The following is a 50,663-nucleotide window of genomic DNA, read 5'->3' as shown; positions in this document are numbered from 1 at the left end:
CCAGTAATCTTGCTCCCATGGGAACCCACCCAAATGTTGCACCATTTAGAACATGTCAGTAGACTTGCAGCCATGAGAACCTACTCAAATGTTTACCATTGGGAACATGCCAGTAGACTTGCACCTATAAGCACCTGCCCCAGTTGTTGCACCCGTGAGAATTTCACCAAATGCTGTTTTTTGAATGAAGAACAGACAATCTTTCATGGAGTACTTCATGTAAAAGCTTTGCTCTCTTGCCATTCTCAGTCTCCAGATATATCTGTCACTGTGTTGGCAGCAGCAGCCTTTGGCGCCAGTACTGTTGGGGTAATCAATGGACAGCACCTGCTGTGATTGTCTGGCAGTCGCCTCAGACTGTCATGACATATTCATGGTGGTTTTCTGGGGTTTGTTGTGTAAACCTGCACGCATTATACTGTTAATCGGTTATGGATTTGGTAATGCTTTTGGTATAGTTATGGATTTGGAAATGCTTTCAGTAGAGAAATTGTATTAAACCGCCAGACAGGCATCATGTTCAAGATCAGAAAATGTACTTTCTTTATTGGGGACTTGCATGTCAGTGTCGATGTGTAACAGCTTTGTATATTATACTGCAGTGGGGATATTCAGTCTAGATTTCATATGGCAGACAGAGACAGTTGTTCCACAGAAGTGATGATTTTTATTAGTGTGTAATGGTAGGATAAAGTTTAGGGAAATAATGGGTTCAATAGCATGTACAGGTAATACGTGTGTTTTAATGTGGCATTCTGTACCTAAGCTAGGTGCTCAAGGGCACCAACTGAACCACTGGTGTCTCATATTGATGTTTGATGAAGTTCAACAAGCCTTCAGGCATATGTGATGTACTTTCAGTGTATGAGGGTATGTACCCATAGTTTGTAAGCTCACACACACTTTACTTTTCAGACTGACAGTAGTATCATCATGCATGTGTTATTTTTTTTCTTTGATGGGCATTTTAGAAGATTAGAATCAATGTTGAAATGTCACCTTCACGGAATTAAGGAAGTTATATATCCATGAAAATTATCATCACTCTGCATATGTTATTGAGCAACAGTGTTTAACCTCTCTTAATAGGGTTGAATACTTCATGACATTTAGCATACAGTATATATTTTATAGTACATTTCAACACTGCACTTCTTTAGGTACTGGTGTACTACTGAAAGGTGTTTTACTGGTTCCTGAACCAATCTGATTCTGGCTATCATTCTCAACTCCTTGGGGAGTAAACAACCCAAACACCTTGCAAGTGCTATATTGGTTTCACATCCACTTCACATATCTGGTACCCATTCCCTGCTGTATGCACTGCAGGACCTTGGACCAAGCCACTTGCGCTGGTCTTTATGTATAACACTTGTGATTCAGGTGTATGAATGTTTTGTGTTTCTACCATGTGGTCTTCTACCATGGGAGTGTATAACTGAGTGCACTAAAGGTAGCGACAACCAACTAAAGAATTGTACAGATTGTTGGTCCATAGATAGTCTGTCTCACAGTCCCTTAGCTTCATTAATTTTTTTTCCACTTGACCCATTCCGCGACTCAACCCATTCTTAATATGATACATGGTTACGATATTTGAAACAAACCTCAAAATATTAACCTCAGAGCTGAAGAATATATTGCTATTTCTTGCAAATTTGATGTCAGGAATTAAAATAATGGGTATTCTGGTAGCTTGGGGTAATAGAATATGGGGTACCCAGTTAGGAAATTTGGACCCATCACAGCCCTAGTGGTCAGTGATGCCCTTTTTATCCCTTGGCATTTAATGTGGGAGGATATTGTCGATGCCTTGTCCCTCGTCCATGTTCAATTTGTTTCTGGAGCATAACTCAAAAACCATTCAATATCTTTAGTCCAAACTTGATAGATATAATAATCTTAACCTATGATTGTGCCTTTTGCTATTTACAGATTTTTGACATTTTGATTTTTTTTTGTTTTGCCATGGAACATTTTGGTGTTAGTCTAATGGTGGGGTGGGCTTCGTTTCCAGAGCAGAACTCATGTTCATGCGTGTAATGCAGGTTGATTTAGTCGACGCCTCGTCTGTCTGTCCGTCTGTTTGTCATCATTTTGTTTCCGGAGCATAACTCAAAAACCGTTCAATATTTTTTCTGCAAAACTTGGTAGATATATCAATCAGAACCTAAAGTGGTGTCTTGCTATATACAGGTTTTTTGTGATTTATTTTTTCTCAGTTTCCATAAAAACATTTTGGACTTAATCTCAAAATGGAGGGATGGGCTTCGTTTCCGGAGCAGAACTCAAAAAACGTTCAACATTTTTCTGCAAAACTCGGTATATATGTGTGGCAGACCCCAAAGTAGTGCCCTTTGCTATGTACAGGTTTTTGTGATTTATCATTTTCTCGGTTTCCATGGCAACGTTTTGGACTTCGTCTCAAAATGGAGGGATGGGCTTCGTTTCCAGAGCACAACTCAAAAACCATTTGATATCTTTCAACAGATCTTGGCAGATGTATCAGACAGATCTTGAAGAGGTGCCTCTTGCAGTTTATAGATATAAGGCATTTACATTTTTCATGATTTCCATGGAAAACGATTCAGACTTAGTCTGAAAAACATCAAGTAACCTTCAGATGATTTGTCCTTTCAAATATGTTGGGGCTGGGGGGGATGTGTCATCTTCTGATGACTCTTGTTTGTTTCTATCAAAACTATGTAAATTCAGAGACTGAATAACAACCTTCCTGTTGATCCACTTCATCCAATAACAGTGAATAATGACAGTGGTCCCATATGGACCATTGATGTGGATATTTCACCCTTCTGGCAGATGGAGTCACTCTTCAAATTAAACAGAAAAAATAAATTGTTTTTGTAGCCATAGCAACTTGTGTTGAAGTGGGTGGAGATGTCGACAACACTGTTGACAACGGACATGGAGTCAGAGAATATTGAAATATTGTCATGTTGAGATCAAAAGACCCAATCCTGAAGAATGGGGAACAAATTTATTTCTCTGTGTACTTGTGGGATATCAAGTAACATGGTGAATGTTCTCTGTCACGACAAGGTAGTTAAACATACAACTGAGCCATGGAATAGGATATATTTCATGCTCAGGAATAGAGTAAGAGAGCAATTACAGATTTTCTGTCCTGAGTGCATTGATTTTGTAAGTTTTGTGCCATGCATTCACACAGTTAAGACACAGCTACTCCACTCCACAGAGTTTTGTATTCTTATACATAGTCTGTTTCACAGTCACAGAACCAGACTATTTTCCCTACACTGCAGCCCTAAAGGCCTAAATGACACAAATCTAGCTTTCCTCATGTTTACAGGTCTCCCCGAAGCTCCCTTTCAATATAAATGATTTTATTTGTTTCAATCAAAATATGTATACATATATTCAGAAGTCTATTTACTGTTAGTAGTCTCATTTGGTTTGCCCACGGTCCTTTTTTATGAGATAATACAAAGAAATGGGTTTCCCCATCCAAAGACATCATCACAGTTGTCAGAAAGATGTCTCATGAAGCAGATATTGACCACATGTTCAGTTATCAGCAACAATGTGTTTTATGATGTCACATCATTATGACCGTCTTCACTGATAACAGCTGGAGTTATCTTGACAATTTGCAAGAAAAAGACAAAGTTTTCAGAAAATTCACTATGAATATTGCACTTCATTTCACCAAGGTATCAATGAGATAATGGCAGCTTTAGAAAGCTGATCCAGGTTGTTTTAATGAGTTTATTGATGTATATTCTCATAGTTTGTGCTGTTGTACAACACATATTTTTACAAAAATGTTAAATAGGCTTCCAGATTCCCTTAACACCAAGGACTTCTCTACATGTCATTAAGATCATGGAATAGTCAGACAGTAACAATGACGAAGTGAAATTGAGATGTTCTTATTTTCAGTAGTATGTATTGTTTGTGAATCATGAATACTAGGAATATGTTTTATTCAGTTATTAATAATACTGATTATGATGGAAATCCCAATATTAAATATAGGCCCTTCTCAACTGTATGTGATACGTATAGATGGTGAGAGAGCCATGTTGACTGTTCACTGGTCAGTTACTTTATTACTGTAGATCAGCCTACTGCTTCATTTTGTCATATAATCAATGGAGTTGTAGTGGACTTTCTTTTATCTTGTCCTCCATAAACAATAAATCACAATTGATGGTGGTCACAAAGCAATGTTTTAATTGTTGTTGCTCATCCGCAGTCCGTCATCTGTGTCTCAGTGACTGATACAGTGGTCAATCTCCAGCAATTGTGAGAAGGTGTCTGTGTCTTGACGCTTTTATTGGTCTTGTGTGAGTAGATTCTGTACAAATGGAATAAATGTTATAAAAACCTATGATATATAGGTTTAGATATTTCACCCATTCACAATCCATTTTATTTTGGCCTGTTCATCATGACTGTGATAAAAGAGTTGATATTGAGTGAATGGTGTATCATTTCCCAGAGGCCAGTATTCCAGCTATACACCAAAATGTAATACATATAATTAGTCGGGGCCTTGCTTTGATATAGATTCATGAAAATATAATTTCAGTTGCTTTTGTTATTTCAAATAAAAAGCTTTTGAGTTACATGTACTATTATATTTGATTGAAAACAATATTTTTTTTTCTTTTAGTGATTCACAAGGTAAGTCCACACATGGGAAATGTTGGTTTTCCTGCTCCACAATCACTTAGAATTTAACTTAAACCTATGACACCTTGAGAGCCATATTTGGCCCACTAGCAGAATATATTTCTACAGAATTCTGATAATTCTGTGAAGGAATTCAGAGGTTGACATGGACTCTATTATTTTGTATTGGACAGATAAAGATCTGTTGTTACAATGGGTCACCAAACCATTTTTGTCTGCGCTACTACATCTACAGCAGGAATAAATAAAATAAAATAAGATTCAGTCCAACTCACAGAGAGACTTCCCTACAGATGGCCTGTCCTACAAATAAATGGCCTGTCTTATACAACTTAATTCCATTGAGAGGTATGATCATCCATATTTAGCTTACCAATTTTGTTATTGTTAAAGATTGTTTATTTTCTGTTTAAATGAGCTGGAGCGCCAACAATGTCAGTGTTGCCATCAAAACTGTTGGAATAAATACCAGTAACTGATGCTTGAGAGCAGTCCCAAATATGAGCTCAAAAATGTGTTGCTGAGACTTAAGAGGCCTTCATCTGTGGATTTTGATCGGTTTCCATATATATATATATATATATACGCCATATATATAAAAAATATGTGAAATTATGAAACTATTGCCATGTTCATCCTCATTAGTTCATCTTCAGGCACAAACCTCCCGGGCACAACGCTTCACTGAGTTACATCCCTTGGGCACACCAGCACCCAGTGGTTTTGGGTTCAAGGTCAGACAGCAGAAGACCTGTGCTGATGGTTTTCACACGAGTGGTAAACATCTGAGACCAAAATCACTTAGGGCTTTCAGGCTTTCTTTTTTTCTAGTATAAGATGGATATTAACTGTTAAATATGACGGAGCAATACATTTGTATTCATATCCAGTGAATCATTGTAAATATTAAATCTTCAGTTTTCTTCATTGCCATCAGTGTCATGCCGAAGTCCATGACTGTACGAAACTCACTTATTACCATGAGCCACCCAGCACCCAGTGAAAACCATTATCCCTAGCCTTGCTTCAAATCTGTTGTTAATGATGGATGTATTGTAATTCTGTCCATAGAATAGGATAAATAAGCTGACAGGATACCTGTCTTTTATAGGAATGACCTGTGCTTATCTTTCATTCAATCTTGGAATCAGGAATAACATAATAATCTTTTCCATAGAGTTCTGTGCAAATCTACCATATGTACAAGTGTTATAGATATATGTGAAAATGAGTGAAAATGACATTTCCTGCTTTTCTTAACACAAGCAATAAGGAAGTTCAAAGGAATTTGAACTTTGCTGTACTTTGCTGAACGGTTCTTAATTTACAATTTGGTGTAATTCTAATCACACACTGGAAATTATCATTCCATGTAGTGACAGTCACACCAGTCTCACTTGAAGTCATGTTTCAAGAAACAATTATTTCACAGTGTTCAGTCTTTAAATAAACATGTGGGACTAAATAATACATGGCAGTCAATATCAATAATGGATGTTGACTCCTTCTTTGCCTGATGTGCTTTGCTTAAACACTTCACATGAATGCATTGTATCATTTGAGTTGACTAGGGAAGAACAAAGACACAAAAACTGTTCCGTGTAATGCAACTGAACACCTATATCGCGGAGACATGGTTGATCTTCAGTTAGAAAGAAATTAAATGCTGCTTACTATATATTTCAATTGGCTGAAATGCTTTGAAACATTTCAGAAACCATATTACATCTCTGCTTAAAACAATGTATGATTCTGACTTTATCATAAGTTTATGAATCACTTTCAACAACTAATAACACCATGTATCCATCAATAGCTGGATGTTTCCATTTATTCTAATGACACTAGGTGTTCATCAATACCTGAACACTTCCTACCATTCTGATGACACCAGGTGTTCATCAATAGCAGGCAGTTTTCGTTTATGTCCATATATATACACCATGTACATAAACATTATGTGAAAATATGAAATTATTAGCTTGTTTATTCTCATCAGTTCATTGTCGGGGTCATCAGTGCTGTCCAAGGCACAACGCTTCACTGAGTTACATCCCTTGGGCACACCAGCACGTTGTGATCATGGGTTCAAGGTCAGACAGCAGAAGACCCATGCTGATGGTTTTCACATGAGTGGTAAACATCTGAGACCAAAATCACTTAGGGCTTTCAGGCTTTCTTTTTTCAAGTATGAGACGGATTTTAACTGTAAAATATGACTGGAAGCATGGAAGCATGATTTGTGGCTTGATTGTTGCTATGTCAAGCTGAAATTTCAATTAAAATTGCATATCACGCCTATGAATCACTGTAATTATTAAATCACTTTCTTATTTTGAGAGCTATTGTGTCAGTTTCCTGTAACTTTAGTGGAACTCATGGTTCTGAAAATAGCCCACAATTTCACTCACTCACTCATTGCCATCAGCTGTTGACAGAAATCATGTGAAACCCATGTCAGCCAAACTTCATTATAATTCTCATACAAACAGTGAAACCCATTATGCCTACATTCCTCCAAGTGTGTAGAGAATGATGGATGTATTGTTACTATCCCATCAAGTTAAAAACGTGATGGGATTGTAGTCTTACAGGGACTGTTCTTATTTTCAGAACAAAATTAAGAATCTTCACTAGAGAGTTCTGTGCAAATGTAGTATATGCACAAGTGTTACAGATACATGGGAAAATCTGTGAAAATGTCATTTCCTGATTTTCTAAACTCTAACAATGTGCTCAAGTTCAAACTTCAAATGAATATTTCACATTTTTTGTCATCACTGTCTGTACTTTTCTTGACTGCTCTTAATTTACAATTTGGTGTAATTCTAATCACACACTGGAAATTATCATTCCATGTAGTGACAGTCACACCAGTCTCTCTTGAAGTAATGTTTCAAGAAACAATTATTTCACAGTGTTCAGTCTTTAAATAAACATGTGGTACTAAATAATACATGGCAGTCAATATCAATAATGAATGTTGACTCCTTCTTTGCCTGATGTGCTTCACTTAAGCACTTTACATGAATGCGTTGTATCATTTGAGTTGACTGACAGTTTAATGTAATGCAAATGGTCACCTGTATTGTGGAGACATGCTCGATCTTCACCTGCAAAGAAATGAAACACTTCTTACTATATATTTCAATATGACTGAAATGCTTTAAAACATTTCAGTTCAATACATCTATACTTAGAACAATGATTGATTCTGACTATATCATAAGTATGTGTTAAAGAATCACTGTCAACTTCTGAGGACACCTGATGTCCATCAATAGTTGAGCATTGTCAGGTATTCTGATGACACAACATGCTTATCAGCAGTTGAACGTTTCCTGGCATTCTGATGAAACCAGGTGTCTATCTCTAGTTGAACGTTATATCGCGTTCTGGTGACTACAGGTGTCCTTCAATAGCAGAACATTGTTGGGCATTCTGATGAAACCAGGGGTGCATCAATAGCTGAACATCGTTGGCATGTGTTGAAACATGGTGTCCATCAATAGCTGACATTGTCAGGCAATCTGATGAAACCAGGAGTCTGTCAGTGACTGAACATTGTCGGCATTCTGATGAAACCTAGTGTGTCCAATAGGTAAATGTTGTTGGGCATTCTGATGACACCAGTTGTCTGTCGATAGCCAAACATTTCCTGGCATTCTGATGACAAAAGTCACAAGCACTTGCTAAGGCAAGGCAGCTGGTTGCCTAGAACACACAACACATGGTAAATGTCTAATTAGGGAACTGCATTGTAAACTTTGTCACTGATGTGTCAAATTTGAAAATATAAGCCACATGTATAACTAAAAAATATTTGGAGTTTTAAGTGAGGCTATGAGTGGTATCAGAGAGAGAGAGAAAGAAGTGTGTGTGTGTGTGTGTGTGTGTGTGTGTGTGTGTGTGTGTGTGTTTGAGATCAATGAGAATGAACCTACTGCCACTTCTCATTTTGTCTGTTCCACTTATGACATGCATCAGACAAGGCAACATCAACTAAACAGTTTTAGTTTTACAAATTCAGGAATCAAATCACTAACCAACAATTTTCCTTGAGGAAAAAACACAAAATATATTTGATGTTAAACAATGCAGATACCGTCATTATTTAAATCAGACACCTCAATCCCTGTGCTGGAGGCGTCTGATGTCTCTTGTTTCATGCAAGGCCCAGATAGATCAGTGTTAATTACTTTACAAACTGTAAATTTCAAAATAAAATATCAATTCTAAGAAAATTGATTTGGTCTGTTTTCATTATTACAAGTGGTATAAGTATTAATCGTTTGATGTACCAGGTTTTGAGTAGATTTTGAGGCATGTTGTATGTCACAACACATTAACTACTTGTTTGTCTGTGTGATTCACTCAATATGGCGACATCTTGTCATGTTTGTGCTATAGAAACATGTTAATCAAGTCTCTTTGATTCTTGCTTATTTGATTGTGTGTGTGGTAGCCAAGGGGGGATGCAAATGTTTGGCTCACTAGCAAGGAGGAAATATCATTGTCATGACACTGAGTGATGGAGAGGACCAGCAACTAGACAAAACTAATTAACAACAAGTTGAATCTAATCTGTGGCAGACCCAGCGGGATTATCAGCACGGGACATGGGTCACATCATATGTGGATTTAAGATGACACTCAAGATTATTGCACTTATAAAGTAATGTACAAACTAGTATTGTGTGTTGGGCAGTGGCAGGGTGTGGGGATTGGGCATGTGATCATGAGGACTCTGAAATGGTTACTAGCCCCAGTCCCAGTCCCAGTCCCAGCCCCAGCCCCAGCCCCAGCCCCAGCCTTTATGCTTGCAATTACCCCTTACCTCATGCTAGCCCTTATCTTTACCCTTATCATTGCCTATACCCATACCCATTATCCTCTTTTTAATCATAACCCTTACCCATCTCCTTATCATTACCTTACCTCCTTATGCTTCTACTTACCCTTATCTTTATCCTCATCTATATTCTTATCCTTACCCTTAACCAAAAGCTTACCCTTACCATCTATCTAAACATTGTGTCTGACACTGTCTGAAATCATCTTGTTTCCAGAGCATAACTAGAAAGCAGTTCAAGATATTTTCAGCAGCAAAATGGTGCCTAAATTTGCTCTTCATAGACTTTTGTTTTTGTTTATAGATATTTTTAATTTTCTTGGTTAATGGAAAAGATTCAGACTTCAAACTGGAGGGATGGGTTTTGTTTCCAGAGGACAACTTGAAAAGCTTCCAGTATCTTTCTGAAAGACTTGACAGGTGTATGAAACAGATCTTGAAGTGGTGCCTTTTGCTATTCAGAGTTTAGAGATTTTTGGCATGAATATATTTTTTATGATTTCAATGGAAATGATTTGGACTTAGTCTATAAGAAAATCAAGCTGGACTTTAACCACCAGATGACTTCAAATATGTGGGGACTGGCAGGGATTTCCCATCTTCTGATGGCTTGTGATTGTGATTTTGTTCCTTCATAGTTTTTGAATTGCGACTAACAACAAATTCCAATATTATAAAATGCCCTTGTACTTGTCTTGACATGACTTTTATAGCCCCTGCCCCAGGGTGCATACCACAATCAACCATCACCAAACCAAACAAGCCATGGTGTCTCCACACAGGCTAACAACACTCAACATCTTTTAATGTTTTTTTGCTATGATGCTGGTTTTATTGCTCTAGCCAAGTCTTCTTGCGGGTTAACCAACTTGGATGTGTCATTCAAGCACAGTGCACCGACTCCATAGCAACCACTCCTTTTTCATGCACTTCATGCAAAGGTCCTCATTGGTAAACCCAAGACTACAATTAGTCTTCATTAACCTATGTTTGTAATAAGAGTTGACTAATGGGCTCACTGACTTGAATGACATTGACTCCCTATGACACAGGTCGATGGTCATGATGTTGATCACGGGACTGTCTGTCTAGACTCAATTATTTAAAGACCATTGGCTTATAGCTGGAATATTCTGATGGCTTGTGATTGTGATTTTGTTCCTTCATAGTTTTTGAATTGCGACTAACAACAAATTCCAATATTATAAAATGCCCTTGTACTTGTCTTGACATGACTTTTATAGCCCCTGCCCCAGGGTGCATACCACAATCAACCATCACCAAACCAAACAAGCCATGGTGTCTCCACACAGGCTAACAACACTCAACATCTTTTAATGTTTTTTTGCTATGATGCTGGTTTTATTGCTCTAGCCAAGTCTTCTTGCGGGTTAACCAACTTGGATGTGTCATTCAAGCACAGTGCACCGACTCCATAGCAACCACTCCTTTTTCATGCACTTCATGCAAAGGTCCTCATTGGTAAACCCAAGACTACAATTAGTCTTCATTAACCTATGTTTGTAATAAGAGTTGACTAATGGGCTCACTGACTTGAATGACATTGACTCCCTATGACACAGGTCGATGGTCATGATGTTGATCACTGGACTGTCTGTCTAGACTCAATTATTTAAAGACCATTGGCTTATAGCTGGAATATTGCTGAGTGTGGCATTACACAACCAACCAACATTACTGATAAAGTACTGTGTTTGAACATCTCCTGGTATGACACAACCAGAGATGAAACCCTGACCTTCCCTCTCCAGGCAGATGCTCCTGTACCAGTGAGGCAGTCTGTCAGCACTAAGGGCCAGTATCAGCTAGACTGAGCAGAGAAATAAAATTCTGAATCAATATGAAATCACAGTGCCAATTAGGAACATCTTCAGGAAATTAATTATGATTGTATTCGTCCATGAGAGTACAGTGTCAAAGGTCAACATATTATAAGGACCTGTGGGATTTAAGTAGTGAGGGAAACGTTTTCAAGTCATGGTGAAAGTTGTAAGATGTGTTCCTTTGAAGGAGAATGGGACTTCATTCATTTCACCATTAACCGTATGTGGCTAAATGAATTAGTAAAGATATAAAAAAGGCTGATTCATAAAGCATTTTTGATACATTTTCTAACATTTCAGCAGGATTAATTCCTTCAAGTAAAACGTTTTAGAAAAGGGCCGATCATGCATTGTGGGTCACTGACTTGCTCAATGTTAATTTGGTCTCAAAACCAACCTTTTTGTTCCTCTATTAGCAGTAAGTTTGCAAATTTAAGAAAGAAACCAGCCCAGTTCTCAGCTCTGAAACACTATGCAAATAAGTGTCAATGTAAATACTTAACATACGAACAACTGTCTTTGGAAATTGTAAACACTATAAATACTTTCATCACACACTGTGAACTTATACAGTGGAGGATTCAAATTGTTCCTTTTTGTTTCAGAAAATCCATACATACACCAGTAAAAAGCATCCCTCATTATTTTAATATTTTCTCAACTCCCCAGTGTCACTGAGAAATGCTTCATTTGATAAATGTTTCAGAGGCCAAGTGAATTTGATGGAATGTTGATACAAATCTTCCACGTTATATGATATAATGACAGAGAGCAAGCATTATTGTTTGTTGTTTAACACTGCACTCAGCAATATTCCAGCTATATGGCAGTAGCTGGTAAATGACTGAGTCTGGACCATACAATCAAGTGATCAACAACATGAGCATCAATCTATTCAGTTGGGATATGATGACGTGACAACCAAGTCAGGAAGCCTGCCCACCCAATCACTGCAGTCACTGGTTGCTGAAGACCAATTCTAGCCCAGATCTTCACAGCATTATTGAAAGGTAAGATAACCTTTTGTAAAGGACTAGCTACCAAAGACTGCTGTTTCATAGACTGTGTACTTGGTCACAAATGTAACACTGATGAGGTAAACATAACAGCCTTGGAAAATATACTCATGGAAACAAATATGGGAACATACTGAAGTACAAGTGTTCCTTTCTTTATTTCCAGAATTTCATCCACAATACAATCCTTGTGAAGAAACCTGGAAGATAATAAAGGAACACTTGTACTTTCATGTGTTCCCTTATTTGTTTCCATGAGTATATATAATTTGTAAAAGTTTACAATTTTAATTATACCAACTAATTCCTTCTGACTCTCCATCTGTGTGAGTGATCTTCTGCTGCGTTTAGTTTTATGCCGCTTTCAGTAATAATCCAGCAATACCACGGCAGGGTACACCTAAAATTGGCTTCATTCAATGTACCCATGCGGGGAACTGAACCAAGGTCTTGCACTATAATCACCAGTCTACCACACACACCCTCCCCAACCCTGTCCATTTGTCCAACCATTACTTTGAAAACCTTTCATTGGATTGTTTTCAAATTTAGGGACTGCTGTCTTTGTCTGATGATGAGGTGGAGTGTAAACTTATTGATTATGTGATATTTGAATTTTTGTTTTAAGAATTAAAGCAGTTTGCAAATATGAATAAGTTTGACATGAAAATTATGGGTCAAAGTGTTATGATATTTGGAATATCGAAAAGCTTGGTGCAGTGTCAAGTTTGTTTTGAACACATTTAAATGGATTCTTTTCAAATTTGGGAATCATCCTCCATTTCTGCGTTTGTTTTGATCTTTATTATTTATCATGACATCACAAGTGTCATCGCATGAACTTGTTGGAAAGTCCCAAATCAGTTGTTCTCAACCAATAACTAAACAATCATTTAATAGAATATTTTCTAGGTTCTGGTAATGGTTTAGAGTGCAAAGTTTTATACAAATATTTTCTTACTGTCAAGAATAATCAACATTAACTGTTGTTCAGCTGATGTTGAGACTAACAGGTGTTTGGATAATACTGATCCTTGATCACTGTTTTGACTTGCTTTTATGAAAGTGACATGGAAATGTATTCTATATTATATGTGCCACAATACATTTGATTGTCTTGGGGAGCAATTGTTGAATTTATTGGGGAGTGGTGTTCTATAAGATCAGCATTCTACTAAAATATGTGACCTCATATATATCTTCTGCAAACATAACTAGTTAACGTTTACACATTTTGCTAAACAACAAAGGTGTATTTCAACATGCCAGCGGCTAAAAAGGGCATATATATTTCACCTTTTGTATGGGCATTTTGTATTTTGTTTTTTATGGTTAATTCATTGAAGAAGTCTTTGTAAAACTAATTGTGTATTTGAAGAGAATGCTCATTAAAATGGTCATGTCAACATAAATGATATTTTATGAGTGCTTCACTCAATATTGACATTGCTTCAGCTGTTTCAGGCGTGCATGACATGGATTGATACACTGTATGATTATAGACTGGGTGAGGAAAGCCAGTCATATGACGACAGAGGGCATGACACGTATTCCTCTTGAACTTCTTCGTCCTATATAGTTATAGAGATGGTTACCATTTTCAGTCATGTGCTTACTGTTAACATCTGTGCTGTAGTATTTTACTCCTGTTTCACAACGGTACAAGAGTCCATACCGAAACGTCAAGTCATACATAAAAAAGAACTTGTAACCCATAGTATCTTACCGTTTTATCTGTAGTGGAGGCATGAGCACCAAATGGACTCTCCTCTTTGAACAGTACTCTCGGTATATCATGAAATGGGAGTAGAAACTGAAGTGTGGTTTTCACATAGCATACAAGTGGCTGTGGGGTGTTCTAGTGGTAGGCGTCCCTCGGGAAAGACCAGCGTTTACATGGGTAAACTGTCTGAAGTCCATTTCTAGTGAAATATTCATAAAATACATCCATTCATTCACTTACAATAAAATCTAAGGCCGTAGACACAAGCGCAGAGTGAAATATTTTGTGATTTGTCGCATTTAACAAAAGGATTAGAAGAAGGAAAATCGATTTCAACATGAAAATATATTTTTTTGGCATCCTGAGTAATGAACTGCAGCATTCGGAATACAACTCAACAAGTTAACAAAAAGGGTGTCGGCAAAATTCTGCTTTGACAGGTGAGCAAGCATTCTCTTCCCACAGAGGTTACTCCTGTCATATCTCCCTACGTAACGTTACCTAGAACGATATGACAGGAGTAACCTCTGTGGGAAGAGAATGGCGAGCGAGAGAATCCCAGCAACATTCTGACATGACACGTGTGCAAGGGAATCCTGGCAGCATTCTCACATGACCTGTGGCAAGAGAATCCTAGTAACATTCTGATATGACATGCAAGCGAGAGATTGTTGTTCAATATTTTTCCGCCAGCTGTCACTGAGGGAAATAATGAACATACCTGCATATGATACCTGCATTTCATGTTCCGAGGAAAGGAAGTCTCTGTACCTCAGAGTGAAGAGAGGCATTTCTGAACAAATCTACTAACAAAAATACACATTACTGTGTCATAAACGAATGAGTGAGTGAGTTTGGTTTTACGCCGCTTTTAACAATATTCCAGCAATATCACAGCTGGGGACTCCAGAAATGGGCTTCACACATTGTATCCATTTGGGCAATCAAAATCGGGTCTTCAGCGTGATGAGAGAACGCTTTAACCACTTGACTACCCCCACCGTCCCATATAAAAAGAAACCGTTCACGTACTTTACATTATTATGGCTAGAAATTTGAAAGGCATTAGAAATAGATGTTCAAATGGATAAGCTGTTTATAATATATTTAAATCTACATGTAGATCGTACCTCGCATCACACAGAGAGTGATATCCACTTGGCGTTATACCTGTTCATGGAACTTCTAAGTATTGTTTTAGTAAAGTGTCCAATTTCAAGCTCCCTCTCAATTAAATGTGTAAATTAAAAGGGAAAGCTGGAACATTGCCTTTATATAAATACTTGACTAGGATGTGGAAAATAGTTCTAAGACACTACACTATATGTAGATACGTTAATGCTTGCTGGAACAACCCCCCTGCGTAATTGCAGAACGGGTGACCTTGGGTGGGGGTGTCATCAATTATGTACATTAATAATATAGGATATGTATATAGCTCACATATCCATGCAACTATTGCTTGCTCAAGACGCTGATATTTGTTTCCCTCGATCATTGCATGTCCGTTTCAGCGTCACATCGTATTATCAGTCTCAACTCCTTGGGAAGTATACAACTCTTGTTGCCACTAGGGGCGCCGAGTTCATTGTCGCTCTCGTATCCTAACGAGGTACCTTCACAGCGGGGTGGACTGGGACTCACAGTCACAGTACTTTGTTCAAGTTTACTGCACGTTGATGTACTCGAAACTAGCTGTTTTCAGGTATTCATGTGGCCACCATCTGGTCATACATAAACGGATAAGTGCACAGGGTCGTGTCGTCATCATCACCCACTCGCCATAAATCATGAACGGACCGTAAGATCGCTTTGTGCAAGTGGACCCAGAGTTTTTACGTACGCCTGCAGTACCTGTATCCAGTAAGGTAACTTCAGAGTTCAACCACAGACTAGACCTTACACACTGATTAATCGATGCGGATGCTTGCTTCCTGGGATACAGAATGTCATGTCAAGTACTTGATTAGTAATGCTGTATCGAATGTTAGTTCGTGACAAATTGTATTCTCGTTGGAGGAAGAAATGTTCTCGTCAGACAGTTAAGGGGAAGTATGCCCAATGATGATACTCTGTCAGTGATTGGGAAGGGATATTCTCAGTGTTACATTGTTCCGAGCGTAAAGGGATATTGTGTGTGTGTGTGTTGTCGGGGTGGGGGGGATACATGGTGGTATTGTGGATGATACACTATCCAGGGTACATAGCAGTATTGTGGATGATACACTATCCAGGGTACAGAGCAGTATTGTGGATGATACACTATCCAGGGTACAGAGCAGCATTGTGGATGATACACTATCCAGAGTACAGAGTGGTATTGTGGAGGATACATTATCCAGGGTACAGAGCAGTATTGTGGAGGATACACTATCCAGGGTACATGGCAGTATTGTGGATGATACACTATCCTGGGTACAGAGCAGTATTGTGGATGATGCACTATCCAGGGTTCAGAGTGGTATTGTGGATAATCCACTATCCAGGGTACAGAGCAGTATTGTGGAGGATACACTATCCAGGGTACAGAGCAGTATTGTGGATGATACACTATCCAGGGTACATAGCAGTATTGTGGAGGATACACTATCCAGGGTACATAGCAGTATTGTGGATGATACACTATCCTGGGTACAGAGCAGTATTGTGGATGATACACTATCCAGGGTACAGAGCAGTATTGTGGATGATACACTATCCAGGGTACAGAGTGGTATTGTGGATGATACACTATCCAGGGTACATAGCAGTCTTGTTGATGATACACTATCCAGGGTACAGAGCAGTATTGTGGAGGATACACTATCCAGGGTACATAGCAGTATTGTGGATGATACACTATCCTGGGTACATGGCAGTATTGTGGATGATACACTATCCAGGGTACATAGCAGTATTGTGGATGATACACTATCCAGGCTACAGAGCAGTATTGATGATACACTATCCTGGGTACATAGCGGTATTGTGGATGATAGACTATGTAGGGTACAGAGCAGCATTGGTGATACACTATCCTAGGTACTTGGCAATATTGTGGATAATACACTATCCAGGGTACACTATTCAGGATAGAGAGTGGTATTGTTGATGATACACTATCCAGGGTACAGAGCAGTATTGTGGATGCACTATCCTGGGTACATGGCAGTATTGATGATACACTATCCTGGGTACATGGCAGTATTGTGGATGATACACTATCCAGGGTACAGAGAAGTGTTGTGGATGACACACTATCCAGGGTACGGTGGGGTTTCTCACGAAACCAACAAGGCAGAAACCAACCAACCTGACGTGTGTCAGTTAAAACATGTTCCATGTATTTTAATCGGTACATATCAGTTGAGACCTCGACGTAGAAATATATAAATATACAAAACAAACAATCATATTCATGCAAAGAGTATGTTAGGTTGGAATCAGATTGTTCTCGAAGTGTACTATACATTTACAGTTTATGTGGATCACAGTCAAATCTGGTGGAAGTAGCTGGTTTGTTGTTTAACGTCGCACTTGGCACTATTCTAATTACAGGCCTGTAAAAATCAATCAAAGACCAGACAATCAAGTGATTGATATGGTGACCAGACACCCCCTCATCTGTCACAAATGCATTTGGTCTCCTTTAGTCGACCAGCTCAGGTTGTTGGGAATTGTGAAAGTGCTCTTGGATAGCAGAGGTAGAAGTGCTTAGTATGGATTGATCAGGACAAATACGGTATCACTCGACATAAGCTCCTGTTTCATTAACTACACGGTATGTTCATATATCCAGTCAGCACACAAGCATGTACACCGTGAATGTATGAAAAAGACCATGATCGCGCGATCTTAGTCACGTGACTAGATACGACTCGTATTTAGAATTCATTCTAAAACAGCCACACCAACGGAGCGTTTTTCAGTTAGAGGTCCTTATTCAGTCTTCCTTCAAGTGATTTAGTCTGTGGATCCCTACATCCATCTACTATGGAGTGACGCATGCAACTCTCACTCCTACCTCCAACCAAACCGATCAGTGTTATGTTTGGTGTTGTGACAACCATAGGGAAATATATCATCATATTATCCTATCGAGATTTGGGCAATGGTGGCCATCTATAAATATAAGTGTGGAGACTACTATGAATAAGGTGTGGATTACTGATCACGGTTCCCATGAGATTCCGGCTGTCACATGGCTGTTCAAGCACACCCATGCGTCCAAATTCCGTTTCCGGTCCACAGTATCAAGCTGACTGACCACGTGATATCCACTGTCAGTGGGGCTTCAGATATCACATGAAGTAGAAAATATCCACCTCGAACAAACCCTACTCCACATACACAAAGAGTGGCTAGTTTTATCCCACAGACGCACGAAGATACGCTTGTATGCGGCATGTATATTGCTGATGGAATGTAGTAAGTGTAGAAGTCACCTGTCTTCCTGTCACAGCACTGACCTTTCATTTGTCACAGCAGTGACCTCCCGTTTGTCATGGGACCACCCTCCTATTTGTCACAGCACTGACCTCCCACTGGTCACAACAAGGCTTACCGACTGTGCTAACGGGTCACAGCAAACGACCTTGAAGGAGTATATGGCCCCGAATCAAAATGACCTCCAAATTGAAAGACACTGATTGTATTTCATTATGTGTACGTTCACCTAATTCTTTCTTAATTTCAAAGCATGCTTAAGTTCCTCCATGTCCGGTCGGCCACTTACTTCCGCCTTTTTTGAATATTGCTTCACATTGACATAGTCAGGTGATGATTCTCCGCTCTCGTCCTGAGACAGCTGTTTGTGTTTTACTTTAGGTGTGACCTTTGGTGTCACCTTTTTGGGCGTATGCTGTGCCCTTGTGTTTGAAAGTTGTGTTGTCTTGGCATTGCTCGTCTGTTCTGTCTCTACCTTTGTTGACTGTTCTTTCTTTACAGTTTTCGACTGTCCCGTTTTCACTTTTGTCTTTGGCACTTTAGGGAGAGATCGTGGTGAGGCACGCATCATTTCCTCGGCAGACAGATTTGCATATTTTGGGAGCGTATTTGCGTTGTACTGCGCAACACCGTTACCAGTAGATGCTTTAAGGACATTCTCGTAGTCTTCTTGTGCGTCTTCCTCCTCATCCTCTTCCTTCACTTTGGGATGCTTGGCCAGTGATGTAGGTGGTGCGCCGGACTTGGGGATGTTCACATACCCTTTTGACCCACGACACGCTGCAGGTTTTGGGGGATGTGCACTGGGGTCAGCATACTCGACCGTCAACTCACTTGGGGGGACAGGTGGTTCCAGATTCAAATGACCATCCATAGGTATGTACAAATCATCAGACGCAGGATTCCAACTATTAGGTTGTAAATAGTCTTCACCTTCCTCTTCTTCGCCAGCTGTGTTCTCGTACAACTCTTCGAACTTTCCCTTGGGATGGGGCTCCAACTCGACTTGAGGCGGAGGTGGGGCTATAGGCAAGGAGTCTGCAGATAGGCTCTCGTTTTGGACAAGAAAATCTGTTGAAGTCGACATCACGGTTTCCGGTATAACTGGGGGATATGGTTTCGGCACTTCCAGTGGAGATTTTGACTTCCTCCTCCTCCTTCGACAACGGCACCTGGAAGCACATCAACATATTGCCATTATGGGTGAGTGAGCGAGTTTGGATTCAGTTACCTGACAGCGTGATATCCTAATGTGTGAGGAAAACAAACGTTACTGAGACACACTCCCTAGAGAACGACTTGTGTTCCCTTTTAGAACATGGCGTAGTGTGTACTCTCGACATAGACACTTACATTACTTTCTGTATGTGCGTGTGTCATGGTAATCGCAGTTACTCTGAGAAAGGGTGAGACGGCAAAGCACAGGGTAATAAATAAAAGCCTTTCTGGGTACCTGTGCACGTACCTCTCGAACACCTGGCTCTCTCTGCAATTCCCACCCGTAACAAAGAGTAGATTGTGTCAATATTTAACGATAGTATGTTAAACAACTTTTTGACTTTTTAGGGCCAAAATCTTGTAAAAATGTGTAATGCTATGATGGTAGGATGTTTTCATTTTGATCAGCGTTTCATTGAGTCTGTTATGTTTATTAATTTTCGAGTAAGTAATTCATCGGTCCGTTTTGAACTAAACGGACTATAACGAAAACGAATAAACGTCGTTTGTGCCAAAGAGACCTTATATTTCACTTACCATAACGCCACTGCAACGATCGCGAAGATAACACCAATGCCCACTCCAATTCCCACACCGATGTACATCCCTGTGTTGTCTGTATCTGAAAACAAAAGGTAGCCAACATGTAACTATTCTGCAGCATCGCAGTCTGTACCACCGCTCAAGTTAAGCGTCATGAATTCGTCTTTAAGTATACACTCATTGCTCTTGTTTCAAATTGTAGATAGTATGATGTGTAAGTATGTACGAACAGTGTAATGAAATGTCTTTTTGTGTTTCATATGCGTCGTGTGTCGTTCTGCCAGCACTGTACCTGTTGTTTGTCGTTCTGCCAGCACTGTACCTGTTGTGCGTCGTTCTGCCAGCACTGTACCTGTTGTGTGTCGTTCTGCCAGCACTGTACCTGTTGTTTGTCGTTCTGCCAGCACTGTACCTGTTGTTTGTCGTTCTGCCAGCACTGTACCTGTTGTGTGTCGTTCTGCCAGCACTGTACCTGTTGTTTGTCGTTTTGAAGTGTGCTGGGTGGTTCATGATGTGAGGTGTTCTTAAAGTGTTCTGTAGTTCCACTAGTGTTACACGTGTTATGTAGTTCCACCATTGTTACACGTGTTATGTAGTTTCGCCAGTTTTGCACGTAATGTGAGTGGTCCCACATGTATTACACGTGTTATGTACACTACAAAAATGACTTGGTTTCCAGGTTTCTGGAAACCATCCGTAATGTGGGTAATTGCGGAATCCAGTTGGTTTCCATTCCCTGAAACTCACTAACTGAGTTTCCAACTAGATTCCATTTTGGAAATGTGACTTTGGTATTTCTGTAAATGGAAACCAGAATGAAACTAAGTTCGGGGGTTTCTTGTTGGTTTCCATACCTGGAATTTGCAACTCTCAGATCTCACTAAATGGAAACCAACATAAAAGTAGAAAATGTAGTTTCATGTTGGTTTCCATTGCGCTGTTTTGAACTAAGTAACATAGAATGTGTAATTGTTTACCATCCTGACATCCAGTTGGTATCCATTCAGTAAAACTGGGTGACCTAGTTTCCAAATAGAATCCATAATGGATACTCTAAGCTCCGGTGATGGAAACTGATACGAAGCTATGGTCATGTGTTGGTTTCCATTCCTGACTGAAACTTAGCTTTAGGTGTTATAATTCAATCTGAATGTGCCTTGGGAAGGAATAGTAGATTCGTATCATTGCTTAGATGAACAAGACAGCAAAAGTAAATTGTTGACGCATCATTCTGTGGATATCACAATATTAAATGTGGCTTCAAACTGATGATACAAGAACAAACTATACACTTTTTTCCTTCACATTCTTGTTTATTCGTAATGTAATGAAGCATCATATTCCAACTACCATGCACACAAACTTCACAATAACCGTACTAAACATGCAAATGGTGAAAGGACGAATGGCTATAAATGGCCTTTGCCCAGCTATGTGCGCGAGGCACACTTAGTTCCGTTTCTCTAGATTGGGATGAATGGGGCAAGTCCAGGTTTCGGTTGTCTGCTTTGTCAAATTGAGGATCAGACGCTTTCTTTATCTGAAAAGAAATAATAAAACAGTGATATCTATATACAAGAATAAAAGGTGAGTTGACTCTGCATAGAAACATTGCTCAAACTTTTATTATATATTAATTATAACTTATTGGATCATTGAGTTGTGTACGGGCTTGTATTCCTTTCAGAAAATATATTGTATAAAAATAAATAAAATTAAAGCCACTTTAGCAATAGCAATAGTTCAGATATATATTAATAATTAAAAGGTAAATGATGCAATATATATAAAAAACAGGCTATAGACTGCCAACTCCTGGGAATGTTAAAGAGTATAAGCATTTAGGAAGATTAGTATACGTCATTAAAACAATTGTCAGTTAGGTACTTACATGATGATATTTATGCAGAATATACGTGAATTATACAATAAACTGAGGCAGTGCGTAAAGTTTAGCGTTAAATGCATTTATAGTTGGCATACTTTGACACTGAGTTCAAATACTTGACAACTAATCAGTGTCAGGTCATTAGTGTGTCGGCTTCACTGGGGCAGTCCCCACTTAACAGGCCCCTATTATCAAAATTAGCTAGCTGTAAAAACAATAGAACTTACCTGAGTCAGGTGTTGACAGACAAAACCGGAAGTTATGAACCGGTAATCCATGGGCACGCGAACTCGTGACATTTTATAAAAGCAACAGTTTTATGTACTGAAGTGGTCGTTTTCAGTCTTTGTCTTAAAATCACATCCAAATTGGGTCAGAGAAGGATTTCGTGCCTGCCAATCGAAAAAGGATCAGGTATTTCTTATTACCCACAATGCCCCTACGCACAGTTGCCGCCATTTTGTCACTTGATCCCAAGTTGTTTTGAGACGACTATTTTGAAAGCAGTTCTCACCCGGCATGTCCAGTAACGACGACAAGAAAGTCAACGCAGTGCAGTATTCCTACGTTTGCCCGTGTTATCTGATTCAAGAGACTGGCAATGAGATTTACAATAGAAGCTTTGGACATTCGGATACGTGAAAAATTGAGAACAGCAGCAGTCGTCGATCGCAGCGGGAGAAAAGGATCATTCCACGATCTGGTCAGGTACAGTGTTATTTTCTTGAAATAAGCAATAGCACATGTTATTCGTAATGTTTAACGTAAATAAGTAACTACTACAATACATATGAAATTTTAGACTTGATGGACCTCGGTAATCAAATGCGTGTCGAATTCTTAGCAAGAGAGATGTATGGCTTCCTTCACTCAGCACTCGGTTAATTCAAGAACTCAATATTACTGTGATTTGGATCAGCTCACACACGATTAAAATGGTTGAATGTGTTAATGAATGAAAAATTATCTTTCAAGAAAAAAATAAATCACAAATATCTGTAGTATATTATTGCTAATGTGCTTGTTACGACTCAAAATAACTTCAAACGTATTTATAAATACGAATATTTATTTAAGAAATCCTTTTCATATTGCTTTTGATATTTGCACGTTTGAAAACAATGTAGTCGGGGATGGTGTGTCATTTTGCATTTATGGGTTAGGCATTCTCTGACCAGATTTGGTGCATTGTTTGAGTGAAATTTCAAAATTGAAATTTCACAATGTTTTCAAACTAATATTGAACAGTTTTATATTATTGATTTATGAGATAATTTAGATTTGCCATCTGATGTAAGTAGTGTTATGCTTATCATATCAAGATTTAACGAACTCTGAATGAAGAAATGTGGATTGTGTTAGCCCCACAGAAAAGGTTATGAAGAGTATATAAAGTATATATGGGTATACAATGATGGATTGCCCACCCAAAATAGTATATGAATTTGCTGACCTGGATTCTTTTCATCTAGCATATTCTACACTTTGCAAATTGATATTTATTCCTTTTATTCGACACTTTATTGTTTTCAAGAGTGCAATATGACAAGTTCCTGACTTTTTTTAATCGATGCATTTCTACGTTTCCAGCATAAAGGAGGGCAGTGTTGGAAAAAGGCAGTCTGGACCAACTCATTTTGACATACAAAAGGTATGTATAACCCGAACCGTCCAGTACATAATGTACATACAACATAACCAAATAATGTAAATCCTAGGAATCAGTAAAAATGCATGGTGCATGTCACTATTCTTGTAACCTCCAACTGGAAATATGTTTCACTTATAGTTATGCATCATGCACATGTCTCCTTTCAGAAGCTTTTTGATGGGTTTAGATGAACAAGATGGATCACTTAAGAAGGTGTGGGGAAAGCAGAGGCCCACGGCTTGTATGCAAAGAACGGCAAAAAGTTCAGTGTAAGTAAACGTATTCTAGTCATTTTACATCTTGCAGAGATTAACAATTTTAAGGAAACCTTTAAAATATCGAGTTAATTTGGATTCCTTCTATGTACATTCAAGGAATTTCAAAATGAACACTGTTTAAAATGTGCAATTTATCCTTTGAAAAATACAGCTTAAAAAGTTTTAAATATTACGCAGCACATTATGCTGCAGCGTATGCTTGTGACCCCATATTCATAGCTTGTCTGTCTGAATGACTCCACATTATTGGTTAAGAAAACATGTCTTTTCACAATAACGGATAAATCGTAGTTCTATACTCATAATGTGCATTGTAAGTAACATTCAGAAAACAAATTATGGCTTTCAATGCGAATTTCTTCATGTCTTTGCACTCTATCATATATCAATAAGCTGTTCTGCTGTTGAAACTTTTGATGTCAAATGCTCAGTTTATACTTTTTGATCTCTTCGCTTATCGGACATGGGGGTTCAGTGTATTTCACACTTTCAATGTTTGACAGTTTTCTTTTCTCTAGCCATGGATATCGTAGACGAATGCTTGTTTGTACTGATAGTTTGTTTTCTAAATTTCAGAAGCTGGAAAGCAGGAAGGCTGTGAAACGATTGACTGGCCGGAGGAGAAGAAGCACACAGTTCTTCCTCTCTTGGGGAAAGAGCTAACATTTTTCAAATTAGGAAGCCAAGTGATATGGGCTAGTCTACAGTGTGTTTAAGAAAAATATTCTGTACTCACTGCAAATTATTCCCTTGCTTTTGTTTCATTTACTAACTTGAATATTCCGAATACTATTTGTTTACAAACATATTGTTGAATATAAATAAACTTTTAATGAATTTGTGTTTTATTCTGTTGTTTGTCATACCATACAAAGCCTTTTACCATTATGCAATTGTATAAAATACCTGATTTGCTACATGTGAGATATGAAACAACATCTTTTCCGGGGGACCGGGTAAAGGGACGACACGAGCTAGTTTCAGTTCATGGAAACTAGGTATTAAACTAGGTTGGAAACTACAACACGGAAACCAGGTTGAAACCTGCAATAAACTCATACATGGAAACCAGGTTGAAACCTGCAATAAACTCATACATGGAAACCAGGTTGAAACCTACAGTAAACTCATACATGGAAACCAGGTTGAAACCTGCAATAAACTCATACATGGAAACCAGGTTGAAACCTGCAATAAACTCATACATGGAAACCAGGTTGAAACCTGCAATAAACTCATACATGGAAACCAGGTTGAAACCTGCAATAAACTCATACATGGAAACCAGGTTGAAACCTACAATAAACTCGTACATGGAAACCAACTGGATCCCGCTTGGAGGAGTGGGTAATGAAACGAACTGGAAACCATCCTGAAATGGTGCAGTTTCAGTTGCATGGAAACCACAATGAAACTATAGGAAACTCCCTGGAAACCAACTGGAAATGTTGGTTTCCATGACGTTTCTTCTCGGTTTCAGTGTTCCGGAAACCAGCTTATTTTTGCTGTGGTACTTTCAGTGTAGTGTAGTAGATGTTTGCAGTGTCTCTAGACGTGTAATACGTATTTGTTGGGTCCAGCTGTGTAATACGTATTTCATGTTTTTCCACCAGTGCTATACGTATTTGCTGAGTCTGTGTGGTTCCACCAGCTAAATACACACTGACATACATTTCTAGAGACCTACCTCCAGGAGGTGGGGTTATACTGGTGATGTATGTTGTTGTTGAAGGAGTTGTTGTTGCTGACGGAGTTGTTGTTGTTGCTGCAGCTGTTGTTGTTATTGCTCTTGTTGATTCCGTTGATGTGTATGTTGTTGAAGACGTTTGTGAAGTCGCCATTCTATATCAACGAAGAAATTATGTATGTAGTACAGTGCACAAAGATATGGGGAGGATTAGAGACATACAGGCGACACAGAGAGGCAGCCTTGTTGGCTTGGTTCACACACGTCATCGTATCCCAACTGCTTAGGTCGATGCTCGTACTGTTGATCACACCTCGTTCAATGCACCCAGTAATAACGTGCCAGTCGTGATAGGTTGACAAGTGCCCATATATATACTGAACAGCAAAATTAACGCATATTTAGAAACGAATGGAATGCCATAAACGTACGTTTTCATGTTTATGCCTTCTATTTATAAACTTGACAAAAAGACACTAATTTACATTTATAGGAGATAACACAAATAATGCGTAGGTAAACAAGCATAAATAGTCTGAACTATCTACAAACTTCCATTTGGGTTAGGTTTCAAATTATCAGTGAATAATAGATGTGAATGTATCAATGACAATTAGTCATCTAATCGCCCAACGGGTAGGAATATCCTGTTCTAGTCTCACAGTCCTTGAGTCACACCATGTTTCCTTCCGTCGAGCACTTTCTGCACATGAAGAGCTCTACATGAAGCAAATCTAGGTCCAGTTTCGGGGTTTGTTAAAAGCGTAACTCACGTTCAAGACGAGGTTACAGAGTAAATATACTGGACAAAATAAATTAGGGATATTGGTGTTTTTATGACTAATATTTTTTCAGCATGCCAATGAATAAATCATTTATAATTTCATAATTTACAAATATCCTTAGCTATTTTTTTCGAGTACATATCAAACCGCCATTGCTGGCTTGACCAACATGTTGAGATATTGTTTTGGTCAAAGGTATTTATAGAGTCAAAACGTTAGTCTCATCATACTCTGCCGGTAGCATTCTTCATTCACTCTTAGATACAATATTCTTGCCGGACGTCGCACAGCAGGATTGCTGGCATCTGACATATGTCTGTAAACAAACGGGACAGTCATGGGATTGATGGACCAGAAAATCCAGTTGTTGATTTAGATTTGCTATTCTCATGTAATTAGTCAGAGTAATTCATTCAATCCAGCTATGGTAGAAGGATAATTTACCACTACACAAATCTCAGGAGATATTTGATACCACAGACACTGCTGCTACCATTTCCAGGCACTGAAGGAGCTGTGGGATCACCGCTTTGACAGACATCACTGCTGATTCCTCTATAGTGGTTGTACACACACACACACACACACACACACACACACACACACACACACACACATACATAGAGAGAGAGAGATGGGGTGGTGGATAATGGAGGATAAGTCCATCTCAGAGTCACAAACCTTCATCCGTTCATGTCAAGTGTCATACTGAAAACAATGGCTTCCACATCTCTGTTTGTTATACAGGAAGGTCCGAATTCACCAAAAACGTGACCATGTATAGAGCCAGGTTTCTGTTGTTTTCCTCAGAATACAAAGCACGTCTGACATGGTGTCAAGCTCGAAGTCACTGGAATTTGACGTCACGGGTAAGGGTGTATTTGTGGGACGTGAGGTGGTGTCTTATTTTCATGACTGATAGCCACTGAAACACTGCATATGCACAAGGGAATATCTGAAAGCAAGCACCGTTTGTCAGGGGTTCATTGATGATATGGGGTGCCCCTTAAAGTCTGCAAACCTTCCTTTCAGCAATCAGACAAAATCTGAATGGACAAAGGTACATCACTAACATGAGCATCGATCTGCGCAACTGGGAACCGATGACAACCAAGTCAGCGATCCTTACCACACGATCGCGTTAGTCGCCTCTTACGACAAGCATAGTCACCTTTTATGGCAAGTATGGGTTGCTGAAGGCCTATTCTACCCGGGGACCTTCACGGGTTTTCCCTGAAGAGACTTCATCGATGACAATGTTTAGCCACATCGCGGACTTGCACGTCAAGAAACGGTACGAACTCCACCATATCCTGTCAGGTCTCAGTGCCATAAAGTATGTTTTACGCATACAGGTTCGCAGCATACAGCAGGGAGATCCTCCGAGGCAAAATCTTGATGTATTGGAATAGGCCTCTATCAAGACTGAAACGAATTTCTTCGTTTAATCAAACGTCTGATTCAAGCAGGGAAGAGAAGGGTCATTAGGAGAAAGTTTAACCAAATTATGCCATTCTGCAAGGTTATTGATACTTCTGTCACTTCTTGACGATTGTATGCCAGAATCTTCAAAATGGCCTAACGTGTTAATGTCAAACCTCATTGTTGTCAGAACTACAAAATGAATTATTTTTGTCACATTTGCTTCTCTAATACACAACTGTTTTAATCTCCTTAGATTTTATCATTTATTTATTCCTCCAAGGTCAATGAACCCAGATAATAATGAACGACAGAGGTTTGGATAAACTCGTGTGTTATGGTTAATGGTATTTATACTGTGGAACAAGAAACGGCGTTGCGCTTTTTATTTCCATGTGTATATTATGCAGGCGGTGAAGTTTTCCTCTTTGCTTTGCCTGTTCACATCACCATACGTTGTTTTATCCTGATTTAAGGTGATCACCATATTTGAATCATAGCATGACAAGGTGTCCTACTACATCACTAAATCAATAGATAAAATACAGCCCCAACTACACCCACTTACAATTTCATAATAACAAAGTGGGTCATGTTGACACTAAATACACGAACACGTTTTCCGTGTTGGGACTGTCAGGTGAACAGTTGGGTCCGTGGGGTTGAATATTCCCTGGTTGAGTAGTGTTATCCTTTCACTCTGTCCATTTACTCAACTGAGTGGCCATTTTATTCTTTTACACGAGTGTGTGGTGTCCGTTTACTTAAGTGTGTAATGCTGTCCTTTTTATTTAAGAGTGTTATGTTGTCCTTTCACTTAAGTGTATAGTATCGTCCTTAAGTGTGTAATGTTGTCTTTTTACGTAAGGGTGTAATGTTGTTATGTTGTCCTTTACGTAAGGGTGCAATGTTGTTATGTTGTCCTTTACGTAAGGGTGTAATGTTGTTATGTTGTCCTTTACGTAAGGGTGTAATGTTGTTATGTTGTCCTTTACGTAAGGGTGTAATGTTGTTATGTTGTCCTTTACGTAAGGGTGTAATGTTGTTATGTTGTCCTTTACGTAAGGGTGTAATGTTGTTATGTTGTCCTTTACGTAAGGGTGCAATGTTGTCATTTTATTCCATTGCGAAGGTGTTCGTTTGCTTCATTGAGTAATGAAGAAATTTTACTCAATAGTATAGTGTTTTCCTTTGAACACACTGAGCATTGCTGTCCTTTTACTTGCGAATGTAGTGTTATCCTCATACTCCATGGTATGGTGTTGCTTAAGATTAACTTTTGTGAACAAATACAAAGTCTTCCCTCACTTGTGAATGTGAATGTACATCTCACTTGTTTGAATTTTCTTGAATAGCAGCACAGTCACTCCCCGAAGGAACCCACACGTTTTACCAGTTTTACCAGTCATGTTGTGTTTCATGCTCTCCCTCAACTCTCTCGGGCTATCTCTCCGATGATCAATTTTTTTAACTGATGTGTCCCCTTCTATCACGCACCTACCCATCTTTATCAAACCCAACGGACCTCTCTCTCTCTCTCTCTCTCTCTCTCTCTCTCTCTCTCTCTCTCTCTCTCTCTCTCTCTCACACACACACACACACACACACACACATACGCACGCACACAAATTTACTCACACTTCCGTTCGTTTGAAATAACATGAATAACAGCATAGTTAGGTCGGTAATTACAAGTCCCACATAACAGCTTCACTAAGATCGTGACGGGTAGATACATGTCAAGTGTGTAACCCTGTGTTGTGACGAAGCGAGAACCCGGATGACTCAAGTCTCCACTTCCTGATTGAATGCATTGAATAACGCAGGATGCACGACTCCGTCTTTCTCCGAGATCATGTATCATTTGTCACACTTACATTCAAGTTTATTTCTTGTGGTATGATAATTTGACCTATTGGTGTATAAAGTAATATATACATCATTATTCATCATACAAGGATGACCAGGCCTATCACTTGACACACTAACATACACGACTATCCCTAGTGGTATGGTAATTTGACTAATTAGAGTGTAAGGTAATATATACATTATTATTCCTCATACAATGATGACCAGGCCTATCACTTGACACACTAACATACACGACTATCCCTAGTGGTATGGTAATTTGACTAATGAGAGTGTAAGGTAATATATACATTATTATTCCTCATACAATGATGACCAAGCCTATCACTTGACACACTAACATACACGACTATCCCTAGTGGTATGGTAATTTGACTAATGAGAGTGTAAGGTAATATATACATTATTATTCCTCATACAATGATGACCAAGCCTATCATGGGATACATCTATATATACATGACTATCCTCAGTGGTATGGTAATTTGACTAATTAGAGTGTAAGGTAATATATACATTATTATTCCTCATACAATGATGACCAAGCCTATCACTTGACACACTAACATACACGACTATCCCTAGTGGTATGGTAATTTGACTAATGAGAGTGTAAGGTAATATATACATTATTATTCCTCATACAATGATGACCAAGCCTATCATGGGATACATCTATATATACATGACTATCCTCAGTGGTATGGTAATTTGACTAATTAGAGTGTAAGGTAATATATACATTATTATTCCTCATACAATGATGACCAAGCCTATCACTTGACACACAAACATACACGACTATCCCTAGTGGTATGGTAATTTGACTAATGAGAGTGTAAGGTAATATATACATTATTATTCTTCATACAATGATGCCCAGGCCTATCATTTGACACAGTAATGTACACGGCTACTCGTGGTAGTATCAGTTCATGTGGCGTGCGCACATGAGTTAGATATATCCATCTCATCAAGTCAGGTAGGAATCAAGCTGTCAGTCCCAACTGGTTGTGTGTCTGTGGTATTTAGTAAGGGGACGGCTTACTACTTCTCAAAACAAATGGAAGAGTTTAGAAAACTTAAGGCTGCATATGCCTGATAGGGGAACTGTGGCCGTCTGTAAGGAGACAATCAGAACTGAGCTGCATGCAGTGGGTTGGCAGAAAAGTCGAGGAATTCCATTACCGATCATGAAAGCTGAACAAAAGGAGGAAAAGTTGAATTGGTGCTTACAGCATAGAAATTTTAACCGGGACAATTTTCCAGTAGGACAACGACTCAAGACATCATTACACGATGCGATTTAGAAAGTGGTCAAATGCAACATATGTCATATTTGGGATTTCACTTTCTTGGTAAAGTACAAATTCTAGTACTTTTTTAGAATTTGTACTTCACTAAGAGAGTGAAATCTCAAATATGACATATGTTGACTCAAGACATCGTTCAAAGCATTCATAGGCCTGGTTTCCTACCCAAAAATATGACATTATTAGATTGGCCAAGCAATAGTCCTGGCTTAAATCCAATAGCAAATGTTTGGGGACTTATGAAGGAAAATGTCAATAAAAAAATCTGACAAATATTGCTGAAATGGAAGAGGAGGTGGTCCGATATTGGGACAGTATGGACCATGGCTTTGTAACTTCTTTGATCAGCAGTATGCCCCCACGCCTTGAAACATACATTGCTGCCCATGGTGACTTGACAAAATACTAACCGTTCAGCTGTCTTTGAATCTGGAGTTATGTTCTGCTAATATTCACATTTCATACGTGAGTAATGAATGAAAAAAATACAAAATTTACAGTCTTTAAATCATCAATAATTTTTGGTCATACTGTATATGGAAATCGAGCGAACCTGTTTATCGAGTGCGTATCGTAAAAATATTTTACGGTTTGTACACAACTTTTGTTCTTGGGGAATCCTGTTGCTTATGTGTATATGGGTCTCACTATACAGTGCATGAGATATTTATAGTCCTAATTTCCTGAGTGCAGCTCTACGTTTAAGGTTTACCAAATGCAGCCAAGATCCTCCCACATATTCCTTGCATAGCAATTGAAGAATTGCTCAATCCATGAAACCACGATGTAATATGCTGACCTAGCATACGTGGGTTTCATTGTGTCATCCGGGCAAAATCCACCCTAACTAAGGATATGCAAGTATTTTTCGGTATCATCTATACGATTAAGCACATGTGGTTTCATTCGATACACTATTAGACGACATAATTCAACATTTCAATACACAGTTAAGTAACACAGATCCAGATACAGTTATAACTGTGAACAAATATTTAATCACTCTTATATAACTCTCGGTATTTAGTGGAGATCTCTTTAACGTCCCATATACCAAATACCGGGTTTGAACCCGTATCTCACAAGCGTAAAACAATAACGGAACAACACATTAGTAATATATCTAAAACTGATCTATATTTTAACACGATGTCCATGGTTTGCTGGACATGGTTGTGCGTGTCAGAACAGTTTTCCTTACACCTATGTTTAGCACTGTGCAGTATTTTGTGTACAGCATAGATTTCTTTCGTCAATGGTTTTTGAACACGATTATTTTACAAAGAAATAAGGCACAAGTGCACCACTTTCTGTCGCCTTGACTCCATATAACAATTAAACATAATAATACAGTATATTGTGTATAGAGTAGTATTCTTCATCAATGGTTTTTGAACACAATTATTGTACAAAGAAACAAAGAGATTAGGCATAAGTGTACCACTTTCTTCCGCCTTGACTGTATATAACAGTTAAACATAATTAAGTTAATGAACAATGAACAACGGAAACTTGTCATTGAGGAATCAGTGTGTGTGACTGTGGAGTATTGTGTGTATCAATATGTGCGGCAGTGTACTGTTTAGTGCATGTACGCGTGTAAGTGCAGCAGTTGATGCTTTGATGTGTGTTACTGTGTACTGTTGCGGCTTATATAGGTATAACTCTAGACTGTCTATGATTCGATGTTTGTTACTGTGCAGTATCCTGTGAACAATGACTGTAACAGTGTAGTATTTATTGCTTCTGTGTGTGTAACTGCAGTCTCTCTTGCTTCGATATTTGTTACTGTGCAATATTCTTTGCAAAAAGGTGCGTTAGTGTGCAATATTTTGCGTCTGTGTATGAAGTATTCCTTTCATTTATGTGTGCTACCGTGCAGTATTCCTTGATCCAGTGTATGTAAAAGTACAGTATTTCTTGCATCGATGTGTATTCCCTACAGTATCCTGCAGTATTTCATCTCTTGGTATTGAATGTATCAAGGTGTGTTACTGTGCGGTATTTTGTGTATCAAAGTGTGTTGCTGTGCAGTTTTTTGTATATCAAAGTGTGTTACTATACAGTATTTTGTGTACCAAAGTGTGTCGCTGTGCAGTATTTTGTGTATCACAGTGTGTTGCTGCGCAGTATTTTGTGTATCACAGTTAGTTACTGTGCAGTATTTTGTGTATCACAGCGTGTTGCTGCGCAGTATTTTGTGTATCAAGGTGGTCTTACTGTACAGTAGTTTGTATATCAAAGTGTGTTACTGTGCAGAATTTCATGGTCACCGTGGGTTATACAAGTATCTGTATAAAAGTGTTACTGTGCAGTATTTTCTCCATGAAAAGCGTGTTACAGTGCAGTACTTCCTGTATATAGGTAGGTTACAGTGCTGTAACATATTATCTGTATTAAAGTGTATTACATTGCAGTATTTTCTGTATAAAAGTACGTTACAGTGTAGTATTTTCTTTATAAAAGTTTGTTGCAGTGCCGTGTTATCTTTATAAAAGTGTGTTGCAGTGCTGTGTTATCTTTATAAAAGTGTGTTGCAGTGCTGTGTTATCTTTATGAAAGTGTGTTACAGTGCTGTGTTATCTTTATGAAAGTGTGTTACAGTGCTGTGTTATCTTTATAAAAGTGTGTTGCAGTGCTGTGTTATCTTTATAAAAGTGTGTTGCAGTGCTGTGTTATCTTTATGAAAGTGTGTTACAGTGCTGTGTCATCTGTATATAAGCGTGTTACAGTGCAGTGTTTTCTTTATGTAAGTGTGTTACGATGCTGTATTGTCTTCATCAAAGTGTGTTGCAGGGCTGTATTATCTTTAAAATTGTGTGTTATAGTGCTGTATTATCTTCATCAAAGTGTGTGATAGTGTAGTGTTATCTGTATCATAGCGTGTCACAGTGCGGTATTTTCTTTATAGAAGTGTTACAGAGATGTATTATTTGTATCAAAGTGTATAACTTACAATGCATTTCTTCCCGTATCGATGTGTTCTGGTGAACCCGGTGCTATTCAGGGGTTCAATTTCCAGACTGGTGAAGCCGGCCTTGATGTCACTACATACCATGTTATCGAGAAATACACGTACTTTCTCCTATTTGTTTTAGTATCGTTTTAAAGTGTGTGCATCTGTTGTGTGTTTGTTTGTTTGCTTTTTACAAACGATAGTGTGTCTTTTGAAGGTGCACTGTTATATATGACGGTGTCCCGCATTCCCTTTGCGGTGTAGCTACCATGATCCTACTGTACAACAAGCAAGAGGTGTAGAACGTGCGTGGGTTCTATATATAGCTACACTATAGATTTATCTACTATACCATGGTATTTAAACTAGACAACATCTCAACAAAGTGAACTGAAGCAAAACTGGAACACGATGGAAAACAATCTGAGCGTCGTTCTTCCAAAATGTATTGTGGACTAGCTTAAAACAATGTCTGTCGTGATCACAGTGAAACGTGCTCGGTGGGGTCACTTGGTTGGGGGAATGGAGGAACCGGGTGTGTTGCTAACTGAACAACTAGGTCACGGAATATAAAGCACAAATACCAGTAACATATTATTGTAAACCAGTTCATACCTGTTCGTGTAAGGAAGGCAGTCCTTACCTGTAAGATTTTAGTATCCACTGTCACAGAGTGAAAGTTTCCAGGCATCAGATGGTGCTACTCTCTTAATGCAATCCGCCCCTCCCTCACATGGGACATGAGCTGTCTCCTATACCTGTTTAAGGGTTTTCTCTTACACAGTTCTATTACTGACGTCTGTAGCTGTCTACATGTTTGATCCGCGTCTCCAAATTGTTTTAATTGGTGACCTTGTTTTCGCGCACTTGTCCTCCATACTCATGTCAGGTCGTGTCTCTTGAACCCGGTCTCCATGTTGATGACAGTGAGTGTTCTGCCGACCGGGAAGTAGTATACACAGGAGTGTGTGCGGGTTGGTTGCCTACTCGCTGATACCTTGTCAGTGGGTACTGCACATAGTATGAGCGACAACACTTACTTCCTGACTGATAAGGGTAGGAGTCCTCACACATCCGCCGTCGGTGTAGTCGCGGTTTGTACAACACTGTATGTAGATATTAATTCAAACAGGAGGTATTGCGTTAGTCTCTCGTACAGACCCTGAAGCAAATATAACGAAGAAAGCTAAGACATGTCTAGAAAATGTGGCTAGTGTAGAAAATGAAGAAAGTCTCTGGGCTCCTTTTCATTTCATTTTAGTTTCTTTCACTATGAACGTTTATCAGTACTATTAGTTAATTTCAGAAACTAGTTGTTATTCTAGTATTGTGTCACAATGTATATATGTCATGTATGGCGTGATTAGTTAGTATCTGAAAGACTACGTTGTCAATTGTTTGTTATGAGTCACGTACGGCGTGATATAAATGCACTTACGTGATAGAAATATAGTGAATGCATGAAAGACAATGTGACTTGTCATTCGTTTCTTATATATCACGTACGACGTGATATAAACATAGATAAGAAGTGAAAGACTAAATAAAAATTATAGTCAATACCTGAAAAGCTACGCCACTTGTGACTTGTTTGCTAACATGATTTCTTTGAAAGGTTCAGCTAATGTGTCTGTCCTGTCACTGATAGATAACAGGCCCAACTGCTGACTCATGCACCCGTTTCATATGTGCAGAAATCATATAGTATCTGCGGGTTAAAATAACCTAAAATGGTCGTAACCGGTGACAAGATCCATCAGTGACTTGGTCGATTTATTGTACCTCGATGGCATAGAACATTGCCCATTTTATCCGTCACTGGGTTATCGTGTCCAGATGTGATATGTATAGCCTCCCGGATCTCAACAGCGAAACGAAGGCACTTTCCCTTGCCGTCGTGAAGTTGATTTAACATCAGTCAACAAAGAAATAGACTTACTTGAGAAAATGTACGTCAATACTTAGCTTAGTTCCCTGATTAGGTTGATAAGGGATCAGTTGAATCTACATGTACTTGCACAAACAAGAGATGACACATTTGTAAGTGTGTTAAGAACAGTAATACATTTCATACAATATTTTGATACAATACAGGGTCTGCAAAATGAGAGCGATGGGGGTAGACTAGTGGTTAAAGCGTTCGGCAGTCAGGTCAAAGCCCGGGTTCGATTCCTCACATGGGTACAGTGGATGAAGGCCATTTGCGGTGTCCCTCACCGTGATAATGCTGGAATATTGCTAAACGCGACGTAAAACTAAAATCACTCACTCTACATCATGAAGATATCCTCCAGCGTCAACACTCTGCTCGGTCATCCCAAAAGCATGCCAGTGACAGCATTCTGCAACACCACCCTATGTCGGCCACTTCATCTACACATGCATATGTTCCGACACAATCAGGAAAACTGTAAGTGTAAGCAATCTTGTAGCCTTACATTTCATCACAATGAGGTAGGTGATGGCATTAGGGTTTAATGACTTACTGTAAGTCACTGGACCGGTTGGTAGGCCTGGCCCGATTTGAAGATTTCTTTGTGATATCTGGTATCAGGATGTGTGACTTCATGAGACACGCGAACAATACTTTGATGATTGCGACGCCGTTTGTTAGCTTCGCCTGTCTGGATTAGTTGGTCAAAATTCTTGGAATCACATACTGAATATTAATAGTAATAATCCATTTGTAACTCGCAGTTCTCCATGCATAATGCATGCTCGAAGTGTTCAAAATCACACAGGATTAAAATACGATCATTTGATACACTTCACAATACCTGTTTTCTTATTTCTATTGTATCAAAGCAGAGGGGCAAAGTGCGTCTGTGGGCATTTTTTTACTGCAGTTTTTGCGACGCTTCTGTGTACATGCTAACATCGTGATCAAGCGAGTCGTCTTGATCTTATCAAGCAAGCATGTGTTCGTGACTAACTGGAGCTGCATCTTGATAGTGGTGTGAGCATCTACACCGACCTGTAGCGTCCTCTGCAGTAAAGAAGCTGGGAATCTCAGAACAGTTGTTTCTCTTCATAAAAGCTTCTGGGTGACACTTAAAACACAAACAACTCTTCCTTCGTACGTTTGTAGAAATAGAATTCTACATTTCCTCAGGTCCGTGTTGGAATTACACTCTTCGGAGAAAAAAAAAGAAACGCAAAATCCAAATATCAATGAAAATTTGATGTTGTTCAATGACGTGTTCAAGGACAAAAATACATGAATAACATTTTGTGGAGCAATGTATTGCTATCTGCTATCTTGTCCATATTTCATGAGAATAACAATCGTCACAGTCGTTACTGCTGTCTACCACATGGTGTTGAAGTCAGTACCTCGTATGACTACCTCCAGCTGCTACCACTGCCCGACACCTCCTGGGTACAGATCGAATCAGTCGTTGGATGTTTTGTTGTGGAATCCATTCGTCCTGCAGCATGTGGAACAGCTGTTGAAGATTCTGTGGTGGATTACGTCGTCGACGTACCCGTCTATCGATCTGATCCCAAAGGTGTCCGATTGGGTTTAGATCCGGGGATCTGGAGAGCCAGGGGAGGGTATTGATGTTGTTATTGGCCAGGTGGCACGTGCTGTGTGTGGCCTGGTGTTGTCCTGTTGGAAGAGCTGCCATTGACGGTCAACGAGGTGAAGGACGTGCGGACGGAGAATCTGGTCGATGTATCGATTGGCCGTCAGATTGCCTTGGACAAGCACAAGTTCCGATCTCCGATTGTATGAGATCCATCCCCACACCATAACACACTCTTCACCGAATCTGCCCACCTGTCTGATGCAGTTAGGAGCAAAACGTTCATGGCGTCGTCTGTAGACACAGTCTCTACCATCACGTCTCCTGAGAAGATATGGGGAATCATTCATAAACCATATGCGCCTCCAGTTTGCCAGGTTCAATAGCAGCACCGCGTTACACCATCTCACTCGTCGACGTCGATGTAGTCGTATCAAGGAGGGGGCAACTTTTGGACGTTTGACACGCATTTCTACTTCGCGGAGACGGTTCCTGATTGTCTGATTGGACACTCCTCGGGCTCCAAACTGTTCTTGTGCTGTGTCCCTGGCGGCACGGTGGCGGTCACGGAGGTGGGTTACCCGGATGTACCGATCTTGGGCAGGTGTGGTGATTCTAGGTTTGCAACCGTCCAATTGCCTGATTTCGATCGGCAGCGTTTGGACGTCCCATTTTCGTGTACAATACTTGCAAAGATCGTGGATGAAATTGTGAGATTCATTTGGGTCTTTCATAGTCACATGCTGTACTCATGCTTTGCACGTGAGAAACAATCATTGTGCCTGATAGTCGTGCTCCATGACGTCCACGCACACCATGACCATCCTGATTGATAAAACCGTTCAAAATCATTTTTGGTTGTGTTTGGTCAAGCGTAGTCTTCTAAAACATTCTAGAAACAATGTGCAACCCTAAAATATGTTTGAGTTTACATCTGTGTACAAAATTGTAGCATTTTTGAATTTCATTTTGCGTTTCTTTTTTTGAAGAGTGTACCTTCAGCAACCCGCGTTTATTGTACGTTGCGACTAGCAGTATAGTGGTCGGTTTCGGTGACTCGGTTGTCACATGTCATCGTATAACGCTTTGGGACGATCGACGCTCACGATGTTTTTCAGTGGATCGGCTTGTCAGATGGAATATTGCCGAGTTTGACGGTAACCAATAGGCAAATTGGTATTGCTCTTTTTTTACTTGTTTACACAGGTACCTCCCGGGAGTCTCCTCGTTCTGTTGGATAAGTAGGTTTGGGTTTGCTCCCCGTCTGCACCCTACAAGGTATCAATCAGTTTGGGGCTTGGCTTCAATGGATGAAATCAAGCACCGGTCGGCTCAGAGTGAGATTACTAAGTCTGAGGACCCGTGAAGGTCCGGGGTAGAACAGACCTTCAGCAACCCATGCTTGCCATAAAAGGCGACCAAGCTTGTCTTAAGAGGCGACTAACGGGATCGAGTGGTCAGGCTCGCTGCCTTGGTTGGCACATATCATCGGTTCCCAAGTACACAGATCGATGCTCATGCTGTTGATCATTGCATTGTCTGGTCCAGACTCGATTATTTACCGACCGCCGCCATATAGCTGGAATATTGCTGAGTGTGGCGTAAAACTAAATTCACTCACTCACTGACAAAATCTGAGTGAGGTGTTCTTGTTCAGTGGCTGCATGGTATTTCACTTACACCGATGTCTCAAACACAAACCAACCACCCTGGAACACCGCTATATACTCCTCGGCCTGAATAACGCAGGTGCGCAGGCTGGGATGCCAGATCAGTTTTACTTCTGGTACGTTTTGTTTCTGTGTGTATGTTTCTCATAATCATCAACTCTTTCTATGGAGACGTTTTGGGGACGAGCGGCCCAGTCGTCTTAGACGGCGCTATTCGCTGCCCAGAGTTGCGTCCCTTGGGAACGCCAGAGACCTCTGACACTTGGTTCTAATCCTGGCCCACACAAGACATGTTTGTAGGTTATATTACAGGGAAAGTGTGAAATCAGGGATTTCACGTAATCCATAAAAGAGTCACCGCAGTAAATTCATGTATTTAATAAAATTTCGAAGGATTTCGTGAAATTATAGTTTTTCATGGTTTTCCATTAAACACATTCAGTGAATATTTGAAATTAATGCTTGCAGAAAATATATTAAATCCCTGGGGTCACAAAGATTTCACTCGTTGCAGGGATTACTTGAAATCACTGGTTTCACACATTCACAGCATGTTGCTTTAATACCGCGTTTTGTCATCGTGACATTTCAGAAACGGAAACCGGTTCATCAACCGTTGTGGCTAAGCCAGCATAACCTGCACATTCAGCACGGACTCGCTCGACGAAGGAAGTCCTTGTTTACCAGTAGCGCCAACACAACAACATCACACAGTCATAGCTACATCACATAATGTCTATCAACACCACACAGTCGTAGCTACATCATACCGTCTCTATCAACATCACATCGCCACTATCAACATCACATTGTCTCTAGCAACATCACACAGTCGTAACTACATCACATCGTCTCTATCAACACCACATTGTCTCTATCAACATAACACAGTTTTAACTGCATCACATCACATCGTTTCTATTAACATCACATCGTCTCTATCAACATCACATCGTCTCTATCAACATCACATTGTCTCTATCACCATCGCACAGTCGTAAATACATCACATAATGTCTATCAACATCACAAATTCGTAGCTACATCACATAGTCTCTATCAACATTAAATAGTCGTAACTACATCAGCATCACACATTCGTAACGACACCAACATTACAGAGTCGTAACTATCTCATAGAATAGCTATATATCACACTCAACATCATGACATCGTCTTAACAGCGGCTCGACATTACTATCTGTGTCACAGAGTCAAAGTCACAGGTTCATCACTGCCTCTCAACTGAAACATATCGTCTGATGCACTGATCAGAATAGATTGCACACAGCGTTATATTAATTGCAGTGTCTATTAGAGACACTGAAATAATGATAACAGTAACTTTATAAGCGTAGCCCTTTGTACATCACATCTCTGTACTGAACTGCACGATATCGTCTCGTTATATACTCAGCGTATCAAACGCCATAAAACTTAGCAATAGCATGCACAGTCATGCTATATAGATATAATAGAATGTACATCCGGGGACCGAGGGTCACACTGTAAACGAGACTTTGACTCATGACGTTTTTCCGGTCCGAAGACAAGGCACAACGCTAAGACGCAGATAACTGAATATCCGTCTGTGGTGATTGTGGTTCGTGATGCCTCAGCGTTTCCTTGACTGTTTTTGAGCCTTGTGACACCAAATACGACAATACGCCATGGTAGTGTTCACTTGAAACCATGATAGATATGCATACGCTGACATACCCTCCTCAGGGAAAATGAGTGCATCAACCCCTGCACAACGCTACATGTTTAGAAATACATTTATCACGTATTACAAATGTTCTTTTGCTACTATTCACCAACATTTCGTTGCGCTCGCAGTATGCATATATTACAAATGCTCACATCAGCTCTTTGTTACCCGTGTAGGTGTAGGTCATCGAAAATAGGAAGTAATATTTTCTAGTTTGTAACATCACATTTCACTTTTTGTTCGTTTTCTTTGTGAGAAATGCGACTGACTGATCAATAGAATTTATCTATGATACTGTAGAGACGGATTAAAACGTTAGTCCGTTGACGTGTCATGCCCGACGTGGTGTAAGAAATTATACCCATTAATGTAAATAGCAGAGTCTAATCTCCATTTGTTTACTTTTGTATCGATTAGATCAGGACGGATGGGTTGATACAATCAAGTTATATGCAGATGCGAAATGTGGCCTTGAACCTCAAAATGCACTGTTTGAAACTAAACGAAGCGGTCGTAAAATGTGCCTAATCTTATAATCTCTTGTCAAATTGGTTCAATCCATCACTGTTACTTACAATCCATCACCGATTTGATATTTAAACGTCAAATCGTCAATGTTACAGTCATGTACAAATGAGTTACTAATCCTTCGAATATATATGCCCCTGAACGTGATTTTATGTGAGGTCACCTCCCCTGACTCTATTCAAGTCCCTTGCAATTGATTGGAACAGTATTGTGTCGTGCAGCGACTACTAGCAATGTCATAGAGCAAGAATTTACATGAAGAAATACTCTAACTCCATGACTTTAATGTTAATCTCACTACACCCAAAATACACTTAGTGATATATTATGTTAACAAGAGATTCTGTCTCTTAACTTAATTCAACTTTTAATTCTAACTGCAATTAGCTCTGGTCTAGTTTTATCGTTTTCGGGGCCGCATAAAGTCACTGCGATTTGTTTTAGTAAACCATGCACACAGATCTTGATGGCATTTCAACGCTTTGTTTTTATTCGTTAACAGCTGTAACTGAATTTTGCACTCATCTGCTTCTTTATTTTCTCAAGGAAGCTATAGCAAAGATCAGGTCTCCCTGTATATACTACTGCTATATCCGACTTTAATTTCTGTCTCCACCGGTGTGTAACCGTTCCCAGTCATGAGCCAAAGGTTATCACTCCTGTGTAACACTGTAGATCTAAGTACACAATCTGATGTGATTCTCTAATGGTTCAGAGCTGCTGTTCAATGGAGCAATGCTTTTAGTGGGGTGAGGGATAAGGAGCGTGTGTGTGCGTGCGTGCGTGCGTGCGTGCGTGCGTGCGTGCGCGTGTGGGTGTGTCTGTGTGTCTGTGTGTGTCTAGGTCTGGGTCTGCGTGTGTCAGCGTGTGTCTGCGTGCGCGCGTGTGTGTGTGTGTGTTGGGGTGTGTAACCCTTTAGTCCTCTTTTCTCAAAATGTATGCGACTCTGTACTAGTACCAATAGTCCAGATTTGAAACCTGTCTTTTTCTTCATATTTAGCTCAGTGTATCCCATTCTGCATATCTGTCAAGAGCTAATGTTTGTTTGTGTATGGACGAAACAACACTTATAAACGTGAATTATCATAGTTATCATACACGGACACTAGAGTCGGGCGTTGTCATAGTTCGGGGCGTATTTGCACAAAGCATGTACGACTGTACAACATTACAGTCTTAGAGTATGGAAGTTGCAAGCATCGTAAAGTTAAGATTACTTTGTGCAGATGGGCCCAAATAGAACGTTGAGTTAGCACTACTCCGCGGACGGAGTAAACGATATTTCTTTCTTCTTCATTAATGTTCCCACCTGCTGATCGGATGATGTATATGTTATTGGCTGATGACACTGTGAATAACACTTATGATGTTATATGGTATCGTACTAAGCAATGGACAGTGACTGCTGTCATTTCGACTGACCAATGAAGACATGTCGCCGTAAGGCTCTCGAGAAAATGTATAGCAAACTAACTCACCTGAAGAAGAGACTAGAATCTAGAATCTGTCTCGAAACGTTGTGACCTTGTATAATAAAGAAGTTGAACCATAAAGCACTTTTAGTTTGATTCCTCCAACTTCTAAATGCCTTTGAAACTACTTGAAACAATTTAAAATGTATAGCAGTTAAGGTGCTTACAACAGTACAACAGTACAACAGTACAACAGTACAGCACTATTGTCGGTTCCATGTCGCTTAATGGTAGCATTAACGTTTCATCAGCTAATGATTTGATGCCTGTCCTCACCAGCCTCTAAAACAAATCAACCCATACGGTCGTAATCCAGTCAGTCTTATCACAACTGACCTCGTCAAATTTTATGTCCTTGTCAGGCTAATGTACTGAAAAACGCTGTGCCAATTTTCATTCATTTAAAACATTACAATCAAAAATGTATTCCTGCAACTGACGAACATTAGTACATTTATAAACACTTTTCGGAATCAAAGGAAGTACTTATTGCTATTTCGATGTCATTTTTCTCAAGCCATTCATTTAAATTTGGGGTCGATAGATACAGTCTTCCTGGGAATAATTCCATTGTAATGTACCCGTTAAGATTCGGGTTAGAATTGATCTTCAGCAAACCATGCTTGTCCTAAGAGATCGGGAGTTCAGGGTGGCTGACTTCACATGTCATTGTATCCTAGAACGATGCTCATGTTGTTGATCACTGGAATGTCTGGCCCAGACTAGATCATTTACAGACCGAGGTAATATAGCTGGAATATGGCGGAGTGTGGCGTTAAACAAGAACCACACCACAGCAAACCAATCATTTTGACATATTGAGGACACGTGTAGGGCTGAATGCTTTCAGGTGTCCTCGATGTCTCCCTTTAATTTACAACCTGTTGTGCATGAATTGTCCCATCACAGCCTCTGGGGTTGCTTTGGTTGCTTAACCCCGCCCTCCAGGCTAAACTAGATGTGCACTGTGAAGGGATGAACATGTGAATAACTGGCGCTTACTGAACAAGAATAGCCGAAGGTTACAGGTGATTCCCTTTCACGCGCTGACAGTTTACTCCAGTCGGTTCTTTTCGGCCCTTAACTAAACAAAATGTACTTTATGGGCAAGACTCGAACTTTGAATCTAAAGCCCATGCAATCGAGGTTTACTACTTAACCTGCACGTCAATGCATGTGTTCTTAGCTGCTGAGGTACGTGCGTCGATTTCAGGTGACGTCTGTGTTCAATTAATGTTAGCGACAGAAAGTCATTTTCGTAGGTAAATGCCAGCGAATAAGCAGAGAACAATGTACGATTCTGAGTACTCAAAAACTGATGATACCATCTGTTCATCAAAATGTGAGGATTTTCTTCCCCACTAGTATATCCGTCTACAAAACATGCAAGGGAACGTCAAGTATTCTCTTGAAACAAAAACACACGTTGGAATATACACGTCAGAACAAGGAATGGTATTAAAAATTTTCTCGCTTTTGCATCAAATGTGGAATTTCTACATTTCTTTCATATAACAATTTTAAAATTTTATCAAGGCCTTGATTGTACACTGGTACAAAGCTCTTCACAATTTCGTGGGGCTCTAAATGGGTTTATTATACTCCACAAAAAATGTTGTGGAACTTCATTTTTAATTTACGATTGAAATAAATAGGATAATAATGAATTCTTTTAGATTGCACTTCCTTATGACCATGGTTGTTTGCACAGTAATCGCTTTTGAAAGATAACTGGTGTATTGCGTAAACTGTGTAGCCTGCGTAGGATTTTCATTTGCAAACAAGAAAAAAGACGGCTATAAACAAACACTAACAACTGTGTGATACAAGATGATTGTCAAAATTAATGGCCTACAGTGATTTATCGACCTTCTTGAAAACCGTCAAACAAAGCTAACAAATTTACTTCGTTCTGCACGTACACCCCTTGCCTTGTGTTTAGGGGTGGTGATAAAAAAAACTGATGCGTTCTTATCGTGTCTGTCTCTGAAAAGCTTGTTAACGCTCATACTTCCTATCCAGATTGAAAGTTTAGGCTCCCTTACTTTTTCAAAGAATACATTAGAGTGTACGTATTCAAGGATGAAATAATTCTGTTTGGAAAGAGCTAATTTTATGCCATTTAATCACGTGTCACGTCAGTCTAAGATGGCTCTTACTTCTTGACATCATACGACGCGGGCGACATATGTTTACAAAAAATAGTACCGTGAACATAAATGGAATATTCGGGATTATGTATATACATGGATAACTGTCACCTAAATGCCGTATCGTGATGGGCCGTTTACACTACAGAGTAACGTCACATGTGTCTATAAATAGAACATTTAAATCACAACACCTGCAAAAGAACTTCCTTCTTTGTCAACATCGGATAGTCTCTCATCTCTAACTGTCATGGTATCAAGATCAATCAAACATATTCATGAAAGTTAGGGTAGTTGTTTACGTGAATGAGGGAGCTACGTTCCCATAAGCTACAAGAAAAATGGACTATAATTATGTACATTATTTTTGCAAATGCAGTCACCCAATCAATCAAACAATGCTTTAATCGGCATGGAAGCAAAACCTCGTACAACAACTATACAATGTATGGTAGTAGAAATATACATAATTTTAAACATTTGACAAATACTTTCATTTTGCATGTGTTTGATAAATATACAGGCGCCGTGATTTATTCGGGGTCGTTGATGCTTATATACGTACACATACATTAGTCATACGTGTCTCTGCTAGCCATTTTGACCGAGCACCTTAAACACAGACAATACACGCACACGCACACGCACACGCACACGCACACGCACACGCATTGTGTGTTTGTCAACCACAACAATTCCCTAAAACAGTTTTCATGTTCTGTGAAACCTTTAAATTCTCTGTATTTTTACAAGATAACAAAATTTTGCATCCTCAACTATCTCAAACTATATAAATCGGCAACAAATATTTAAAGTTCAAGTTTTATACCACGCTTCTGTTTCATTAGAATATGATGGTATTCACTCCAACTTCTACTCATTCATCAAATTATTAAATAAACCGTATGGGTGTTTCATTCTGAATTTACCAAAAAAAGTGATAATGTGTAGCTAGCTGAGAAAATTTGATGCAGCCATATCTAGATTTTCCTATAAACTTGTCCTATTTTACATTAAGTTGTAAGGATTTCTAAGTCGAAGTTGACGTCCTTTCAGTGAAAACAGTTGAAAATGGAATAAATCAGAATCGCTTTTCTCTTCTGAGTCATGACCAACACTATTTTCTTACAAAATATTTGAATATCAAACATGTTTTGTTTTTGTTCGTAAAATGAAAGCTGCCAGACAACTAGATTTAGCACTGCAAACGTCATGTCAAAGGTGACATAATGTGAGTTATGAAGAAGCAATAATTCAACCGTGACGTAGTGGTGTGAGAGCCTCGAGCCCCTCCCTGCATCTCACTAGCAGACAGCTTGGCGGATGTTTAGTAGCAGATCCGATCCCTATGACGTCATCATGTGGAAATGTACGAATGTCTGCACCAATGCTTACTAGTACAGTATGTCTAGACGTATCGCCTCGGTGATAAAGGCAGATCCTACGCGTGTGTTTCATTTTGAAGATTGAAGAGAAAAACTGGGTTTGACAAACTCGTCGTAAGTCGTGAAAAGACACACCATGTCGTTTTCTCCTCTGTTATTTAAGGCTAGAGGAACGGTAAAACGTCTTTATTTAACTGCAACACTGAAAGTAACATATTTACCAAACCTTGCTAAAACCAATAATAATATTAATAATGCACATTTATAACGTGCCTTTCCACGCCCTTAGGTATGCTCAAAGCGCTACAGAAAAGAATAAAAATATGTACAAAGATGAAGATGAGTGACATTATGTGAAGTATGCTGAAAAAAGGGGTTTTCAGTTATGCTTTAAAACTATCAAAACTTTCAGAGCCTTTGATGTCACATGGAAGAGCATTCCAGAGGACTGGTGCTGTGTAGGAGAAGTGTAGGTGTCCGAAAGATTTCAGTTTGTAGGAGGGTATCACATGAAGATTCTGAGAGTTGGAATGGAGACTGCGGGCTGGTACATATGGGTGAAGCAGGTCAGAGAGGTAGGAAGGGGTAACGCCATAAAGACATTTGTACGTCAAACAGAGTATCTTGAAATCGATTCTTGCCTAGACTGGAAGCCAATGGAGTTCTATAAGGACAGGAGTGATGTGGGCACGTTTGGAAATTCTGCTGATAAAGCGAGCAGAGGTGTTTTGAATCCTCTGCAGTTTTTCTATCAGATTGGAGTTGATGCTAGAAAGAACACTGTTACAATAGTCGAGCCTGGGTGCTACTAGAGCTCGAACAAGGGCTTGAGTTGCTGCAGAAGTCAGGTACTGGCGAATGTTGCTGATCAACCCGGGATGGAAGAAGCATGCTTTGTTCACTTGGTTAACATGGGCATTGAACGTCAAAGAAGAGTCAGTGTGAACGCCAAGATTCCTCACAACATCTGATGGACAGATATCCGCATCTGCATCTTTGAGGGTGACAACATCCACCTTGCTTAGGTGTTGTCTTGTACCCACAAGGAGAGCTTCGGTTTTCGTGTCGTTCACCTTGAACATAATTGTAGTCATCCGCGACTTTATGTCTAGTGGACAGTCACCAAAGCGTTGAAGGGACTCATTCAACTCTGATGGGTGAAACGTTTCCAGAATCTGAGTGTCGTCAGCATAATCATGGTGAGACATACCGTGATCACTGACAGTGTTTCCAACATGCCCTGTGTACAGCACAAACAGAACCGGACCAAGAACCGATCCTTGGGACACTCCACATGAGACTGCAACAGCTAGAGAGTACTCTCTGCCCACAAGGACCGATTGATGTCGATCTGTCAGATAAAACTCTAATACACCTGTCAGTTGTAATTCGATGTAACTGGTCACCTTGAAACTTAATGTCAAATAATGGTCATCAAGTCATTTATAATACGTCACCCCTAAGCTGACATGTTTGATCCTTAAAACATTGTTTTATGTGATGCTTGAAGCGGATTGACACACACTTGTTTTTTTCAGCCCGAATTGTTCTGTCTTTCATAAAAGATTGACACTGTTTTACATGATGCTAGAAGCGGATTTCATCACACACACTGTTTCTGAACCCTAGATGCCTTTTTGGTTTTTTTGGGTTTTTTTTATTATTATTTTGTTTCGGTAAAGAATGGCGTTACGTGAGAAAGGAAGAGTACTGCCACCTGTAATGGGTTTTGTTTCGAAGCAGCAGGTTAGTGATTTATATGTAACCGATAACCAATCAATTTCAGGAGTCATGACTGGTTGGTGTCTTACATAATAATGGTTGTTTACAAACTGGAACTGCAACAGTAGTTCACGAAATCTTTGATTCAGGAAGACTCCCGATGGCTCCACAACATCCACCAACACAACAAGAGAGCATGAGTTGGTTAAAATGCCTGAACTCACTGTTTTGGTCATAAAGGTGTGGATTGTTGCCATCAATCAACCACTGAGTGCTTGTCTTCTTCGACTCTGCCAAGATATACTCAACCATACCAGCTAACACTCACTGTCAGACAAAAATACGTGAGAATTCTCCTTGAGAAAGTATAACATTATTTACACATTATAGCTTTTAGAATTGTCCATCAGTATTCGCATATTGTTGTTAGACCAGTGCTCAGACTTTGATTTCAGACTGGTTTCAGAGCAAGCTTTCAGGCACTGTGTCTAACTAAAGCAAGACAGCTGGCATCAGTCAGTTTTAAAGACCATATGGAGATTTCTTTCCGTCATGACTCAACATTGGAGGTATATAATTTATGGTATTTAGTTTCTCAGAAAGTGAGTGAGTAAACTAGGATTAATGAAACCGGGATAGTACACTGAATTGATAGTACACTGATAGTACACTGAGTCCCGCCTTCGTTGTGACAATCTCCCCTCTGAACATCCATGCTGTGATCTCTCATTTATATTGAGAAGAAATTACTGTGAAATCAGGACGGGTTTTGTGGTAACGTCACCTTCATGATTACCAGGTTTGCATTGATGAAAAAGATTATATAGTCAAACATATTTCACTTCAAAGCTCTTGGTGGTTAAAAAAAACACCCCAAATTGATGAGTTGTGAGTTGAGTGAATGTGGTTTCGTCTTTCTAGCACATTTATTGCATCATCAAGGCTCAGGACACCAAGTAGCGTCCATGTTGAAAATGGACCCGGATATTTGGAGCAACTCGCAAGTGCTTTAATTACTAGACCATGACTGTCCTAAGACAGCATAGTTACGGTATGATATATGAGCTACGGACTGATTGTGCTTTGGCGTGTCTGTTGTTTAAGGTCGCACTGCATCAGAAATATTGCCACATGGCGTCTGCCTATAATATCCGAGTCTGGACAAGTTAGTGATTGATAATCTGAGCACCGTCTCACACCACAGGGATAACATTGATTGAGACTGATCTTTAATCCCTCTGTCTCCTCTGAAGACACCCATACCTTGATAAAGATCAGTTCAAACTAAGACACCCTACGTTTTTTTTATTCCTACATTCATAAAGTATAGAAAGAAACAGCGAGTTGAACCAATGCATATATAGCAAGGATTTCACCTGTCTGAAACCTGTTTGAAAAAAGGCAAAGTGTGAAGCAAAACGGATTTATCTGTCACCCTACTCATAAGTGCCACCTGAGCGGGCATTAATATTTCTTCTACCGGCTGACTACATATTTCTTAGCTGTTGAACATTTTTTTAAACTTTGATTTTCATCCCACTGGATGAAATGCATTTCACAATGGAAATGGTTTTTTTTATTTTTTGTCTGATAACTCACGCGGCCGATAAATCTTTAGGCCGTTTGAATTAACACACATACTTAAAACACGTTAACTTTTAATCTTATTAGGATTACCATCCTAAAAAAGTAATGAAAAGAGTGTTTCATTGAGAAGGGATTAAACCAAAACCAATGTGTTGTTTTTTTTCAAACCCGTAGTCTCTAATATACATAGAGCTGAAGATGTTTTTCAACATTGGTATTTTTAAAAAATATATACAGCAGCTAATCCTCATAACAACTCAAAAGATAAAATGGTCTACCACCCCTATCTGTATCGGATTAAAAGAATAATGAAGAAGTCGAAATTCATAAGTCACTGTGTTATGTTACAGTGATATTCATTACATAACTATTCCAGGTGTATTACGGACAGTCGTATGCTACATTTACACCTAAGCTACATTTAGACATTTAGTTCTCCAACAACTATATAGCTTTTCCTGCATATTCTGATCCAAGGCTTTGGAGAATCTTCTGGGTTTTTTCTTACATTTTTAGGGCAGCTCACTCTTGCATCGCATTATATCTAAAGTGGACCAGCAATTGTGTGAAGATTATTCTTACCTTAGAAACCTTTAACTATTGTTACAGTGAGATTTTAACCTCATTGCCTTTTTTGCTATAATAATAGACTGCTTTTGGTATGACACTGATGTCTAATTTGTATATGTTGCACAGACATAGTTTTTTTCCATTGCTGTCCGACTATGCTGGTCGTAAGAGGCGACTAACGGAATCGGGTG

The 50,663-nt window shown here is 39.3% G+C and overlaps 2 protein-coding genes across 3 annotated transcripts; both read right to left on the bottom strand.

Annotated features, from left to right (window-relative positions):
- Nucleotides 1-17,412: 17,412 nt before the first annotated feature.
- On the bottom strand, nucleotides 17,413-36,554 carry LOC137287133 (uncharacterized). Of its 2 annotated transcripts, XM_067819289.1 has the most exons (4): nucleotides 34,794-36,554; nucleotides 25,803-25,957; nucleotides 20,293-20,377; nucleotides 17,413-19,709 (listed from the first exon to the last, which is right to left on the bottom strand). In XM_067819289.1, the coding sequence occupies exons 2-4, from the start codon at nucleotides 25,954-25,956 to the stop codon at nucleotides 18,767-18,769; spliced, it is 1,182 nt and encodes a 393-aa protein (XP_067675390.1). In that variant the 5' UTR covers nucleotide 25,957; nucleotides 34,794-36,554; the 3' UTR covers nucleotides 17,413-18,766. The 2 variants fall into 2 exon arrangements, with proteins under 2 accessions (XP_067675390.1, XP_067675391.1); XM_067819290.1 differs by lacking the exon at nucleotides 25,803-25,957 and having other exon boundaries at nucleotides 34,794-35,087.
- A 10,680-nt stretch (nucleotides 36,555-47,234) lies between these two features.
- Nucleotides 47,235-47,801, bottom strand: LOC137287978 (uncharacterized). Its single transcript, XM_067820344.1, has one exon. It carries the CDS (start codon nucleotides 47,799-47,801, stop codon nucleotides 47,235-47,237), a length of 567 nt encoding a protein of 188 aa, XP_067676445.1.
- Between the last annotated feature and the right edge of the window lie 2,862 nt (nucleotides 47,802-50,663).

The sequence above is a fragment of the Haliotis asinina genome, chromosome 6, assembly GCF_037392515.1.
Source record: "Haliotis asinina isolate JCU_RB_2024 chromosome 6, JCU_Hal_asi_v2, whole genome shotgun sequence".
Classification (NCBI taxonomy): domain Eukaryota; kingdom Metazoa; phylum Mollusca; class Gastropoda; order Lepetellida; family Haliotidae; genus Haliotis; species Haliotis asinina.
This window is presented reverse-complemented; position numbering and strand designations above follow the sequence as displayed.

Coding starts and splice junctions, on each gene's coding strand:
- LOC137287133 (XM_067819289.1), bottom strand. CDS start 25,956: ATGGCGACTTCACAAACGTCTTCAACAACATACACATCAACGGAATCA. Junction 20,378..25,802: donor TATAACCCCACCTCCTGGAG/GTAGGTCTCTAG, acceptor TTTTGTTTTCAG/ATACAGACAACACAGGGATG. Junction 19,710..20,292: donor ATCGTTGCAGTGGCGTTATG/GTAAGTGAAATA, acceptor ATGTGCTTCCAG/GTGCCGTTGTCGAAGGAGGA.
- LOC137287978 (XM_067820344.1), bottom strand. CDS start 47,801: ATGTCTCACCATGATTATGCTGACGACACTCAGATTCTGGAAACGTTT.